General features: G+C 41.7%; 2 protein-coding genes across 2 annotated transcripts in view; both read right to left on the bottom strand.

Annotated features, from left to right (window-relative positions):
- The window catches only part of urm1 (ubiquitin related modifier 1), a 10,175-nt gene extending 8,741 nt beyond the window's left edge, over positions 1-1,434 (bottom strand). Inside the window, exons 1-2 of the mRNA XM_070925018.1 lie at positions 1,399-1,434; positions 324-394 (exon numbers count right to left, since the gene is read on the bottom strand). Of these exons, the coding sequence (XP_070781119.1) occupies positions 324-394; positions 1,399-1,433 (106 nt within the window). The 5' untranslated portion in view covers position 1,434. The remainder of the gene's footprint in view (positions 1-323; positions 395-1,398) is intronic.
- Positions 1,435-8,391: 6,957 nt separating this feature from the next.
- On the bottom strand, positions 8,392-59,339 carry sh2d3ca (SH2 domain containing 3Ca). Its single transcript, XM_070924354.1, has 16 exons — positions 59,313-59,339; positions 58,075-58,381; positions 57,473-57,994; positions 53,763-53,802; positions 18,684-18,812; positions 15,991-16,140; positions 15,139-15,416; positions 14,946-15,023; positions 14,014-14,141; positions 13,524-13,896; positions 11,567-11,696; positions 11,241-11,356; positions 10,561-10,732; positions 10,341-10,452; positions 10,045-10,251; positions 8,392-8,659 (listed from the first exon to the last, which is right to left on the bottom strand). The coding sequence occupies exons 1-16, from the start codon at positions 59,329-59,331 to the stop codon at positions 8,484-8,486; spliced, it is 2,937 nt and encodes a 978-aa protein (XP_070780455.1). The 5' UTR covers positions 59,332-59,339; the 3' UTR covers positions 8,392-8,483.
- Between the last annotated feature and the right edge of the window lie 8,095 nt (positions 59,340-67,434).

The raw sequence follows: 67,434 nt of genomic DNA, 5'->3' as shown, positions 1-67,434 counted from the left end.
CTGCAACGACGGTTAATTAATTAATTAATTAATGTGCTGGTGGATTAAGCGTTGGTTGACCACATTGCATTTACAAACAGTACGGTTAAAACGTGAAGAATATTAAGATGGATGTTGTGAACATGTGATTTGCAGTAAATGGACTAAAGCTTGCAGGAACACTAGAAAAGGCCGTTTAAGTGGCAACTCTAAACACTCACTTGGAACATTTCTCCTCCTGAGATGCAGCTCTCTGACATTGTGTCACCACAGTCTCCCACACTGTAAACACAGCATCTAATTTAAAGACAGAAATGCACACACAGGTGCCAGGTGATACTCACAAGGTTCGGATTGGCTTGGAAGAGTCACATGATGTTCCTTCACACCATTAAAAAGCAGCTCTGCTCCACCACTAGACAAAAAAAGAAGAAGAGTCAATTAGATCAATAAAGTGTGTGTGTTTTTAGGGGCATTTAGATACTTGTGAGGGTTCATCATCAATCATCCATCAACACTGGCTGTGCTGATCTAATTACTTACTTCCAATAAAAACAAGAGCACACACTGCTTTTCCATAAAAAACAGGAAGAACTAGTTGTCAGTGTATTATTGACACATTATTCCCACATATTGTTAAATTGTATGCTTGCCTGTAGACAAATGTGGCTACAAGACAGGAAGCTTCCTCACTGTAACACATCAGTTCCTTTCAAGGGAATTATAAGGAACTGTGTAACCCATACAATAAAGTGTTACCAAAAAGTGTTCATTGGGATACATTTTTCTTGATATAGAATTACATATAACATCAGAAAATACGTTATACTTGTCCCCCACCCATGTGCTGCTGTTATATACTGTTGTTTTATTGTTCAGGGATTTCAGCAAATCAAAACCAGAGACTTGAGGGAGAGAAGTCTCAAGGAAGTCAGTTGTCACAGCAGACAAGTGTCCGACCGAGTACGTGCTGCTGCAGAGAGGCGGTCTGCGTGCGTCTCGTGGAGGAGTGTGAGATAATCTCACAGTGTTAAATGTTTTACAGGCTGCACAGTGCAGCATAGTCAGAATGAGAAGATGTTAAAAGTCAGCCAGCTGTCAGCAATGTTCATTTTTGTTATGTTCAGATGTTGCTCAATTTTTAAAACGTGTTAAACCAACACACAACCTCTGTCTGTCCATGTCAAGTTAGAGAGACGAAGCGAACACACGATGGTGGATATTTCATAAACAAACTCAAAACTAGCAGGCAGCTAGCTGTCACACTGATTTGAGGTCTTGTTTATATATAAACGAAGGATAACGATACTACAATAAATTCATACAACGGTCGTCCCAACGTTTTGTTTCCACACAAGTGCCAACAGAACATCAAAACATGTAGACAAATCCAGCATAAAGGGTTTTATATTCGCCTACCCAAACTCCAAGTGTATCGCTATGGGCGCCGCCATATTGTCGGCACATGCAGGAAATACCGGAGGGGGAAGTCGGAAGTGACGTATTGGGATACAATTTGCCATTTGGTTAAGAGGACATTTGACATAACCAGCAAACTGAAAGCAATTATTTTTGAATAAAATGTATTTTATAACGCTAGACAAATATATTGCTATATCCGCATCTTTCTTTCTTTCTTTCTTTCTTTCTTTCTTCCTTCTAATGGCCTTTGTACAAGGTTTACAATTTATGTATAATAATTCAGAATGTAAGAAAAATAAGACTATATTGTATAGCCATCCATAATGAAAGAAAATACAAAATCAATCTCTCTTCACTAATCACTAGTCCACTACATCTAGTATTATTATATGAAGTGTTGCAAAAATATGTAAAATTGTGTTTAGGTAATTTCAAATGTAATCATTTTGTTTATAATTTGGTAACATAAAGGGTAGTTTATGACTTTATGTAAATGTTTTGGCTCAACTACTTTTTGATTTTATCTGTCATATTTCATATTGAGATCTTTGCCTTCAATATGAGGAGCTAATGAGCTTTTGAGCAAATTTACCTAAAGAGTTTTTCATCAGGTATTTAAATAAATCTTTTTAATGTTTCTGGAATTTCAGTTTTTATACTTTCAGGTATTCACTCACTTTTTTTTAACTTGAACATGTAAGCGTTTTGGACTGAGTTCTGTTCTGCACACATGTTTTAGTTGTGCTTCTGTGAACTCCAGAGTCAGTATTGCAAATACCAACTCCTTTATCCCAAGGCAAGGCAAGTTTAATTGTATAGCACATTTCATACATAAATGCAAATCAAAGTGTTTTACACAATGCATTAAAACATTAAATTGTAAATCAAAAGAATATAAATATTTTACAAGGAAATTAATAAAAGTTAAAAACAGAGACATACATCCAGGATCTGAGAACAAGATGGCTCATGATGAGTATTTAAGATTCAGTCAAAGGCAGTGCAGAAGATAAACAATTTTAACCTGGATTTAAAGTTGGTGAAAGATTGTTTGTCTAATATCTTCTGGAAGATTGTTCCAACTTTGTGGTGCACAGTAACTAAAATGCTGCTTCTCAATGTTTAGTTTGAACTCTGGTAACAGTTAGTAGCCCTCTACCTGATGACAGGGGGGTCAGAGAGGGTTCATAGGGTAAAAGTCAGAGACAAGCAGCAGAACTTTATTTTCTGACACACTGGAAGCCAGTGAAGAGACCTGAGAACTGGTGTGATGTGTTCAGTTGTCTTGGTCTTTGGTAGGACTAGCAGCAGCAGTCTGAATGAGCCAGGTTTTTTTTTATCGTATCGTTGTCAAACTGCTGTAGTGTAGGGACTGAAATTATAATTTTTAAGCCAGACTTGAACTTGTGTTTCCCAAGTTTTGAGTGTCACTCTCTTATGGACTTCTTAGACATTTGGTGGCCAGGGTAAAATTACCCGATGCACTTGTTTCTAAGCCAAAATCTGTGTAATTACTATGCCTGATGGTGGTGCCCCTATTTATGAACTGGTATTCCCTAGTAAAATCATTACATTGGAAAGTCATTAGTATACACAGCACTCTCTTTCTCACGTACTCTGTGCATGTGTGCATGTATTGTGTATGTCAGTATGTAAGTGTGCAGAGGCATGACATGAGTGTGTGAATGCACATCTGTCTCTCTGTCCCGCTCTCCCTCCTTATATATACCCTCAATCATACTGGTGACAGTTCCAGTCCCAGTATACAGGGCTCGGGGGATGAGGGGGGGGTGGGAGAGGGTCGGTCAGAGGTTTGAATTGCAAATCCGCTGCCTTCTGTTGGCGTCCAAGCCTTAGCAGGCCCATCCCTGTCTTCATTCATGTGTTAATGAGGAGTCAGTGCAGGGGCAGATAGACAGATCGACCAGGGGCCTGGCGGGGGTGAGGCGTGGATGGGGAGGCAGGCGGGAAAACGTGGGGGTCCTTCGATGGTGGGAGGCTGCAGTGGAAGTTTTTGAAAGATAATAAAGACATGATGAGTGCTATTTGTGGTTGCAGTTTGTCGTCCCAAGCTGGGACGAGGAGTATCCTCACAAGTGAAAACAGTCCTGGGGTGAGCTCAGAGGGGGGCAAACAGGCAGAAGATGGGGTGTGGGTGGGATTTTTATGGCTGTACGTTTCATGAGTTACCCAGGAATGATCACACCATCTCTGGGTGTCACAACGCATTTGCTAAGCTGCCTTGAGGTTCACGTAAAGCTGTGGATTGTGCACCACACTTCTGTTGAACTCCGACGGATTTCTTGCGCTCTCTTCATCTCTCAGTACGCAGTAAACAAAAATCAGCCTGTACATATGTTTGTTAGGTATACACAAATATTTGCAATATGTATATACTAAATATCGAATATGTATATCCAGTGCAAGATAACGTAAAATATCTGTTAACTTAACCTTTGTGGACATGCTCAGTCTAATGTTCTTTATGCTGTGTTTGTAAAATTTGAATACACTATACCCTGTTAAAAGGATCTGCGCTTATCATCCAATGCCAATATTCATATACCCTTTAAATTACAAATTCTCCACTGTGGACTCACTAAAACATGATTCCCTACCTGATTCATGAGGTCAAACAAGATTATTTCTAATTAGATTTCCATTTAATTCTGTGAAGGAGTAGTGGTAACCTCTGACATGACAAATACTATGTTTTGTTTCTATTATTTTGTTGGCTGTCTCCAACCTATATCCTCCCCAAACTTCCATCATCTTCACCTCAGCCTCTTATCCTCAAACTTACATGTGATTTCTTGATTTCTAAGAAATCTCATAATCAAGCAAAATTACAATCCTAAATCCATTAAAACGGCCCCCATATCTGCCCGTAGATGGAAGTCAAAAAGTCAGTGCTACGCGGCCAGGCACCAGCTATAAAGCGGCCAGGGTCACACATGATCAGATGACAATGACCAACACAATGGATTAGCTGCAAAAGGACTGGGGGGAGAGATTAGGGGTGAATTGATGACGGTTGGCTGGCTGGTTGGCTGGCAGGCAGGCAGGCAGGCCTGGGAGATCTTGGGTCGGTTTCAATAAGGAACATAAAGAGCTGAAATTAACATGTACCATGATACCAAGCAGAGAGAATCCTCTTAGAGATTACATCCATAACATGTTACGCCTATGGAACTGTATGGAAAGGGGAGACAAAGAGCAGAGCGAATGATAATTTTCCATTGTAGCAGATTGTGCGGCATCCTGATTCTATTGTATGCTGTTTTGTTTTGTCCTTCTCTGTTCTACATTATATATTTCTTTACGTCACAAATGCAGTAATTGTTCTACTCTCTGTTTTTCCCAAGACATTTTTCACCTGGAATAAACTCGACCACCCCCCCCACCCCCCCCTCAGTATAACAGCTGCCAGGCTGCATTTTTGCCTCCTTCATGGGGGGGGGGCAAGAGCAACAGCAGTATTCCTGTGTTGTGGCACACATACACACACATGTTGACAGAAGCACACGTTGGTACAAAAACACACGCATGCATACATACGGACACACACTCACAGTTGCACAGATACACACACACACAGTCCATCTGTCTTTGTCTCCCTCCCACCGCCATCACCATGGGTCCGTCTGCAAAAAAATGTGTGATGCTTCGCACAACACGCATGCTCGGTGCACTACTACAGTGCAAACACGAGATGCATTGCAGATTTTTTATACATTATGAACATTAAAACCAGTAATAGAGCAGCTAACGTGCCCAGGAGGGTGCATGATCCAAGAAACTAGTTGTCTACCAACGATGTTCTTGTCTTCCTGGAGAGGAACCATTAAAAATCAGGATGTACAACACTGTCAGCTATCTAAACTGGACCAGGAACCAGGATGCTCATGACTGCAGTTGGCTAGATGAGGGATAACTGAAAACTGTATACAAGAGAAGGGTCAGCTTTGGTTTGACAGTGAAATGCTATCCCCTATTGGCTACCAATGTGCATTGCAAGAGAGTGGCTCATTGAGGACAAGGCTCTTTAACTGTTTATATGAATCAATTCTAATATAATGGTATCAGTGGTGGTGCTGTGCATCATCTTCATCTTTTCCTACTTTAACAAGAAATGTAAATATTCCCTTGTGTGTGCATATAGATTAAATGATATGAGTCTGGCAATCTTCTATACATTTCCTATTTCTTGTTCTTCGTATAATATTTTTTTTGTCAACAAATCCCATTAAAAGACTAAAACAACAACCTGTTAGTCTCACAGTACATTCCAACTTCCCAAGGCTGTCCACAGCACTCAGCATTGAGTCCATTCATTCCTATTGAAGACGTACGTCTTTGAAAAATACATAGTTCTACTTAAAGGGTTAAATATTTCCGAAAACAGCTGGGCACTGAAGGTTTTAGCAAATATGATTTCGACAGGAATCAATAGTGCATTTGTTGGGGACGTAACTTCAGCCACAGATGAGTGAGGGATTGATACACTGATACACTACAGTGTCCATGTTCATTGTAAGGAAGAAACATGTCGCCTTGTGCAACTGTCTCAATGATGTGGTTTTTATAGTTTTTTGGACAACATTTGAGGTCTATGTCACAGAGGAATAAGCTATATCAGGCTTTGGCTACACAGGTTATACTTAATTGAATAACCAGACATTTTTTTTTATTGAATCTGATCATCTAAGAAATTCCCTTAATAATAATAATAATAATAAATAAAAGGACTACATTCTGTTACACTTGCACTTGGCAAGGTATTATATTACACAGTCAAAACTATAGCAGCAATATACACATATGCTTTTTTTCCTAAACAAAATCAAACTGTTTGACACGAGCAATCATTTTATTTGAAAAAAAGTGAATTGCTATGTACAGTACGTAAAAAAACATGAGATCAGTCCCAAAACATTTCTTGTCTTTTTGCTTTTCAAGTTCATCTCATACGGTCCTGTTGTAAAAAACAGGAGAATCCACACACTGTCAGAGCATTCCTGTACAGCATTCAACAGAGGACAAATAAAAACATACTACATTATAATCAGCATTGTCATCATCGTCATTTTTTAATCATCAGTGTGATCAGATATCAAACCTAAACCAGTAGGTTTGGTATCTGATAACATTGATATCAAACATTGGTCTCAAAACACACACAATCAATGTGTTTTTCCCTGTGTGTATATGTCTTCCTGTTAACGTTGTATTACAATTAATGATTCAGTGTTTTTTGCTGACTAAAGATCGCCCCCTGCTGGACCACAGTGGGAACTGGCACATGGCTCCTCACCTCACAATCTGATCTGTACAGCTGACCCCAAATATGGTTCAGACTAGAAAGCGGGACAATCAAACATCCCTTTAAGGATCTCTGATATGCAACTAGGCTAGAAGGATATTTTTTAGAATTATTTCTGCTTGATTGGTATCTGATATGACTTTCATTCATATATAGATTATCGGTTTGGATAAGGTTAGGAAGAACAAAGGATAGACGTTTTAAAAAGAAGGCGATGTAGGGGGCAAAAAACAGATCTGAAGGGGTGTCTGCTCCTCAGGGGTCTCGGTCCCTCAGGTTGAAATGATTGCATAGCTCTGAGAGTCGGCTCCAGCCCTCTCAGGCCCACATGCTGTAAATACAGCAATGATTTAACACTGAACATTCAACCAAAATGTAATCCCACAGCAATAAAAACATTAGGATCATCTTAGCTCTGTTGTCGAAACACGAACAAACACACCACCAAAAGACATTCTCTGTGGCAGGGCTGTGGTCAACATGTCCTCATTTGATTTAGCTTTGGGAACTTCTTTTATCATTCATTAGTTCTCAAAAAAAGATGACAGATTTCTCTGTCTGTTCAGCATCATTCAAGATTATCCACAGACATGAAAGATCATCACTGTATCATCTGTATATTTCTCAAGTCTGACACACTGTTACATTTAAATTAGTAGTTTAAAGCAACATTTTACTTGGTATGACATTTATAGCTGCATGCAGCAACCTTTTTAATTATTTCAGCAAATTTACAAATTGAAGCTACAGTCATACCGAAGCATGTTCATAAATGTTTATATACTAAGTGAAACATTGCTTTAACTAAATTTAAAGAGCACACATCCCATTTTTCCTGTTTCATAGTTTTTCTTTTTAGCTAAAGTTTGTGCACAAGACACACAATATCACATGTATTAGTTAAACAGCTACAACAGAGGGAGGTTGCTTTGTCCTCTTAATGTTTTTAACAACTCGCTAAGCCCTCGTGTTGAAGTTGCTGCATTACTTCTGCAAATGTTTCATTTCTGATCAATTTATTAATGCATGCCTGATACATTTTTAATGGGACTCAATGGGACTGCTTGATACATATTTAATGAGGTTTTATGAACGTGGTTCCCTCAGAATGAGCACTGACAGATTCTCGTGAGTTTGGCGAAGCAGCGTCCATGATGTTTAGATATCCTCTGATCAAAACAAATAAGACAGAAAAGAAAAACATTAATGACATACATAAATGAAGGAATGTAAACACACACACACTCACACAGACAAAACATCTATATATGAGCTATGTAAGTTATTGTTATCATTTCTGCTACAGTGTGTGACAGCAGTTGAGCGTCCTTGTTTTATTGGAGCAAAGCCAAACTCTGCAGCTCTGTTTGGCCCTCGGGACACACCATACACATGTTACTGTTTGTACCAAAGCAGAGGAGCTAGTCAGCCATCTCTCCCGTCTTCTTTTCCACTTAGCTCGTCTCCTCTCTGATGCCATTTAAATATTTTAGTGCTAAGTGAGGAAGTCCACAGGGAGGAACATGAGGAGAAGTCCACAGTGAGTGCAACACGTGTTAAAAGTGAAACCCTCTTTTCTGTAGGCCTATTGCTCACCGCACATGCTCTGTTAGCTGCCTCTTCATTCTCTCTCACCCCTTCCAGTGTTCACGCTGGACTCTTCCACATCATCCTTTGCGATGCAAAACAAGACCATACCACAATGAGTGGTGAGTGCAGATGGGGGTGTTTTAGGCGATGCCGCGTGTCGGGGCAGGTGCTATAGCTCGCTGTGGCGCACAGGAGGCTCTAGCTTGTGTGACAGGGCGGTGAGGACCTTGTCGAACTTCTCGTAACGCTCCGATTGGCTGCCCTCAGAGCCGCGGCTGCCCCACAAGAGACGCATCTGAAACTCTGTTTGGAAGATCTCGTGTATTTCTGCTCGCTCCTGGAACCCTGGAGAGGAGGGGAGAGGAGAGGAAAGGATGTTACTCTTTGTAGATGACAGTGTAATAATGATAATCATGGATAACAGAAAATGAAAACAAGTTTATAAAAAATTCTATAATTGGATAATAAAATAAAAACACTGAGGAAAAAACTAAAACTGTAGCTGATTTTATTTTTACAAATGAAATTAACTGACTTAAATAAATGACATGACAAGTCTTTAGTCTCTGTTCTTCTATTTAGAATAGAAAAAACCAAGTAAACTAAGTCACAACTGAAAGAAAATTTGAAAATTATACCAAAAATATAGGGTAATTAACACTGAAAATAGTGCTGAAAATCTCAAACTATCATCATTCTGTGTGACAAAATAATCTAAACTCAAAGGTCCAATAACTAGCCTTTTCTGAGCTCTCAAACATATCTCATTATCTTCATCAGCACTCTTCTCCCCAAATTAAATAATTCAAACTCCCAAAAACGTCCTGACCGTAACCAATTTCAACAGCTGCATGAAGTAAGCATCTCAACTTTGGCTCAAAGCGAAGGGGGCAGACTGAGGTCAGGCTGATCGATAGCGAGATATAACAGAAAACAGAGATGTGAGCTGATAGCTATTGACACACGGTTCAATAAAGCAGTAATGGCCTCAAACTGAGAACCATTGGGGAGGTATTAGGGATCAATAGAGTTAATATAGTAACACCACATACACACACAACCGTTAGATCAAATCAGTGATGTCGTGATAACACTAATACTGAACACACTCATCATCATTAACAGCAATACAGCATGATATGTAACACCAGCTGTACTCTAAGAACATAAGAAGCTGTGGTGAGAACTCCTGAAGGTTGGTGTGGATGAAATAATTGACGAAGTTGACAGTATTAATGAGCTTAAACCAAACAGTATGAGGGGGAGAAGAGTGAGAAAATGTATGTTTCCCCATAAAAATACGGTTCACAAGAGAGATGCATTTTTTATGTAAAACAAGAGTCAGCCATGCAAGCACTTCTGTGACTGTGCTGAGTTAAATGCTAACATTAGCGTGCTAATATAGTCACAATGACAATGCTAACAAGCTGACGCTAAGCAGTTATAATGTTTACCATGTTCTGTTTTAGTTTAGTGTGTTAGCATGCTAACATTTGCTAATTAGTACTACACACAAAGTACATCTGAGGGTGATGGGAAGGGCATTAGATTTGCAGGTATTTGGTCATAAAACAAAGTAGCTGAAAAGTCAGGTTTTTTTTCAGTCTGTACCAAAGTGGTGGATGGCCCAAATGCCCACCAACAGAGTGCCAGACTGACATTTCCCATACATCGAAAAAACACATTTGTTGTCTCAGGTCCATGCTTCCAAAAACTGTCCTCGGCCTTACCCTGCAGTTTGGTCTCAGCATTGGTTCTATAGATCCCCCCGTGATGTGCAATGGTACGAGCTGCCTCCAGGTGGTACATGACCACGTCCACTCCCACCTCTGCACTCTCCCAGGGCTCCAGCGCCTCCCCGAGAGCCATGCCCCGCTCCAATAAGGACAGGACGGGAATGATGTGGGGGAGGGAGGTGTTGGACAGGGCACTAGACTCTGTGAGCAAAGGACAGTTTTTAGTTCAGAATTAAATACACACATGCACATTTTTGGATGAAGCACAACCATGTAAAGTAGGATCTCACCTTTGCCATCGTTCATATTCTTCATGAAAGGCTTGAGTTTCTTCTCATATAGAATAGCGCCCTCTGTGTGCCTCTGGCGTAATGTCACCCATGTCTGTTCCAGGCGGGAAATCTGAAGCAATGAGCACATGAAGCATTTTAAGAATGTATCCAAGAAAATGTCCTGATGGAAACCTTTACAGTTGCTAATGATGGTGACTTTTATCTGCATCTCCCTTACCTGCGGCAGCTCCAGGGCTCTCATCACTGCAGCAAAGCCAAACATGTTGCCCAGGCTGCTTTTCAACTCTGCTGCCAATTGAATGGTCTTGTGGAGCAGGGCCGCCCTCTCCTCTGTGCTTCCTGTGCAGCCGAGCAGGTCCACTGCCATCATGATCGACATGGTGTAGAACCTGAGAAAAGACAAATGCGCTATTCAATAAAACATATTAATACAAGCACATTTTTGCTGCTGATAGGGAAGCAGAGGATGTTGAGACTATTTTATAACCTGGAATTTCACATTGTGGCAGATTGTAGTGTATTACATGAGTGATGCCTTTAGATGTTGATGAAATATAATATATTACTTCAAGTACTCGAGTGAAGTTAAGGAAGAGGAAGTCACGCAAAGCTGTAATCCACAGTTTGATGCCTCACATTCAGATTTCATCAAGTTTGCTTTCAGTAACATGCTGTTACATTGATTGAGAAATATTTATTATGTTATACAACCAACCATGGAAGAGAAGATGAGAAGAGAATGAAGAGGTTGAGAGATTTGGATGGTGGCAGTAAGAACATAAGAGGGAAGAGAAGAGAGGAGATGGAGGAGATGAACATATAATCGACAGCTGAACTAATGAAGGCGTTAATTAGCAATGTATGAAGGAAGGCAGTGGAAAAAAAGCGTGTTTGTACCTCTCCAGTAGGTCAAGTCTTAGCTGGTGTCCATGTGGTAGTGTCAGTAACTCCAACCCTGAGGATACTCCCATCATCCTTTGCATGTCTGAGGTTACGCCTAATATTCTAGCCACCTGTCCAAGAGTTGGAAAAAAATTATTAGTTTTATGTGTGGCATGTGTGTGCAGTTATTTGTTAGTGTGTGAATACGTTTGTGCGTTTACATTTCTGTGTGCCTACAAGCATGCCTATTGGTATTTTGTATTTGTGCATTTACTGTATGTGAGATGTGTGTATGCGCGTGTGCCTGCGTGTGGACTGCATACATTTGTGTGTGTGTGTACCTTGCAATCCGCCATGGTGATGTGTTTAGCTGCGGTTCTTGCATCCACCTCAGCCAGCAGCTCTTTGACTCTCTTCAGCACCGACATCTCCAGAGGCTTATTCTCAGCTGGCATAATGCAGGACTCGTACCTGCACAGGAGCGATTACACCGTTTTACTCAACCCGGACAGGACATGAGCGCTCAGCGCTGAGTGTGACCTGGTAGGCTCATCCAGTGGTCCAGCTGTTAAAAGTGCTCTCTGGTGGACAAACTATTTAATGTTGAAACTCTTCCCAAATGACCTAAACATACTGTACAGTGTCATTTCTGTTGTGCAATTTATGCACAGTTATCTGCTGACACATACGCTGACACCAGTACAATCTGTGAAAGGTTAAAATCTGCTGATAAGATCGGCCATGCAGATGCAGAATTAGTCCCACAACTCCTTATGAAGGGGTCTTAAGGTTATTTGTTGAATTACTCAGTTTGTGTATTTGTAATTTGAGCCTTTATGAATTGATGTGACACATTATAAAACTAATTACAGCGATAAAAGCTTACCACAAACACACATTTCCAGAAAATGCACCTGATATGTCAACAACCAAGTTACTAACAAATGGTAACCATCCAACAAACTGGACTAATACATCCGCAAACCAAACCAAACACACAGTATGTATACGCTATACAATGTGACACTCAACACTACACATTGGTGACATTGTGTCCTAATCGTGCTGCTTTCTCTTCAACCAGCCCGTCACTGGCTCACACTGGAGCCTCAATCATAAGTAGCCTTTACTGCCGTAACAGCCAATTTCCCCCCGTAGAGTTAACACTGACAATAATCCCCCTGCGCTAAAATTTCACAGGGGATGCTTCGATGTCCAAAGCTGCTGCCTGCTCCATCGCTGCTGCCAACTCAGTGTACCTGTCCATTTTCCTTTTACAAGCCTCATTTGCGGTGTCCTCCCATGGCACCGTAAGCCCAATAAAATACACTATCTGCTGTGTCTCTGACCAAAGCACAAAGTCTGCCCCCAGGCTATTTCCCACAGGATTATCAGCTGTTTACTCAAGTCTCGGCTCACTAATAGCCATACTGCAGTGTCTGGTCAAAACTGTCTGACTCCCATATTTATACCCTCTATGACACAATATCAGCAGGTGTATTGACCTTTGAACACACGACCTTTACATCCTCAGAGAATATGCTTCGGTGTAGTACAAGCTGAGCAACAGCCAGCTACACTTATTGTTTGCTTAGTTGGCTTCTGCCTACACTTAAGGCTCTCTTTGTTATACCTGCCTTACATGTATCCTGCTGTAGTGATGAGCTCTAACTGTATCTGTTGAACTGCTTCTTTTCAGTTCCCTTCAAACAGCAGTTTTCTTGGTCAACAATTCAGTGGAAGCCTTTTCAATTTTTATTGAGCCCATCATATTTCCATATTTCTGTACCTACACTTCTTCCGATGGACATGGCAACAATGCCTTAAATGTACGTTCAATCTTGAAACTTGATCAACATAATCCAGATTTTCATGTTATGAGAGGAACAAAACAGGAACGATTCATGCAGAAGTGACCTTCATTGTTGGTGCAAATAGTAGGCTGTTGTGTACTGTTTTCAGAAAGTTTCTGACTGTAGGGCTTGTATATTAAGTCTTGTTACACAAGATAAATGTTGGCAACTCCAGCGCCACCAATTCATTTAAGTGGTCAAAATGTCTACTATTAGCCCTCAATTCATGTAGCATACTCTTGAATTAGCTCCTGAATGTCTTTCTTGTCATCTTAAGTAATTTTTTTAAGGAGATAAATAGTGGTAGGACTCACTCACTCTATCGCTTAACTCCAAAAGCTTTGTGTTGTGTGTCCCTTTCATAAAGTATCCAAAGTATCCTTTAGAAACACCATGAAGTGAAAGTTTAGAAGCCGAATCCTGTGTGTGTGTATGTGTCTCGTACCTGGACGGCCTGAACGAGGACGCTGTCTCCACCTGTGGGGCGCTGAACATCCCCTCTCCTTCCTCCCTCGCTCCGTCCTGCCTCCCTTCTTCCACTCGCAATCGCTCCACATAGCTCTTAGTCGGGGGTTTAGGGGGCCCGGCAGGGCAAGGTCTGAGGTCACAGTAGCTCCCTGCTGTTTCTGAGGAATGTGATTGGTAGCTGGGATGATGGGCGGGCGAGGAGTGTGCAGAGTGAGTGGTATGCGCTGGATGCTCTGGAGGGTTGTTACTGGCAGAGGGGCTGAGCTGAGGGTCGCTGGATCGACGGATCACGGGAGAGGGTGGGACGACAGCCAGGACCCGCCCGCCTGAGTGGGCTCTCTGCCTGGAGACTGAAGAAAGAGAGTGTAAGAGTCTCACGTTCTCTTATGGAGACTGTGTTTGTGAATGTGAGGGGCAGCTTTTATTTTGTATTCATGTGTGTGAGTCTGTGTGTCTCTGGCACTTACTAGCAGTATATGCAGGAGACAGTGGGGTTTCCCCAACAGGTGACAAGGGGCAGCGATACTCCTGAATCTGGTCCATGCTCATCGCACAGTTCCGCATTGCGTCTTTATGGTGGTGGATTGTCGAGGGGCTGCCAACACAGCATTTTTAGGATGTTAAAAGATTAGGTTCTAATAGCTGTCAAGGTGCTGAAGGGAACCTCACAGAGCAGTGCAGTTCAGGATGTCACATTTATAAGATGACAGGAATGGTGTCGTTACGGATGCAAATGCTGATTATTTTAAGGTGAGAGAAGAGGGAAAGATTGTAGTTGGTGCAACCTTTTATTAAACATTTCTTCTACTTCATGATACACATTTTCTTAATTAAAACCATGTTTAGGACTTTAAAGCAGGAGCAGAGAATGTAGCACAATGTGGCTTCTTAGGAAAAGATTAACTGTAAAAAATATACTTAATTAATGTTTAAGGTGCATAACGGCTATTTTTAGTGGGAAGTTTTCAACAATCATGCCCAAATATATTTTTTCCACACATCTAAAAGCCCAGTGTGTTTTTCTTATCCCATGCTTTAAAATCTCGCTCAACTCCTTCAAATACTCCCTATGAGGCTAAAATGTATTTCCACTTTGCACAACACATTTGTCTGCTCCTTCTTTGTAGCTTCAAGTTTCAAACAGCCTTCTTCTGTTTGAAACTTGAGTGATCCAGTGCAGAAGTGGCCAAGTGAAGTTATCTTGCATCTTCACTCGGAGGACACTAACAGGACTCGATGCTCATCACTAAGGGAGGTGCTAAGGGTGTCTGTGAAGTGAGGGGACCGCAGGTATGTGGGAGGTAAGTGCACTAGTTTAGTCCTCAAACACAACACTAGTGTCACACACAAACACACACACACACACACACACACACACACACACAAACACACACACAACCTGCAGTTGGGCACAGGTTCCGGCTCTGGTTCTGGTGGTGCCACTGGCGTCTTAACTGGACTGGGACTGTCTGAGTCACTGGTCATGTATATGACATAAAGCAAGAATGAAACAGTGACAAATACGATGAAGACTGCAAAAGAGAACTGTCAGGGTTTTATTATTAGCTGCTCACTCTACTCCTCTTCCTCACCTATGAGGTATCATCTTCTCAGTCGTCAGCCCGTCAGTCATGGTGACGCTCCGCCTCTTGATGTACGCCCCCCTCTGACTGGACGGCGAGTATGTGGAGCCTTGCTTGCTGGTGGCCAGAGCGAAGGTGGCCTCCAGGTAGCGCAGAGGGAGAGTCCTGCTGACTGGACAGTAGATGTGGACGCCGCTGGACTGGGAGATCGGTTTGCGCTGGCCCACGTAAAAGCGCACAAGCTCCTGGACTGAGTCGAAACTGTCAGACTCCAACACATACTGCACCTGGAGATGAAGAGAATATGGAATTTAATATAACGTCTTTGGGATTTTTCTTGCATACCTGCTGTAATTAGCTTGCACCATGGACATTTTGAAGGGAGAGAAAATCTGTGTTCCAAAATCACTCAAATATCAGCTCCATGTTTTGTAACCAGAGAGTTAATTTATTTCACAAAATGCTGCTGTTCCTGTTAACCTCTATTAATTCTACAGTGCTTAAAAGCAGTTCACGCAGTGCAGAATTATCCAATAACTGATTTGTGCATAATAAAATTAAACTGGGTGGGAATTGAGGTTTATTGAGAAAGGGACTGAGTGACCTTCTGAGTAAGGAAGTTAAACTAGAGAGAATAGACAACAACAACAACAGCAGCGTCATCTCCACTGTCTTTTATGCCTACAGAAGATAAAGTAAATGCAAAGCACCACAAGATTTAAGTTGAAATCGCTGAATTAAAAACATGAGAGCAAATTTAACAACAATGCAAAAAGCGTTACATATAAGCGTATGAAAAAAATTGCTGTTAAGAAGTGATGAGTGCTGAAGCAGACAACCCGTTAAAGCTTTAATGCGTACCTTGGTGTCATTGGATTTGACCAGGACTTTGCTGATCTTGAAGTGCAGCACCTCATTATCCCATCGACAGGTCAGTACGTAGTCGCCCACGCTGGTCAGAGAGTCGCGCACAAGGAAATCTCCGTTACGTAGAACCAGAGTCTCTGACACCTAGACAGAGAAAAAAAATGTATATGGTTTTAAGTTAGTAAAACGGGACAAAAGGTTCCAGTCCTGGAGGCCATCATGGCTCACTGAGCTACAGCATGAGTGTGAATATTTTGTTTCTGACACTTTGACTGTTGAATAATTGAATTTTGAGAATCATGATTATTTATGACAATGCCTTCGGACAGTTTCTGAACAAACACAACTAGCTCTCACTGCCAAACTGTGTCTGCTATGCACAGTCTGAACTGGCAATGATGGATAAAATGCTTGCGACAATGGCCAGAATGATTTTCTGAGGAGACATTTTATCCAGTTCAGCGTTATTGTAATAATGAGTTATTTTGAATTTATTGACAAAACAAGCAATCAAGAAAAGCAATCTCCTCGTTCATGGTCAATGGGGCCGCTTCAGGCGGATACCAAACACTGCAGATGTGTCTCTGGTTTCTGTGAGAAGAGATCACAAATATTGATCTAGTAGCTGTGTGGTAAAAAGAGAAACATATTTCAAACTGCAGCAGTATTCCCTTTAAAACTACCTGCAAAGAGGCACCACTGATGAAGGCTGACGATGTGAAGCTTTAAATTCACTCAACACAGGAAACAAGGCATGAAATATGCATCGCAGCACAGCAGAGGGTAAACAGTGGTCCCAGAGTGTCACAAGACCAGCAGGAGGCGGTATATACACAGATCAAAAGCTTCAGCCAAGTGCAGGGTCCTCTTTTCTCTCCAGTTTCTAAACATCATTCTATTGAGGTGAGTCTTTTGAGGCTTATTTTATCTGATCCCTCACTGCATTTGAGAATATCATGTTTTACACAGTTTGGAACAAAATATATAACATAATATGACTTAAAGGAAGGCCACATTGGTCCCTACACTCATGACGTGTGCATGAACTGGAAATCTTCACTTTAAAAAGGGAAGAAGAACAGAACAGGAGGAAGAGGCAGGAAGGAAGGATATGATTTACAGTACCTGCTAATCTAGTCAGTAAGTATTGTTTTGGTAACCAGGGGGCTCAGGGTTTCCCCAAGTTTACACTGGGGCAAATGCATGAATACATGAATATTTTATGTAAATTAAAAGAGGAAAGACTCACAGATGGCTGATATGAATCTGTGTGTGTGTGTGTGTGTGTGTGTGTGTGTGTGTGTGTGTGTGAGAGAGAGAGAGAGAGAGACACACGCAGAGGTTCATCAAGAGACAGAGGCTGTGCCCTCCACATGCAGTGTGTGTGTGTGTGTGTGTGTGTGTGTGTGTGTGTGTGTGGGTGCAGGTCGCGTGTCTCTGTGTATCTGTGTCTTCGTCACCAGCTGTGAAATGCTATTGCCTACATCAGCAACACGCGCAGCTGTCTGTTTGGCCGAGTTTCCCCTCCTTCTGAACGCTAAAGCAATTTCTACTGAGCTGTGACAGATGATGGGATTCATTAATCAGTGTCGTTCTGTGTGTAAAGCATTTAAACTGCGCTTTCAAAGCCAGACACTTTGGCCAAGTAATCACTCAACTAATACTACTGGTTGACAACCACATCAACCCACACAGACATACTATTATGTTTGTACTTTTATCTCATTTAATTCTGGCTTTTCAAAAGATATCATGAAATGTGGGGAATTGAAATACAATCCACAGCAGCAATAAATCCTTTTCAGAATGTATTTATTTATTTATTCATAATTAATTTGACTGCCGCAGGGACTGAGAGACTGTGCCATTATGTTTAAGTTGAAGCTTTTTATTCATATCTCAGTGGGTTTCTTGATAACTAAAGGTTTGAAAACCTTTGGTTTTTGGTTATTTTTAAGTATGAAAGTTCGATGTCTTAGCTAAAACACATTAGACTTTATTTGATTTAATCAAAACAGAATGTAAAGCTAGCTTTAAATTAAGCAAGTGCTTGTTCTTTCCAAAACCCTGAAGATATTCAATTTACAACTGCATAAAACAGAGAACAACTTCTCACAGTTGTAAAGCTGAAACCTTTTTTATTTTTATATACACTGGGGCTGCAACTAAGAATTATTGTCATTATTAATAAATCTGCCAATTATTTTCTCAATTAATTGATTAAGTTTGTCAATAAAATGTCAGATAATAGTGAAAAATGCCAATATTACTTCCCTGAATTTGTGGTGACGTCTTCAAATATCTGACAAATGGTCCAAAATGCACAGAAATTCAGTTTACAATGATATGAAACAAAGAAACGCAGCTGATCTTCACTTTTGAGAGTTTTTTGCTTGAAAACGACTCAAGACAATCACTCAGTTATCAAAATAGTTCTTGTTTTCATTGTCTAAACAATTAATTCACTAATTGTTTCAGCTCTAATATACATGGCTGCAAAGGGCTACTGTGTATGTGCTGGGACACATTGTGCACAGGCGGTGCGTTACCTGGAGGGTTTATTGCCTTGGAAAGCATGTGTGAACCCGTCTGTCCTCAAAGATCCATTCAGGACTTCTAATGTCATGACTAACTGGATGTACTCTACTGTGCATGTATACAGAGTCTACTTCACGGCGTGTGTTTACCTCTCTGGGTATGTGTCCATGGTACCAGCCATGGCTCCTGAGGTCAGCGGCGCTCAGTTTCAGCTCCTCCTCCAGCTCCTTACGAAGTTTCTCAGGGGGAGATTCCAGCAGGTACTTCTCCTTGGAGAACTGCATGGAACAAACACGAGAGGAAAACAAGACATCAGTGGGAGGGAGTTTACACAAGGGGCTCATCACATGTGCAGTGTATTCACACGGAAATGGACCACAGATTAGATACACAGCCTATATTTAACTTTTATTTATTCAGGTAAATCCCATAGAGATTTGGATCTCATTTTCAAGAGGGATTTGAATACATAAATATATTTAGAATTTAGAATTTACAAAACAAAAAATACTTGTAGTAGTATGATAATGTAATATGGGTGTGTGGTTCCTAGCTACAGCAAAGCATCGTTTACACAAATACACACACCTGTGTTACAGAAGGCAACACTGCAGGGAAGCAACCCTGTGTGCTGCCTTCCACACATGCATGCGCACACACACACACACACACACACACACACACACACACACACACACACACACACAAACAAGAAACAATCCAATCGACCCTGACCTGATTACTAAGAGGCAGAACTCATCATGAGTAAGCTCTTATTGTTCTCATGTACTGTGGAGACCTAGCTTCAGCTTTCGAGTGTGGTCACTCAGGATGGATTGTGATAATGCCAAATACACACACTCACACATTCATACACACACAAACAAACGGATCATATTTCAGATTTCAAAGCTTTGTATTTCTGTTTGCACAAAGAATGGCAGATGGGGGAAGCCGGGGTGTAAAACATGAAAATAAATTCCGCTGAATGTTTTCATGGTTATTCAAACACACTCTTGAGCTGCGTGTGTCTGAGAGAGTGATAACTGGCATAAGTCGAGCTTTGTAGGTGATATTGACTTGATTAGTTGAAACCACAATCAAACTCTGAGAGAAAGTGCTTGATTTAACTTGTAGTTATCCACATAATATGCATGACTCATTAGGCACTCTACATTTTACATGAAATCCGATGGATGTTGGAAAGAGAAATAGGAAACCCCACGCTGGGACCTTGGCGTGAAGACACCATAACAACCGATGATTGTGGAAAGATTGAGTTCAGATAGACACTGTGATATACACATGCACACGCACACACACAAACACAAAGTCTTACATCACATCACAAATAACACAAGAAATCCACACAGGAATAAACAGCGAGAAGGAACTCATCTCGACTCTGCCAATATGAAGAGAAATGAGACCGGAGACCAAAATAAACAGTAAACAGCCTTGTCGCTAAGGCCGGCCTGTCGTTCCTCCTAATATTTTCCTTCAATCTCTCTCTCTCTCTCTCTCTCTCTCCCTGGCCCAGTGTTTTTCTCCTGCTTTCTCTCAGTCACACTCTCTTCCCTCTTGCCCACAGTTCCTCTCATCATCCCTCACAATCACAAAGTCTCAGTAAGTTGTTAAGCTTTTGCTGAATGTGTGTGACAGACAGAGGATGGGAAACTGTGATGATCTGTGTGTGTAGAGTGTGTTTCCGCTTTCCTGCATGAGTGTGTGTGTGTGTGTGTGTGTGTGTGTGTGTGTGTGTGTGTGTGTGTGATATGAGGAGACTACAAGAGCCAAACAATCGATCATATCATCTCCAGGTCACTGCAAGATGAAATTATTAACTTCCTCTTCTCCCTGCTCCTCTCTCCTTCTCCAATCCTCAGGGGAAGATAGAGGAACATCGGCATGGAGGCTCACTCTCCCAGATTAGATTTGAGGTGTGTGAGCGTATATGCATGTGTGTGTGTGTGTGTGTGTGTGCGTGTGTGTGTGAAGGGGAGAAGAGGCCAATAAAAGAGCAGAGGGGTCAAGTGTGCAGTTATTGCTTTTCCTTGTCTCTGTGGAAACCCAGGAGAGGCCTGCCACTGAACTGATGCTCAAACAACAATGAACTTGGTGTGTATATATATACAGTGCATCCGGAAAGTATTCACGGCGCTTCACTTTTTCCACATTTTGTTATGTTACACCCTTATTCCAAAATGGATTAAATTATTTTTTTTCCTCAAAATTCTACACACAACATCCCATAATGACAATGTGAAAAAAGTTTTTTTGAAATTTTTGCAAATTTATTAAAAATAAAAAACTAAGAAATCACATGTACATAAGTATTCACAGCCTTTGCCATGAAGCTCAAAATTGAGCTCAGGTGCATCCTGTTTCCACTGATCATCCTTGAGATGTTTCTGCAGCTTAATTGGAGTCCACCTGTGGTAAATTCAGTTGATTGGACATGATTTGGAAAGGCACACACCTGTCTATATAAGGTCCCACAGTTGACAGTGCATGTCAGAGCACAAACCAAGCATGAAGTCAAAGGAATTGTCTGTAGACCTCCGAGACAGGATTGTCTCGAGGCACAAATCTGGGGAAGGTTACAGAAAAATTTCTGCTGCTTTGAAGGTCCCAATGAGCACAGTGGCCTCCATCATCCGTAAGTGGAAGAAGTTCGGAACCACCAGGACTCTTCCTAGAGCTGGCCGGCCATCTAAACTGAGTAATCGGGGGAGAAGGGCCTTAGTCAGGGAGGTGACCAAGAACCCAATGGTCACTCTGTCAGAGCTCCAGAGTTCCTCTGTGGAGAGAGGAGAACCTTCCAGAAGGACAACCATCTCTGCAGCAATCCACCAATCAGGCCTGTATGGTAGAGTGGCCAGACGGAAGCCACTCCTTTAGTAAAAGGCACATAGCAGCCCGCCTGGAGTTTGCCAAAAGGCACCTGAAGGACTCTCAGACCATGAGAAACAAAATTCTCTGGTCTGATGAGACAAAGATTGAACTCTTTGGTGTGAATGCCAGGCGTCACGTTTGGAGGAAACCAGGCACCGCTCATCACCAGGCCAATACCATCCCTACAGTGAAGCATGGTGGTGGCAGCATCATGCTGTGGGGATGTTTTTCAGCGGCAGGAACTGGGAGACTAGTCAGGATAGAGGGAAAGATGAATGCTGCAAAGTACAGAGACATCCTGGATGAAAACCTGCTCCAGAGCGCTCTTGACCTCAGACTGGGGCAACGGTTTATCTTTCAGCAGGACAACGACCCTAAGCACACAGCCAAGATATCAAAGGAGTGGCTTCAGGACAACTCTGTGAATGTCCTTGAGTGGCCCAGCCAGAGCCCAGACTTGAATCCGATTGAACATCTCTGGAGAGATCTGAAAATGGCTGTGCACCGACGCTTCCCATCCAACCTGATGGAGCTTGAGAGGTGCTGCAAAGAGGAATGGGTGAAACTGCCCAAAGATAGGTGTGCCAAGCTTGTGGCATCATATTCAAAAAGACTTGAGGCTGTAATTGCTGCCAAAGGTGCATCAACAAAGTATTGAGCAAAGGCTGTGAATACTTATGTACATGTGATTTCTCAGGTTTTTTATTTTTAATAAATTTGCAAAAATCTCAAAAAAACTTTTTTCACGTTGTCATTATGGGGTGTTGTGTGTAGAATTTTGAGGAAAAAAATGAATTTAATCCATTTTGGTATAAGGCTGCAACATAACAAAATGTGGAAAAAGTGAAGCGCTGTGAATACTTTCCGGATGCACTGTATGAAGGGTTATGGGGCAAATTGAAATGTCAGTGGGGCTCCATTTATGATACGGTTCATGAAATAGGCTGACATCACAGCCACAGACATATTGAAAGAGGGAGCGAAAAATGGACAGGCAATAAAGGAGCGGCGCAGAAAAAGTGATTTGACAAGGACAGACAAAGACAGAAAACATCAACATTTTGTATTTTAACATGTGAGGGAAACATACACACACACACACACACACACACACACACACACACACACACACACACACACACACACACACACACACACACACTAGCAGCAATCCAAATCGAACCCATGTTAATACTGCAGAGACATTCCTCCATGGTGCTATTTGTACGTATTGTATGCCTCTCTCACTGGGGAAAGTCTTCCCCTCGTGCTGTAATGGCAGACACGCTATCCTCTTAAAGAGAGAAGGGGGACGACAGAGACGAAGCAGAGATCAAAGAAAAGGTGGGAATAAAGAATAGAAAATGCTATTCAGGAGAAACGTGTTGACTGATGACAAAAGAGGAACGACACAAAGGGAATGAGTACAATGGGAGACATCCACAGACCAATATGATACTACCAATATAATTACAATGTCCAGGTGTATGCTCTTATCAGACCCACTATGCCGTAGCAACGTATCATTGTGTTCGTTGGTTGCCTGTTGGTGTGCAAAGAGTAAAGTCTTCCATGTTTCAAACTGTAACAGTAGTAAAACTATAAAAAGTATTAATAGTATTACTACTACAGTTTGTGTCCATGTTTTTAGTAACAGTTGTAGAAGTAGTAATAATAGAGCACTTCTACGACTATAACTAGTATTACTGCTTTTACTGCTCTTACTACTTCTGCTAGTACAACTATTTCTGCTACAGTAACTGCAACTAGTATTTCTAGTATTGCTCTGATTTTCCATATGCATCAAAAATAGTGCCAGAGAAAATACTTGAATACAAATACAGATATAAGCAGGCTCCCTTATTTATCCTTTGTTGTGTATTTCCCATGGGTTTCAGCAGCAGCATACAAGCACATGATAATTTTGTAAGACTTGTATATGGAGAGTAAAAGCACGAGAGAGGATTCATCAACATGCAGAGAGGCGAAGAATGTCAGATCAAAACACAGAGACCAACAGATTTATGAACCGAGAGGCAGACAGACAGGAGAGGCACAGAGGCAGACAGGTAGCAGACAAAGCAACACCAGCATACATAAAGACAAGACATCAGACATTCAGGAAGGCACGAAGGCAGGCAGACAGACAACAGAAAAAACTCATTAATGTAGACAGAGGCAGACAGGTAGCCCATTAGCAGATGAGAGAGTTTAGGCAATTTAGCAGCTGATGCAGGACTTTGCTTCCCCAGGGGGGACGAAGAGAGGAAAAGAGATTGGTGTGTGCATGTGTGTGTGTTCTACATGGGTGGCACTATTAATGGATGGGGCTCTATTTTTGATCTGAGTTGGAGAGAAAGTAACACCAGGTTACCAAAGATAAGAGAGATAAATTCATTATAATGGCGGGTATGCTGTATAGTTTGAAAGGATGGGAGGTGAGTCAGGGAATAGGCTCTAGGGGTTAGGGGTGTGTGTGCATGTGTGAATATGATTTATAGATATCAACACAGCGTGATCCATCACCTAATTTACACCAACATGCACTTGAGCCTCTTTTTCCTCACAGCGAGCCAATTAGGCGGTTTCGTCTGATGACATCACCACACCCTCCCCGAGTGAAAATTGACACTGCTATCACTTAACATCAGTGGGAGAAAAAAATGGACCACCTAAAAGGAAAATAAATGAAAGGGATGATAATGGGGAGAAATTCTAAGCATATGCACATATTTATACATATATTATGCACACACACACCCTTTTTCTTAGCACATTGTGTGTGTGTGTGTTACTGCTGAATTGGTTATTTTATGTTTGTTACTTTGTCCCGTTTGCATACTTGCTGTATTCTCTCTTTTCCGTGCAGGCGTGCAGGCTTTGCAGTTCTAAAATACAGCTAATGAACATCATTTGATTAGACAAACAATCTGAGTAGTCATTAAGATTCAACCACTTTCTAACTGAAACCACCACCTCATCATTGCATGTATTTGATGTTAAGTCAGAAATATCCAGCCACAGGTATTTACAATGCACAACACAGCGGGGTAGAGTGTTAACTCTGGCACAAATCAGTGTGCTGTTGTTTGTGGTTGAACTGGTTTGTTTGCTAATTCTTGCGGTAGGAGCACAAAGCAGAGTACCTTGAGCAATTTAAAAAAGGGATGCGACTAAAAACAACTCCGAGAGCAAAGGCATGAATGAGGAATGAAATGGAAGATAATTGCTGACAAGTACAAAAACCTGCAGGGAAGAAAATTAAGTCTCTGGCTTTTTTGGGCATTTACCAGCATGGATGCAAAGTGGGAAGAAAAAAAAGCACCAACAAAGAGAGGAATGCTTTCTAAACAGACTGCAGCACTCAGATCTGAGCTCATGTCAGAATGCATCTTCTCTCTTGTTAAGCTCGTGGGCTAGCCTCTAACCCCCGTTGTCATGGTAACGCCCTGAGTGAGTGGTGGTGGCGGCGGCAGTGGGGGGAGGATTGAGGCTGGGTTTTGGAGGAGAGAGAGGGGTTCCCACCTCCTGGTCATGTGCGCACACACACACACACACACACACACACACACACACACACACACACACACACCAAGGTCAGGGGTCTAATTCTTGAAGAACCTTTCTATCCCTTGATCTGCTCTCTCTTTCTCCTCCCCTCTCTGCCCCCCTCCAACACTATGTCTCCCCTCTTTTGGGGAGATAGAGACCAGGATTATTGTATAAAGACCCTTGTATCCTCCTATCTCCTATTACACACACACACAGCCACATTATAGGGGTTTATGTGTACGTACGTGGCCAATATCACCCCTCTCCAGACTGTCATAATCCCTCTTATATTCACACTGGTTCACACGGGTATAATAGTCTTTAACACACATGTAAAATGATATGAGCGTTAGAGGGAGTGCTGGTAACATTAGGCTTTTCATATTGACCCTTTATTATTTTCTTAGTGAGGTGAGAATGGCATTGAATCAAAGCTAATGAAACTGCTTTTGCATCTATGTAATCAAGAAAGCTCAATGGTGGGTTTAACACTCTTTTTATTTGTTACACCTACAATTTAAGTAAGATTCTGCTCAGGTCCAAAGAAATGGCACCTGACAGTATTGCTGGTTTGTCTACTGTAAGAAGTTAAGTAAGTAAGTAAGTAAGAAATGCTGCAAAGCTTGTTCAACCTGCTGCACTGCAAAGTAATAAGAGAAGAAAACTCATTTGGAACAAACCAATCTCCTTCCAAAATATGACATTATACCCTTTATAAATATTCATACAAACGTAACTTCATCAGATTTTGAAAACCACAATTAATAGTGCCTTCAATAATTCAATAATAATAAATAGCAAAATAATAAATAATAAAAGTTAATTTACAGAATGTCCCTCAGATTCTTTAATGTGTGAGTTGCCCTTCAAAAGACTTTCACCAACTCTGTTCAGTCTACATTAGATAATGAAGAGGACACAGCTCAATGCCACTGTAATAAAAAGACAACAAACGTCCTTTTCAATAATTCATTCCTATTAAAATGTGTCCGTTGCAACGCTTTTTTTAAATAACCCATAAAACAACATCATCAAACCCACAGACAGTGTGGTATATTAGATAATAGAGTAATAACAGCTCACATGCTAATAGATTAGCTCGCTAGCAGTAGCAAGTAGTGCCAGCCTGGCTATCCGGTAAGTCACGTGACTTGCTTTGCAGGTCAAAGTGGTCTGACGAGAGTCTCCCTCAGTCTAACTGATGCAGCTGAGTAATCAGCTGACACACACTTATTAGATGTTTCTGGACACCTGTACTCGCTCCAGATGACGGTTTAAAGTAAAACTGGAAGCTTCACTGTCTTTTTTAGAATAATCCTGCTCTTATAAAAAGGTGAAAAATGCTGTAATTAGGCATCTTTCATTGATCAGGGCTGTCTGCCTGTGGAGCAGATGCAGACTTTATGACACAACACATTGTTTCACATGATCTCATGTGAAAGAGATTTAAGAACCGGATGAATAAAATGAAACCTAACCGATCATTATGCATGGGAATGGAGAGAAATTAGATCCAGAACAGTCCAAAGAATCAAAGCTTTGGCTGTAAGTAAGTCACAGTCCCTGAGATAAAGACCTATTTATATTTTGCAGTATTGATTGCTCTCTGTTTCGCGTGGCAGTATGCACAAGCACTTGTCACAAATGGGAAGGCAAAAAAAAAACACAACAGAGATAAAAATACCAGTGCCGGTGTCCCATAAGATCAGGCAGCATCAGACAGAGAGAGAGAGAGAGAGTGAGTTACGACTGGTGGAGAGACAGACACAGAATATGAGACTGATAACAGTGACCTTCTACTGTCGTTAGGAATGAGTGTCTCCCACACACACATACTCATGTACACACACACACACACACACACAGGGCATTCACCCCTTGAGGCAGCTGGATGCCGATATATACCCCACTACAGAAATATATACTGTACACACACATATAGAGCACTCGTGTGAGCTGTCAGTCAGCATGGTGTCAGAGCAGAGACCCCCTGGATTGAGTGACAGCTGGTGGACAGGATATGACATACAGCTACACTCCCACTGAGACTGCAGGAGGCACAGTGCCGCTCCGCACTGCATGGCTCTACTCCTCTTCTCAAAACTACACTACACTTCTGCTGTACATTTCTGCTTTCTCCATCAGCTCCGTCTTTCTCTCTTTTCTCACTTCTCCCAGGTCTTCCCAGATTGTCTCTTCCCGTCTCTCAACCCTGTTTTGTCCATTGACTCAGTGTCAAGAGCCTTTACTGACATGATGAGACAGTGACAAAGACAATTTCCTTCCCTTTTGTTCCTACATTTTGGTTGCTGGAGACCCTATACTTTATGATAAATAAATATTGTATTTGATGTTTTTCTTGTATCTCTTTTAGAGGTAATATTTGTGGTATTTTGTCTAGTCCTGAGTAGTATGTGTAGTCCTCCTTTGGGGCTGCAGGTACAATCTATCCACCAATCAGAGGATAGGACAGTAGCCTCTATGTAGCTTGAGAGACACCACCCTGGGGAAAAGAAAGTCCTTAATTCACTCTCTTCTGCTCATAAAGCGTAATTGCTGTGACAATTGAAAGCGACCTTGATGAGCATATCAACATTTTTATCAACTCCTCTCTCCTCTCAGCTGATTTATGGTGGCTGTTCAGTAAGAAGACTGTTTATAGAAATCCAGTGGGGAGGGGGAGCATAAAGAAATACATTTTGAAAAGTGAGGGGGATATGTCCCTCCCATTCCCAGTGGAAATAACACCCTTGTGTGGAAGTGAAAAACAAGAGGAGGATGTACCCAAAATGTCTGCTGGAATCATCCTTTGCACGGTGGCACAGTTTGAGACACAGCTTCTGGTACATCTCAGCACATCAGGTCAAATCAGGTTGAACTAAGATGCAGCTCTGCAGAATCAGTTTAGGTAATGACTTCTAAAGCTCCCTCCCTCCCCTGGTCAAAGTAATATAGTTGGACTAAACATGACATAAAACATGTCTGACCACGTGTGATGCTCCATCTATTGAACAAAGTTGTAAAGCTATGACCTCCCTCTGTGTCCCCAGATATCATCAATGATGCTGGTGAGTAAAATCTTGTCGTAACCAATATGAATGACGACCAAAACTATGAAAATAAAGCACAAGTTACAGCTAAAAAATGAATTTTCCTTTAATATATTTATGCAAGTATCTGCTTTCTCTCTCTTTGTCCCTGTCTGACTCTGCCATTCATATTTTAATGTCTCGTTCTCTGTGAATCACTTCTTTTTCCTTCTTTTTGTTTCTGGCTCAAAGACCTACTAGAGCATTTTCTTTCTCTATTTCCCTCTCCCTCTCTCTAATCAACCTGGTGAACAACATCTATCAGCACTTTGATGAGAAGACCATTACTGAGAGTGAAACATGAGAGAGAGTGTGTGTGTGTGTGTGTGTGTGTGTTTCAGTGTGTCATTGTTCCAATAGATATATGCTGACAATCAGCTGCCTGAAGGGCTGAATGTCCTCTCTGGATGTGTCTGTATGCATGTGTGAATGTGGTTTTGTGTATTATTATTATTATTATTATTATTATGTATCCACAATACTGTCACTCCTGTGTATTGAATTGTATCGTTTCTGGCTCATTTATCTCGGTCTTTTAAAAAACTGTTGTATACGGAGTGTTTGCACATGACAGCGCTGTCGGCAACTATGAGAGGGAAAACAGAAAAAAAGCAACCTAGACATCACAGAAATGCAAAAGAAAAAAGAAACACAACATGAAAACTTTTCTATCCCCCACAATATAAATTTACATGACATGCTGATGTACACACACACACACACACACACACACACACACACAGAGGAGCACAGAAGATTTTAATGATGTTTGACTGTTAAGTACGACTCCTGACTGCACATCTCTCCCTCGCCTCCTGACCCATGGTTTCTCTGCTAAACAGGCCTACAGGCAACACACCGTCGCTCTCTTTCTCTCTCACACACACACACACACTCAGATGAGTGAAGGGAGTAAACATCCATTTCCCCAAAGCATCCGCACAAACACAAACCCTCATTTCCCCGCACACACAACAAACAGAAACACAAAAACTCCATGTATACAAAGACTACATAAGATAAACACACAGATATACAAGTGTATGTACACACACACACTGTTTGCACAAGTGTACACACAGGTAAAAATAGAGATGTTTCATTTAGCTAAAGGTACTGATGACGTGTTTAGTTATTAAAGAAACAGATTGGAGCGTTGATGTCACCCAGAGTGCGATACAGATACTGATTAGAGATTACACAGATTCAATTACACGTTCCTCTGGATGAAATTAGATAGCTTGCATGAACCTAATTCAATTCAAATTAGCTTAATACTTCTGCTAATGGCACGGCAATGTAGCCACACACATTTCTGTTGCTGTAATTGGACACACATACGAATTCAACACAAACACATGCACAGTTCTATTGCATAGACTCACCCAATGACTAGAGCGATGACTGAGGGGTCGAGTCTTATGTGAGCTGGTTAGCTTAAAGGACTTGAAAACGTATTTTCTCAATCAGCTTCTGACTGTGAGTGATGGGGTCGTACATGAGCACTCTATTTTCTGACAAAGTTCATGACAGATTTCTGGATTTATTTTTTCTGTAGCATACTTAAGATTTAAAGCCAGATTTTCAGGGGCTTTAAAAGAGACAGTTTATGTACACTTCAAATTTGCACCTATTGTGTAAACAGCTGAATGGAAACTCCGTAATTAAAAAGAAAAAGCCTACAGACAGCATTTTTTCTGCTTGACAGATATATTAATAAATAATATAATAAAATATTGGCATATTAATAAAGTAAAATAGTAATTAAGGTAAATCAAATGAATGTTGACATGGCGGGACCTGATTCTGCTTCATTTTCAGGAGCGTAGATGCAGCATCGTGTTGCTATCCTGTGAAAATGATAAACCTCCAGAAAGTCAATTTTTCGTAAGCTGAGAAAAACACATCCGTTTTCAGATTTGAGATCATAAAGGAACACTTAGTCATTCAGATTATCTCAAAATTTCAAAATCACCAAATCTGAGACAAATGGACATTATGCAGGAAGCAGCAATACAATGCAATGATGCAAAGTTTACAGTAGTGTTACGGGCTCTTTTCTGGTAATAAATATTCACATGCTGTGCCAACAGCTTTTAGAAACACTAGAAACAAAAGAAACTTTGTTGTGCATGCGGCAGAGAGAGACAAGGACGGTATGGTAATGCGGTGCTTGACAGCAGATGTCTGTTATCTGTCTGTTTGTAATATGGAAAGACCTTTCATTACTGCTGCAGTAATGAAGGGACGGACAGACGTCCACAAAACAAAATCATTATCCAGAGTACACACAAGATGCCACACATAACACTAACACACATAAAACAAGACGCACACAAGCACACACATTCACACCCCACTCCCTTACTGTCGACTCAGCAATGCCACACCTATAGATGCTGTTGCCATGGTAACACCATACTCTGCATGCCCCAGCTGGTGTTTCCCTGAGGAAAAAAAAAGTGTGTGTGTGTGTGACAGAGAGGGGTTAATGTGTCCCATGTGTGCTTTGCTCTGTCATGTGCAGTGGGGTGTGCTGAAGAGGAAAACATGGCTGGTTGGGAGCAGTTATCATGGCATCCCATTGTGTGTATGATTGTGCGTGCGTGATCTTTTCCTATGTTTCTGTTCCATACTTCAGTCATCAGTTTTGCTATTGGTTGGTCGAGCAGTTCACTCCTGACTGAAGACCACAAGACCTGACAAATCAGGGTTCAGCTTTCATTTAAAGACAGCACACTGAAGATAGACAAAACAGTGAATGAAGATAAAATACCACTAAACCCTGTAGGTCAACTTTACTGCCAAGAATTTACTTCCAAGATCTGAACTCAATCCAAATGAATTAAAATCTGATAGTACAACCACAACAATAGCATAAAACAACGCCATGAGCCCACACCAGAGTAAACAAATACCTCAGCAGCCCACTCGATCACACTGTACAACTCTTTGCTGTTTTCTCACAATGACTCATGCTTTAAATTTACACACATTACAGTGTGCGGTGACCTGGGTTTCTGCCAACATGGCTGAGAGGATTTAGGACAAGTATAACATTTAGCAGTCATGTTTCCAGCTCTCAGCTTTGTAGCATCACTCCTCACAGGAACTTACACAAAGAAGAAAGGATTTAGCAGTAGTTGGATTTAAATCAATGCGTAATCTATGACATCATCTATGACATAATGGCTAATTCACCCTCGCTGTGGCATTATGTTGTGCCGTGTAGTTTGCTTTCTGGGTTGAACTGGAGGTAAGTGTCTGATGTTAGGAACTTATAATGAAAATGATCTGAACTAACTAACAACAGCACACGTACAGTAAGTACACATTTACAGAATGATACATCCAATACATCCGTCCACGATGTACGTAAACATTTGAAAACTACATTGCTAACATCCATGTGTGCTTACTAGCAGGCTTCTTCTTCTTCTTCTGTGCCTTTCTTGGTGCATTGCTGCATTTCTTGCCACAGAGTGTCTATCAGTGGAATAGGCACTTTTGCCCTTGCTGAGCCAACTTGCATGGGGCACTCAGAGGACATTAACAGTGTTACTGGCTTTGCGTCCGCATCTGGTAGGGGCTCTGTCAGTGTGTTTTTGTTTAAAAAAAGGCTGCCAACTGTGTGAGAAGTTTGACAGTTTGCTCATCATGTGACAAAACAACTAAGCTGGATAGTAGCCACGATCCTGTGTGCATCCCACTAGTGGCACTCTTAGCAGTGATATAGAATAAATCCCTGACACTGTCTCATATTCTGGATTCTCTTTCAAAGATACTTATTAACCCTGACTGGCAAAGGTGAAACCAACCCTGTCCATCTTTCCTGGCTGGCTAAAGCTCAGAGTAGTTTAAGAGAATCCAGGCTTTGCCATTCAGTCGCTGCATTTCCGCCTGCTTTCCTGCGCCTCTCATACTTCACTTCTCCCTCACTGCGGTGCAATTTATAGACCGCCCAAATGTACACACACGTCTGACTCATCATATGGCTCTCCTTCACTTCACCGCTTTATTTTCCACCACTTTTCATCAGGTTTTACTTTCGCCACACTGCAGACTTTCTCTCTTAGCTTTTCGTGCTCTTTATTTGAATATTTCTTCCTCTCATCTTCCTCTGAACCTGTCTTTGTTTTACACACATGCACCTCATTATCCTCCTCACATGTGCCTGTTTACCAGGTGGAGCTGATAAATAAGTGGAGGGAGGTCAATTGTCTCATTTCCCCTTCCCAACAAGCTGATCTATCCGGTCCTGTCATCTCTTACTCTCTCTCTCTTAATATGTACTTTATTATCCTTCCAACTCACTCCATTACCTTTTCGTCCTTCTCCTCCTCCATTCCTTTGTTCCTCCACTCCCAAATTCCCCTTTATCCCTTCTCCTCTAAGTTAATCATCTCAGTCGCTCCTTCCATCTCTCCACTGCCAGTTCATCCCTCACTCCCTGCTCTAACCTGCCATCTCTCAACCGCACATCATATCATTCCCCTCTCTGTGCACTTTCCCTCACCGATCCACTCAGCCGGTCTGTCGGTATGGGTGTGTAGTTGTTTGTGTGGGTGAACGTGTGTTGATGTAAAACAAACAGCAGGAGCATCACCTTGTTCCATCAGCGAAACAGAGAGAGCGACAGAGTGAAGTGATGCATTAGGAGGCAGAGGAAAGAGAAGGAGATGAAATGCTGTATAAAAAAAACAGGCTTTCCTTCAATTTATATGGGTTTTTGTTATATGTACCCTCAAGTGGATTTTCATTTGAATTCCTAATTTTGTTACTTTGACAAACCAATCTACAAAAGGCATATGTACACATAGCAATGAACACATTCAACTCAGAATAGTTAAATAGAAGGAAAGGTACTATATAGGCTTGTGTCCAGTAAAACGTTCCAAGTTTATATGTTTTATACTTCAGGAAATGTGATACTTTTGCTCTCACTTGTATCTGCATTGTATTTGATTAGCAATCTTAAATAACTTATATTTGCCTTTAATGTGAGCACATTCTGTCTTAGTCTCTGCTCTGTTCATAGGACATCAGCTCAATCATCATTTGTTGCTTTTATTCTGAGATCAGATACACATAAAATCCCAATAATTTCTATGTTAAAGCCTCAGTTTTGATTGGCCTTCTCTGATTTTTGCACCATTTCACGCACAGTAAAGAATATCCCCCTTTTGTCTTTAATTGAAACAGGAGCTGTCAGTGTCTATGACAACCAGGACCAGCTGGGACAGCTGAGAGATGCTCGGGGCAGTTTATTCACTCGGCTCGAAATACAGATCTAACCTTTCATTTTGGCAGCTTGGGGAAGAGCTTGTGATTGGCGGGGCAGAGGGCTGAGACAATCATGAATGTCAGCACACTGGAAAAGTGTTATTTTAAAAACAGACCTCATTGTGACAATCTGTTAATTATGGTACGTTAAACCAGCGTCCACTCACTAGAACACCTTTGCCCAGCTTGGTCTCATTTTTTCCAGCAGAAAAAGGCAACACAACCACTCACTCTCACACACAGTTTTCCCTAAGGGCTGTGGCCACTTGCTGTCATCCTCTCTTCCATCCTCTGGGCTGAACCATTAATGGCTAATTTGCAGGCTTTTTGGGGTAAAAGGTCACCACACTGATGGATGGAAGGTCTAAGGACTCATCAATACTAACCGTCCTCTGTTGTGTGTGCCTGTTTTCGTGCACACACACATTGACATGTCTAGGTTGCAGACACACATGCATGATTGCAACCAATCAGATTTACACACTGATGCACACACACACACACACATCCACTCCTTACTTGCCATTTATTCGCCAGCCAGTACCATTACCATCCATACTAGTACCATCTATCTCAACAGTGACAGGTGTGAAGGGAAAACCACAAACCCACAATGCATATCTCCAATGCAGTTAAACAGGAAGGGGACAAAAGGGGAGGAAGCAGCAGTTGAAGGACAGGCAGCAGAGAGGCAAAATGAGAGGTGGGGGTGAGGAGGGAGAGGAGGGCCTTGGTTGCCTAAAATGAAAATAGAAATCTGTATCTCTCATTGACTTGTGATTTTAAGAGAGATGCTCTCACGGAAAGCAATTTATATGCCCTCTTCTTGTATTTGGCCAAGTGACGGACATTGCAGAAGGTCATTGTTTTGATAAAGAACAAATAACAGTGAAATAACAATGGCCCATCTTTCATCTTTTCATCCCTTCCTACACTTAGACATAATATGCTTTTAATGCTACTTATATTACTATTTAACTTCAATAAAGGCTGTGGCCTAAGCTGTAGCCTTGTTACCATGGATACACACACATATGGTGACACAGCATCTAATTAATTAATCAATGACTGACAGCAGAGGATTAATCAACTTTGCCGGCTGAAACACAGCCAAGAAATAAGATGTAAATACAAACATGGACACTCTCAGATAAACACAGCCGCTGCTTTTGATGTTTGTTTTTTAAATTATTATACACAAATTCAATTTAATTGTATATGTAAGGTATTAGGCTCAACTTTAATCTTTAAACAAAACTCAAATGGGATCAAATCAGGATTCACTCTCTCTTTGTATCTACCGTAGAAGGGAAAACTACTCACTTTCTTAGAGCATAACGATGTGACATGTGCTTTATCTGTCTGTTCAATATGAAGCTAGAGCCAGGATGCGCTTTGCTTTGCTTAGCTTGGCTTAGCACAAACACTGGAAGCAGGGGGGGAAAAGTTAGCTAACAAATACATTTACATACATTGTATATAAGAATATTTTACAGCTTAACTTCAAATGCAAAAAAAATACATTTTTCATATACAGCAATTCCATAAATAGTAATAACTCAGTACATGTTTTGACTGAACTCCAGCAGGAACACAATTATTTGACGCAAACACTCACTTTAGATGGAAGGTCACGGTGGGGAAGTGTATCATAAACAAGTTGATCTGTAGCTCAGTCACGGTGATATCCTACTCCCTGCTGTGTCAGTGCACGCACACACATAAATTTTGCCTAGTCACAGTATAAACAATGACCTATTGACTGGCCTTGGAACTTGGGCACACAAACATACCACAAGGCACAGGAAGAGATGATACAGCTGAAGATGCAACTGTAGAGGGGTGAGAAGTAAACAGACAATAAGACAGACTAAGTGTGAAAGGAAATGAGAAAGAGGAAAGAACTGAAATAAGAAAGGAAAAAGAGGAAAAGAGGCAAAAAGTTAAAGAGGAAGAAAGATGGGAGAAAAAAAGAGAGAAGGGAGGAAGAAAAAAACAGCGGTGACTGTATGATGAGATGGAAATGAGGAACGGTTTGATCTCATAGGTAGACCCTGGATGCATATCAATCAGTTTTATCTCCCTATTACCAGCACGCATACACACACACACACACACACACAACCTTCCTCGTCACCCCTGATCACGCAGACTGTCAGAAAGAAGCACGCCCTAGAGCTGTGATGCCATTGGCCAGCAATGATGTCATCTCTTCCTGGAGGTTGAGCAGCGAGCTGAACAATTGGCTGGCTGAGGCAGACAGTAGGAGAGCACCGCTGAGGTATCAATTCCATTCATACAGAGGCAGCGATGGAGCTTGTGTGTGTGCATGTGTTTGTGCATGTGTGAGTGTGTTTGCGCATGTGTGAGTGTGTGTGTGCGTGTGTGTGACCACTCCCCACTGAGGCATACAGGCTGAGCTATTAGGGCCGTGTCCATCATTCAGAGACACAGACAGTACCTGCTGGGACACTCCCTAATGGACGCTCGCTCTGTCACACACACACACACATTGGAATTTCGCTCAAATGCACACAATCAAATATGCAAGTAATCAAGCATGCACACACACACACACACTCTTGTACACACACAGCTAATGGGGGTTGGGAGGGTTGAGATGGGTGTTGTCTCCCTGTTGTTACCGGGCTGTTGTCATGGTGATGCAGATGGAGCTTTTACTGCTAGCTGGGACTTTGCAATAAACTACACACACACACACACACACACACACACACACACACACACTCTTTACACCTCTTCTCATTGATGCGTGCATGTGCACACCTTTTGAGAGCAGCCTTGCCCTTGCAACTGCTTTCAAGCAACAACAAAAAAAATTGGAAACAAAAAAGGAGTCGCTCTCAGTGTCTGGCAGTGTGTGTGTGTGGATGTGTGTGAAGGTGTGAGTGTAAACACTCCCATGAGAGACACTAGGCACGTTCCTCTAAGAGATGCTCATGGGAAATTAGCCTGTGATAGCCTGTTACAAAGTGCTGCACATTCACTCTCCTTCTCTTTTTTCTGTTTCCTCCTTACATGTTTTACACTCCCCTCCCCCCTCTAACCACCCACACCTCCCACTCCTCATCCCAGCGCCCCTTTTTTTGTATGAGTATGATGTCATTTGCGGGCTTGTAATCGCCAGCATAGCTGTTGGGATTTCTTCCAAGACTTCACGTGTGAACACAAGATGCAAAACAGCCCTGAAACTCATTTAAACACCTTGTAGTTGCGAATTTATATGAAAAATCCAACACACACACACTATAGATAGATACAAGTCCAGATACTGCACACTGAAAGCCATTTCACCAACCACGATAATGCAATTTGAGATGTCCTGATACAAAAAATAATTGCCTTGCTGGAGGATGTTCTTTGCCTGTGCCTTGTCCATTACTCTCGTACATCTGGACACTTGTATTACTTGCTTATTACATACCGGAAACATAATAACTGATATCTACTGCTCAATCGACACAGTCTTCTCATCCATCTCTCTCCGTCTCTCTGCTTAAACTAATCACTTTCACTAAAACCCAGAGATTATGTGTATGCATGACTTATATGTGTTCCAGCACACGATCTGAGCGTCCGCACTGCATGAATTCCATCTTATTAGCAGAAGTGTAATCTAATTTGAATTGAATTACATCCAACAAAGCCATCACATTTCAGTCAATTAAATCTGTTTAATCTCTAAATCAGTATCTGTATGTGTTTCACATTAACACCCCAATCTGCTTCGTTAATAACAAAACAATGTTAGAAGCTCTATCTGCCATCTCTACGAGGGAGCACTTGTGTTTAACTTGTGCACCTGCAGTCCTGCTGAAACAATTAGTCAATAACTCAACTGAATGTTTGATGATCAGTTAATCGTTTAAGCTTTTTAACAAGGACAAATGCAAATGAAATGCAAAGTGTCTTAGAGACTTGACAATTAATCGATTTGAAAAAAAAAAATCGACAATCACAAACAAAAGTAACATTAGTTGCAGTCCCAATCTGTAACTAATGATGCATGCATGTGTGGGCATGTACACATACATGAGTGAATGTTCTGTGTGTGTGTGTGTGTGTGTGTGTGTGTGTGTGTGTGTGTGTGTGTGTGTGTGTGTGTGTGTGTGTGTGTGTGTGCATGAGAGAGAAAGCGAGTGCCAGCAAGTGTGTTCATTGCCATTCTCAGCTGCTCTCTGCAAATCACCCAGAGACGCTCAAACAGCCCTGGGTCTTCTCTTAAAGGAAAATGATGCATTAAAAACTCCACAGAGGTCCAGGGCCTTCTGTAACTCAAACACACTTCACCCAGTGGGATTTATTAGAAATTAGAACAGAGAGCAACACTGGCACAGGAAGCTGGAAAACCTAAAAGAAATACAATCTACTGGAAAAACAGACTTACTGGAGTAGGGCAGGATGATATGATAAAACTATTTTCTGACATTGATGTATACGGCACTGAACTGTGCTCTGCTGTTTTGCATTACATGAGGCCAAAACAAAAACTTCAATAACTACAGCTAGTTTTTTTTATTACAGCTTCCTCTGAATCATTCATCTGGACAACAGGAATTTGTGTAACTATAACAAATAAAATGAACACTCCCGCTAACATCAGGGTCATCCCAATGTCTGAGAAGGTGCTACACTTCCAGATTGGAGCCATTGCGTATCATCTCAAAGCAGACGGCGTTAATTTTGTACCAAACAATGGGCATTAAAAGCACGAGAGCAACAACTCCCCCGTGCTGCAACTACTATTTGTTTCAACTGGGAAAACTGAGCCTTTAAAGCTGCGGCCGCCTGTGATCCAATAGCCTCCGCGCTCTCTGAGGTCAAGTAAGGTCAAAGATGGGGAGAGCAAACAATTGCCAGCCTCCTGCTCCAAATCCCTTCACTATGCCACACTCCCTCTCAGCTGTGTCGTTCCCAGCATATGTGAGCGTGGTGTGTGCGTGGATCCACAGGCATGTGTGATTTCTTCAGCGAGAGACTAGCGGAGAGACTTCAGAGGGCTGATTCTCTCTCTCTCTCACACACACACACACACACACACACACACACACTGTTCAGCCCTCTGTGTCAGTTCTGAAGGTTTGCTTGTACAACTAACAGACACTTGACTTCATTCATCTTAAAACTCCACATCTGAATTTGTGAATGAATGCAGCAGTGAGCAAGAGGAGACAGTGAGAAGTGAGAGAGCAAGATAAGAAAAAAAATGGAGAGGAGAGGAGAATACTCAATCAGTGGTGAGCAAAGTGGATGCAATACATAAACTGTGCTAATGGGCGACGCACTAAACCTCGGTTCAATGTGAAATTACACCTTTATGTTCACAGTTATCAAGAGCGCTTTCACACTTTGTGATCATCTATAGATCATTTCTCTTCATTTAAAAAGGAGTGTTGACCCTTTTCAGCATTCATATCTCCATTCAAGTCCAGGAACAATCAGCCTGCCATCACTGTTTAACGTCCCTGTGAGGAACTGGTTGCTATTATTTGGCATGTTTCTCCCAAAGCAGAATCTGATTCAGTGAGCCAAACAAAGGAGGATTCAGCAGAATATAGGCTGTGATTGCAGCAATGTAGAACAGCGTTGAACATTTATGAGTTTCTGTAGAAAGAAATGTAAATATTCGCCAAAGCAATTACTTTAAACTCCACTGCTCAAATGTTGAGAGAGAAGAAGGAGATAATTATAACACTGAGTTGAAGGGCACTCTCATCTCTGACCTGCAGGTATTCTTCAGAATAATCTCTCTCCTCCACCAACCTCTGTTTAAAGTGTGTAGACCATCGGTTTATGCTCTTATGTTATTCTGTTTTAAAGCTTTCCTCTATCATGTCAAGAGAGAGCGAGCAGATGATCACATGAAGCTGAAAAACCACATGAGCTGGAAACCTCTGTGATCCTGGCCTGCAGCTAAAAGTCATGATGTGAGGAGACCATCTCGATTTTGCATTTTCTCTTGTTTGAATGGGAAGCACATTATGCGCTTGAGTTTGCTGAGCCACAGAGCGCCTGAAGACACATTTCTACTTCTTATGCCATCACCTCTTTGCTCTCAGGTCTAACAACTGATCTCATCTAGAGCTGAGCTTTCAATGTGTACAATTAAACTTGCAAACAAGTTGTCATTGTTTGATATGAGGCTCGATGATGCATACGTCAACACATCTGTTAATCCACATTTTTATCTCTTTAGGAATCAAAGCACTCTTTCTACCTTTTAGAGTAAGCTGCCAAATAGTGACCCACAGCTGAAGGACCACTTAACTCCCAGTGTTTCCTCCAACCTCCTGGGCCAAGATGAAGAATAAGAGAGAGCCGGAGCACAATGTATCAGAAGGACAAAGCACTGCTGAAGAAAGAGAGAGTAGTGGACTCTTAAGTGTGCTGTTAAAGCTAACTCAACACTTCCTGTAGCTGTTTCACAGTAAAAGCCCTGAAGCGAAGGCGATTTAAGCCTTCTGTTTGGCTTTTACTGAAGCTGCTGAAAATATTGAGGCACAGCATAATCACTGTAGGTAGTGGTTAGTTACTGCAGCTTTTAAATGATGTTAGATGTTACATCTAAATTTGGACATTTTTACTGCCGTTTTCGTGACAGATTAGTTTTACAGAAGTCAGCTGGTTAGGCTTTATTGCAATCTGGGCCTCAAGCCTCCAACACATATAATCAAGGTAGTGAACACTTTCTCGTGAGGTTTCTGACTAACTCCTGATCCCATTCCTACCATGTACCATGACGGCTATCCAGGAAAAACCCAGAGGGAGTTGCAGAGAAAGAGACTGCATTAGCTGACTGGCATCAGCTGTCCTCACTAGAAACCAGCAGCACTGGTCATTTGGTTAAACACTTCAGGTGGGTTCAGGCAGAGCACTGAACTCACGCTTGTATTAGCTGACTGGCATCAGCGGTTTCATTCATGCCTCACAATCACTGGCATCTGACTACTAATTCATATTCAGTTAGAACCCGACACTTCTCTTTATTACTCTGCTAAAACGTTAATGCCAAAACAGTTTGCTGCCACAGCTCCTTCCTCCACCTGAACCTCCTCCTCATGTGATATACTGTATTATATTTGTTGATTTAATAACATTGAAGTATGTGTTTATTAAGGGGGGATAAGAGTCCTCGTTGATGCTCAAAGAGCAGAGCCTTTTCCACCAAATCTAACAGCTTAACCATTTGCTGTAAATCAATTCCTTGACTTTAGTGTCTTTGACTGAACCCGTGTCTATGTTTTCTTGACAAGCAGCCTCTTGAGAATGACAGTTTGCTGTCCGAAGCAAAGGCAGGAGCAGCAGGATGTTATTACAGCGCCGCAAAACCTGTCAGGGAGGAGGTCGAGGTGGATGGTTGGGCGTAAAAAGGATCTGATTCTTGACTTTGGTGGCTGTGGTTCACATCCCATCTCCTACAAACAGATGCAGACATGTTGGTTTCTTTAAACCAGGACACCAATCTTTCCCTCACAACCTTAACCACAGAGGTGGCAGATTAGGAAACACTCTTATGAATTGTTTTTGTTACAGCTGAGAACCTCTCTTTGATTTTGGTGTCAAAACAAACTTGTGTAAAAGTAGTTCTAAAGAATTTCTGATCGATTACGCCGGCTTAAACGAATCCTTCTCTTCAGCTAATACCCAAACTATAACGGCTTAACATGTCCACTATAAAAAAATAAACTAGAATATAAGATTTGATGATTTGATGCTTGGTATAATCCAGACATTACAACTCAAAGAGGAGCTTAGAACAGAGAAACGTGAATGAAGAACAAATTCACAGTATGGTGTGGGGCAAGCACGCACACAGACACATACAAACACACACACACGCCGGCTTGTTCCTCATTACTGCCAAAAACATCACAGTGCTTTAATGAGGATATGGACAACGCAATTTAAGCACACACACACACACACACACACACACACAGCTGCCCTTCACACTATGAGCCTGAGGGTGTGACAGGCAGGCACGCCAAAAGAGGATTTGTGGTGAAAAGCTTTAGGGAGGAGGGCGAGAGGGAGAGAGAGATAGGATGAGTGGAGAAGAGGGGATTACATGGTGAATATTTCAATACTAAAACATACCAATTGGCTTGGGCTCCCTTTTTGGCTTGGACAGGGAGTTACACACACATACACACACATATAAAGGCATAGCAGGGCCATATCTTCTACAGCTAGCTTAGCACTGATTAGACAGAGTGGGGTGATGGGTAAAGCTAATACAAACCACCCCCCCGGGGATCTGACTGACAAGCTGATTGCTGGTTAACCTGCTGTGACTGACTGCGTAGACGAAAACCAACCAGGCTCTCCTTATCAATTTAAGACTGTGTCATCATTGGGAAGAGCATCTAAAACATCAGACATCACTGAAAGTAGATCCAACAATCTAACTTTCAAGAGGCGATGATGTACGAAACAGTCTTTTGTGACTGTAAAACTAATAACATCAAAGTACAGACTGTGAACTGTGTGGAGAAATATATTATATAGATGAGGTACCATGGAAAAGGACATATCGCCAGCGGTTCAATTTCTGTTATTACACTGTGACCTGCTCTTGGGAATAGAGATAAAGCGAAGACGAGACATACAGATGGGACATCAATGCAATAAAGCTGGCCAGTTTAATATGTATGATCTATTTGTTGCAGGATTTCTTAAAAAAAAAAAAATCCTCCTGCTGCATGAAATAAATGAGAGATCTTGTACACACTGCGGCTCAATATTTTCAGCTTTTTATTTAAAAAAATGTGTGAATATTCAATAATGTTAATATTCAATAATTAAGAATTGGATTAATATCACAAAAATCCAAGTAAAAATCTGATTTTAGCAGTGTAATTTGCAATGTCAACACCCTGTATTTTTACTTCCTTAGATGGACTCTGGTGCATAATCAGCAGCTCATTTGCATTTACTCCCATTTGTCTCGTCACGTTCTATAACCAGAGGATCCTCTGAGCTTTGCTCGTCACAGGGGTCCTTCATTTACTGTAAACTAAGGTGATCAGGGTGTTCCTGCAGCAGGAAACAGCAACTTTTGGGTGCACATGGACAAAGAATCAAGGTGAAAATCTAATCTACTCCTTAAAAAATCTTGGTATTTTTCAGTATAAATCACAGTGAACAAGAACAATTATCCTTGTATGCCACATAAAAGTACTAAAAGAAGAGCTACTGGAAACTACTTTTTCTCATATTGTATTGAAAGGTGTGTGTGTCCAAAAATATCATCAGATACTTGGTTAACAGTGTAAGTGACTGGATGGCAGAGAGGTGCCATGTTGCCAGGTTGGAGGTCGACAGCAACGTCCCAGATACAGTCGGGCTGCAGAAACGCTAAAGGACAGAGGGACCGGCTGCTGGCTGGCATGACGGCTGCCACATGCTGTTCGGGTCAGCAGGGACCGAGGCTACAGTCGAGTGGCAGAGAGAGAGGGAGGAGGAAGGAGAGGGAGAGTGGCTCGCAGTACAAAAGGATTAACTTCAAAAACAATCTAAGAGTGTGTGTGTGTGTGTGTGGGGGGGGGTATTTCTGTGTATTTGTGTGTCCCTGCATCAGTCTATGTACTTTATGTGTGTGTGTCTTTTTTCTGGGGGCTCATGGGGGGTTTTACCACTGCAGGAGTCCAGCAGACAGTTACATTGTCCCAGTTACGGAGATGTGCTGGAAGCACTGGGTATAATGCAGACACAATGGTTAAGCTGCATGTCTTTATGTGTGTGTGTGTGTGTGTGTGTGCGAGCGTGAGTCCATAGTTAGCATACTGCAGTCTAGACCAGGGGATCAAGTGTAATCTCTCTCCACTGATAGAGCTGATGAGCTGAGGTCACACACACCACTGTCGCTAGATCAACATCATCTCGCCATGTCACTTGTGTAACAATGCAGTTATTAATTCATTCACAAATGAATTTGTTCTGTACTATTTGACCCTTTTTAGCTGCAGTTATGATTTTAAAACTGAAGTATCAACATTACAACTGTATCTGTGTTTATTTTGAGTTTAAAAAAAGAGGAAATATAATGGTTGACATTTTCTGTAGTGGAGGCAGTTTTCCCTGCTGTGGTTACCGACCACTCATGAACACTCGTGAAGCAACAGCCTGTATGAACAGGACAATCTGCAGTCATTAGTGGCGTACTGACAGCAAAGAGATACACTGAGTAATCACTCTCACAGCAGTCTGATAAACACATCATATTTTCAAATGTTTATTTTAGTTTTTATGGAAAATGTCTATTGTCTAAATGTCTATTGTTAGACACCAGCCAGATGTTAACCCCTGGCTTCATCAGTAAGTATCTGGGACACATCTTTACCTTCTTATCTTATCAGAGACAGATGACAAATCATTAAGGGTTAATGTTGAGCGGTAAATGTAACAAAACAATGTACTGACAATGTAGTTACCATCTAGAAATAAGCAAAAAAACTAAAAACCATACACAAACTACCAATTAATTCTCATCAAAATGTATCACAGTTCATATGAGATGAGAGTGGTGGTGAAACATTGATAAGAGGATCGAGATCAACATCACTGGTTCCCCTGAGGGTTCACAGTTTCACACATCAGCCAGGCGGAGAGAGTAATCCTTATATTTTCAGATAAAAGAAAACAAAATCACCACTAGCAGGTTTCCAAGAGAAAAGTAAACATTATAACGAATGGTTATCCCCCTGGAGGAAAAGAAAAAGCATCAACATGACATTGAATGTGCAGAACAAGTAATGATTAAAGCATCACTTCTGTGTTTGGGTTACGTGACACACAGTATCGCACTTCACAGGCTATGTTTAATTAGAAAAGATTGGGGAATCAATATTAGTCCACAGACAAAAATCGCACTGTTAGTAAACAAAACCAAGTTGCAGGGAATTAAGTAATTTTTTTAAAGAAAAGCTCCCACTTAACGCTAACCATTCAGTGACTGCTAATTAATTTACCAACCCCCCCCCCCCCCCCGCTCACACACACACCCCTACCACAACCACCACTACACAGGAACCCCATGGCAGATTCAATTAAAATGACTTCATTACTCTGAGCTTTGAAACACTTCGCTCTAAACAAAAGCAGATACCTCCGAAACTCTCTCTCTCTCTCTCTCTCTCTCTCTCTATCTCTGACAATCGCTTGTTTTTAGAACTACAAAACAACCAAAGTAATCCAGCATGAAGACACTGACTGTCTCAGCTAGTTGTCACACTGACAAAATGTCCCGCTGCCAGGGACAAGGCGGGACACGCCAACACCTAACATCAGGATTACTGCCCTGAAACGTAGTTCAACACACACACACAAACACAACTCTGCGGCTTTGACGTTTAAAGTAAAGCCATAATTACAACAACACAGTCGGCTACTAACAACGTGGCAGGGAGAAGACAAGAGAGGAGAGTCCAGCACAGTTTCATAACCCCAGGCAATAACATCTTTTGGTTCCTCACAGTCTATGATTTCACATTATCTCATCTATTAATCAATTCCCTTTATGTATTCTCTCCTTTTGGCACTACTGTCATGTGAAATCCTTGCAACTCTCACTCTGAAGAGTCTCATGTTTGGTAATATTACAAACCAAAGCCTGGCAGAAAAGGAAAAAACAGAAAAGCCCTGTGATCCCGCTAAAACAAACTTGATTTTGTTTGTCTCTGAAAGGTTGACATTTTGAAAACACAAGCTTTTTGCCAAAGAGCATCAAATATGAAGCGTAACAGACACAGACACACACTGTATACACATACAAAATATCATGTAGGTGTCACTTAGTCCCAGGAATAAGGTCAAGATATTAGGTTTCAAGCATGATGCCAAAATTAGACCAAAGTAAAACTGATACTGAATGCTTCGCTCTGCTGTACTCTTCACATACTTTCTCTCCCTCTCATACACAAATCACAAACACCTATTCCCTTTCTCTTTTTCTCCTACACACATACAAAACTCCCAAACCCCTCTCCTCCTTCACCGTTTCCCTCCATCTCTCTCCATGCGGTGATTTCACACAATCCCATCTGACACCCAAGTACTGTACAGCATCTATGATATCATCAGTCTGCCAGCTAGCAGACATTACCGGCTGCCGGGACAGGAGAGCAGCCAACAGTGAGCGCACCTCCCACGAATACACACAAGCACAAACACACACACATACACACACACACGTGCATAGACAAATGCGCCAAATATAAGGAAACTTGGATAGTATATGAAATCAGAGCACACATATGCCTGGTAATGACATATCATGTACTGAAAGCACTTTGTTACACACCAGAAAGCACTGGCTCTGTTTCTGTACCACAACACATGCAAACAAACAGAAAACACACACATAGATGCTCACTCACCTGCACCTGCATGAAAGATCCCCGGTAGAAGCAGCATGCTGCAGCCGACAGGGCACTCCACAGACTACACCTCTCTGTCATGGTGGGAACACACCTTCGATCTGCTACCTTTCCTCACACCTTTCGCCTCCTTCCTTTCTCCTTTTCCTCTACTTTACCTCTCCTTCTTCTTCTCTTCCCCGTCCCCTGTCCTCTTCTTTCTCTCTACCCCACCCAGGGTGTCCGATCTAAACCTCAGCCCCTGGGCTAAGCCTGTCCCACCCCTGCCTGCCTGCCTGCCTGCCTGCCTGCCTGGCTAACAGCCCTTCAACATAGTGCCACCACTACAAAACCAGGCTACAAGCTAAACAGCTAACACCACAGCTACAGCTTGCAAGCAGCTGCTGGTAACCACATCAGCTAAGAGCTACGAGCGAGTCGCTAACAGCTGGTACTGATAACAGCTAGTGATATTACAGCTCCTGACATCTCCGCTGCCTCTGCCCTGCACCGGCTTCTGTCGCTTCTGCTCTCGCTGCTCTCCCTCTCACTGCACTTGCTGCACTTCACGCGGCTGCTAGGGATTACCTCATTGCTTGCTGATGAAAGGAGTGTGGGTGGGGGGAGGGCGGACCAGAGGGAGAGAGGGAGGGTGGGTGGGAGGGATGGATGGAGGGAGGGAAGGTGGTAGGCGGAGGGGTGGGGGTGAATGCTAGCAGGCACAAGCAGACAGAAGTGCTGTCGAATTGCAGGCAGAAACCCCACCCACCCTCCTGACGACCCCCGCTTCAATGCTGAGACAATGCTGACACGGGGTGGGGGGTGGTGGGGGGGGGAGTAAAACAAGGAGAAAGTAAGAAAGATGGGAGGAGGGAGAGAAAAGATAATTAAAAGATGAGGTGATGAATGAAGAAGATGAGGGTAGAAGGAGAGAAAGGAGGAGGAGTGCAGCCTCCCAAAGGAATCTAGGCTTTATTTTGCCATGAAAGGAACCCAACAGGGGTGCTACCCACCACCACCATGCACACACACACACACATGCTTGAATGCAAATTTACACCTTTTCTTCCACCTACATGTCGACACACACACACACACACACACTACTATACATTACTAGAGATAGCAGGAGCTACAGAGCTTTTGGTTCCTGTGGTGAAATAATGTTGATAGAAATGTTATCCTTCTGTGTGTGTGTGTGTGTGTGTGTGTGTGTGTGTGTGTGTGTGTGTGTGCAGCAGAATATAATGATGTGTCTCTCTAAAAAGCCATGCAGACTGCAGCTAGACAGCTCATTATAAGCTGAAACACACAGGCAGGTGCTTCAAGGATAACACGGTGTGATTTTCACCGGCCCATTTCACGTACACGCACACACACACACACACACACACAAACACAAAAACACATGCACACATACCGGCAGGGAGATGTCAGGAGGGGTGGGGCTCTGTCTCCAGAGGCCTGAGTGAGTGACATCATTGAGGACGCTTCACCATGGCAACACTGCGAGAGCCTTGACAGCATCCAAAATTCTGACACTGCATTTAGTTGGGTCTGCACCACTGCAGGGACGCATCACGTAAGAGAGAAAGAGAGAAATAGGCAACATGCTCCTTGTTTTCCTCTTTCTCTCCTTTTCATACTTCGTCTTTGAGGTCATCTCACGAACACACAAACACACATGCAGCATCAGATGATGCCAGTAATCACTTCGCTAATCTGCCTCTTGAATGCATGCTAGTGGGTCAGAGAAAGGGCCCGACAGATAAGGAGCTACAAGACACAGGATGGATTCATTAACTGCAGCGTCTCCTCTTAATGTAATCTCAAACCATCCAGCGCTGGATTAGACAGATTACACAGTGGGGACACAAATAATCTCATAAGAGGGGCCCTGTGCTCTCCTTCCCTCAATCCTCTGTAATACCATGCCAAAACAATCACAACATACAGCGCGATACATCTGGCCGCTGCGCCACACACACGCAACCCCAAGATGCATGCTGTGGGAAAAACGCATGTGACAATATGATGGATGCAGAGTTTAAAACATAGATGGTCCGCTACAGCTACGAGTTTAGCATTAAAATTGGCAATGTTAGGGGTGTAATTCGTACTCTGATCGCTCATAATGAAAATGTATTGCACTGTGAGGTGCATTAGCTAAAAGGCATTCCACCAAACTAGACCTACAACATGTACTTTTTATAGTACGTATTTTGATTTGCACATGTGGAAGAATCCTGCTAAGAGGAGTGCATCCTCTCATTGTTTTGAAGCCAAATACACTCTGGGTGCTCTGGCTTGTGTTTCCACATGTCACTCTGCATCCTCAGATGAATTAAGTTAAGTCAAACAGATATCAAATGGCTGCTGCGGGGAGCTGTGACATTAAAGCAAAGCAACAGATTCACCCCAACTGAGTCACACCATGTTCTCTGACAATAGTTGATACAGAGAAAAATATATTGTGCTCTGCACTATGATGTAACACTCAAGGGCAGACAGTCTGGTGCAACAGCAACTTGCTCTTTTTATTTGCTTTCCTCCAGCAACTAAGAAGAACTACGTCTTGAATTGGGGCTGACAAGTAACTGAATGTATTGAAAATAAAAAAATACCAATATAAGAATCTCTTACAGACCTAAAAATAGTCGATTTACGATCTTTAATTGTCTGAACACCAAATAGTCCACAGTCCAGATTTTATGGTCATACAGTAATTTATCAATAAGTAACTGTTATTGTTACATATTTCATGATGGAGATAAATGTGGCAATTGATCGTAATGCACCGTGAAGGAGGTACTGTATCATAAAGCCCCAGCCTTCACTGCTCCATCTCATTTGAAGATGTTTTAATGTAATAGACTGAACTCTCCACAGACACATGGTTGAAAGAAAAATGGCTGTAACTTCATCCCATTTTGCACCTTTGGGAAGACTAAAGAGGGTCTCCTTCTTACTTTAGTGTCTTGTACACTTCATTACCCTGAATCGTCTTTCTTCTTGTTCTTTTTCTTTCCTTGCCTGATCCTTACTTTGTTTCCACTACTGCTTCACTTTAAACCATTTCATCTATCTTCTTTTAATTCTCTACATTCCCTCAAGTGCCTCTGTCCAAAAACGTGTATACACGTACGTGTTCCTCCATCTTCTTCAGCTCTTTTTCTCTATTACTCTTACCGTGATCCTATCCTTTCTCTTTCTAGCATTCCCGTATCCCTCAACTACCTCTCTCTATGCTCTATCGAATCCAACCTTTCTCCAACCCTTCTTATCACCGTGCTCCTCCCCATCTCATCTCTCCCTCCTCCTTATCCCGACCTCTCATCACTAGCCTGTCTTCCCCTCCCTTCTCTCCTCTGTCCTTCCTTTCTCCTCCATGGCCATCCCTCCACCTTCCCCTCCTTCCAGACCTCTATCTCTACATCTCCTCTCCTGCTTGGAGGCGGTCTTCAGTTAAATATTAATTAGCGAGCCCCATCCCGCAGGCTGATAGGGAGCACAATGGAGAATCCCTGCATGTGCCTGCAAGCATCCCACTAATGAAAGGAGAGTGTGTGTGTGTGTGTGTGTGTGTGTGTGTGTGTGTGTGTGTGTGTGTGTGCGAGAAAGAGACAGACACACAGAGATAGTGAGTGTGAGAGGGAAAGAGAGTACAATGTGTGTACGTGCATGTGTCTGAGAGTTGAAAAGAGAGGAAGATTATAAGTACACATATCTTTATGTGTGTCCATACGTGCACACGTGCGTGTCTAAAAACAAAGGCTGGGCTCCGTTGGGGGTTCAGAGGGTACAGCTAATGATCTGTGTGTGTGTGTGTGTGTGTGTGTGTGTGTGTGTGTGTGTCTGATTGTCATCAGTGTGTTTTCACAGGGTGGACCCCATTCACCGACTGGTTAATCTGTATCAAACCAGCAGATATGTGTTTCAAAGCCCGTTTGAAACATCAGCCTGCAATAATGATGCAGCGAGAGAGAGAAAGAGGCCTGCTGGAGACGCTGCGACTTTGTCCGCACAGACGTGTGGAAAAATGTTCATTTAGGTGTGAAATAGTGCAATTAAAAATCAGCTGTCCTGCTTTAATCGCATTAAGATGACTTAGCCTTACACAAATGTGTTGCTGTAGCAACTAGACACATCTTTAGTGTGAATAAAGTGGTGTGTAATACTGTCTTAGAAAGATCAATGTGTCATTATTCTCTGCCTCGTGTGCTGCTGAGTGGCACGAGCATGCTGACTTTGAAGAGGGCGGGCAAAATAATAGAAACACCGGAGATTTGAGAGTCTTTTTTTTCTGAGACTCGGCTATTTTTGAGGTTGCATTTTGTGAAGCAAATATCCAATAATGTGTCTTTCAGTCAGTGTTGCTGATGGTGTGCTTGTGACCACTGGGCCTCTTTGCTAGTGCAGTATTTTGCATGCAGTATTAGGATTTCTGAGACTTTTCTCTTTACCGCATCACATATTTTTTCAGCGTTTTATGACTGCAGCACCAGGAGCTCAGGCAGCGACCACTGAACAGTGAATCATCATTACAATGGCAGTCATTTTAAGTTGAAAACCAATTAGCAAAGTGTGCTTGCTGAAAGTCAGCATTTTTAGGGATGCCAATGTTGGTTGGTCAGTCCACCACTTTGGTCCAGAGTGAATAAATGTGGCACAGTTAACCAGTGGATGAATCCCTCTGACTTTGGTGATCGTCTTTCTATAGCGCCATCAGCGAGTGAAAGTCTATCTAGTTCAACATCTCAACATCTACTACAGTAACATCGATTGTTACAGACATTCTTGGTCCCCTGAGGATGAAGCCTACTGACTTTGATAGTCTCCTGACTTTTCCCCAAGGCCACCATGAGGTTGGCGTGCAAATTAGCAAATGTTAGCATGCTAACACACTAAACTAAGATGGCAAACATGGTAAAACATTACCTGCTGGCATTGTCATTATTAGCTTGAATCACTGGTGCGTCAGCTACAAACGCTGAAAAAACCCTAACCCTAAGTGTAGCGATGGAAAACTCCATGTCCTGAGAGTCAAATCTAAGTCAAATTTTGCAGACGACTCTGTGCCATAAGAAGATATAGAGCATGTCTGGGCCCTTTTCTCTTTGGTGACCTAAATAAACTGATTTATACAATAATCCAAGATGAGTAAACAGTGTATGTGCTGTACTGTATGTGTGTGCAGACATGCGTCTGAGTCTTTGTCAGTCAGTCTGCACGGTGAAGGCACAGTAACTGAAGTTTACAGTTTACACCCCCTCTCATTTACAGAGGCGCCACATTAATTCAATCTACTGTAATAGTCACACACACATGCACCCACAGGGCACTGCCTTCATTTAATCAGGCGGCACACAGACACATGCAGATTTTGGAAATTCAAACCATTCACATAATCAAACATGCAGCAACGCATAGATACACAGCTGAGCCCCTTCACACACACACACACACACACACACACACACACACTTTTTTTAGAGCACCAGCATGCGTCTAGTGCCAGACATATGTTAATAAACCTCATATGAACCAACCCCCACCCGCCCCTCCCATCAAAGTAGCACCAAACCACTAAATAGGACAGGAGACAAAGCAGGGCTGGGCTGCAGGCAAAAACAAGCACACACAATCACAGAGCAAGTAGCCACACACGAACACGTCATACACACTATTTGAAAACAAGCTCACACTTAGACTGAACAAACCAACCCCAACCATTTTAAAACTGCTTTTTTACGTCTTTCACTAAAAGTCACAAAAACAAAAACAGTAGCTATTGCTTGACCAGCAGTGCGTCCACATGAAAAATGAATGATGATGGATATTTTATGATAAAGCCTAAAAGATGAATAACGGGTCCTGAATGCTTCGGGGGCTTTTCTTACTGATTGCTCATTTTCTTTGAGCATATTCAGATCAGATCGGTTTGTCTGTCTCTCTTGCTGTCGAACTTTGTCTCATTTTCATTTCATGTATGTGTGATTCTGTGTGTGAGTAAATAAATGTGAACATGTGACAAACCGGGGGAGAGTCACTGGCCTGGTCTTTCTTGTTATAACAGGGAACACTGAGGCCGGCTCCTGATTTAAACATCAGCTGTCATAAATGTTTCAGAGAAATGGAGGGAGATAGAGGGAGTGCTGGCAGCTTTCAGGGAAGTGGGTGGGACGGGTGGGTGGTGGCGGGAGGGGTTGTTGTGGAGGGTGAGAGCGAGAAAAGGAAAGAAGAAACACATTTGGGTGACAAAACGATTTTGAAAAAAGTAGGTGAGTCGGGGTTTAAAGCAGAAAACAGTGCTTCTCTTCTTGCTTTTTAAAATCTGAATGACGTGCTTGTTGTTTGTTCATCCAATATTACTTGCCTGAAAATTAATGTTAAAAGAACGCTCACATGTCAAGCTTATTTAAAATTGAAGGACTAGGGAATCAAAAGAAGTCAGGTGACGTCTTGTGCTAGCATGAGAGTAGTGTTAATGGCCCCGCCTCTCCAATGTCCACCAAGTAAGCACTTATAGCAATAATTATCACATAAGAAAAGTCTTTATTTGACAATGTTGCTACATTTTAGTCAGTAATCAGTAATTGTAGGACTCTGTTGGAACTTATCACTGTCAAATTGATTGACAGGCCATAACACACCTCCCACAGTGTTTTACGGCAAAGGCGGGTCACCTCGCCTGAAATAAAGACCACATCACTAACATCATAAAGAATTATACACTTTAATAAGATAAAACATTAACCTTCAGGGAAAACAGTTGTTTAGGCCTTCATCTACTCAGCAAATGAGTAGACGAGACGAGATGTGTCATACCACTGCTGCACTGACAGCTCAATGTAACTTTTAAATATTTTCTGATGCTATTAAAGCTTTGTTTACATCAGTTATGTTTATAAACACAGCAGTAAAACAAGTTGATATTCTCAAATATGATGCTGATTTTCCAATGCTGCTGCTGTTCTGCCTCCAACATCAAAATCCTAACAAGGGAAGCAGTGTGGTGGGATTTAACGATAGTCAATTTGTTGTGGTCAGAGGAAGTTGGATATATTTGTTTTACAAAAGGAGTGCAGGTCAGGGTCATAGGAGAAGGCTTTTACCACCCGCCTGTGATGTATAATCAATAGAAAAACAGTTCCCAAGAGCTCACCAGTTCACTTCAGTCTTTCCTTCCCTCTCTCTTCCTCTTTGAGCTTCACTTTTGTGCTCTAACTTCCCACTTTTTCTCTCAGTTTAAAGTCCAATATCTGTATCAATGTGTGATGCATGAATCCATACCATCCATCTCCAAGGTCATGAAAACAGCTTCCCATGCTCTCTGATCTTTAAAAGGAGTTCACAACAACTCCAGTGTATGGCCCCACCTGCTGGCTGCAGCACAGACTGCCTGCGAGCTGCACAGTGCTGACATTAGCACTGCTTCACTCCAAATTCAATTAGCTAAATGGCAGACTGAATTAGGCCAAATGCAGAGCGATCCTGCTGAAATGAGCATAACTGGTGAAGACTAGGGGCTAATAGTCAGCCACAATTACATCTGAGCGCTCACAATAAAAAAAAAAAAATCTAATTCAATAATGTGCGAGAGAGGAGGAAATTCAAACCGAGTTGCTCGTGCAGGTGGAAAACTACATCTCATATCTACTGGCATCTCAGGCATTACATGTGTGTGTCAGTGACAGAAAAAGAAAGTAAAAAACTGAAATTATTATGGCAGGAAAATGCTGAAAAGTTGCTGTTTTTGTCTGATTCTGTCTGTCCATTATCTACACACAACCTAACCTAAGTGTTCTCACATAAATCATCAATACTGTAAATGCATTGACATTTTGTATAAACAGAACAAAAAGCGCTGGTTTTAAAAATCTACCAGAGTAAAAGTTAAATATAGTTTCAATACTAAAATTCATGGAGTTACTTTTTTAGAGCACATTAATCCGTACAATCATACCACATAATCAAGGACAGACACAGAGGACAGGACAAGACCACACACACCTGGACATGGCAGACTTACCTGGACATATTCCGCTTGGCTCTGTGCTGGCTCCATGTGGCTGAAGAAGAAGAAAAAAAGAGATGAAAGAGGGGAAATGTTAGGCAATGTAATAACAGGAAAAAGGCTGTCAACCTCTGTCGAAACTGTGTGTACATACTGACACACGTGCACACGCTGGCTCTTTTGTGTTTGATCTGGTCTTGTAACAGGTGCAGTGCATGTTCCCACAGACAAAAGAAGCACGCCTGTATTCCCACGACTAACCTCTGCAGTCGAGCTTCGTGGAAAGAAATATAGACAGATAACAAACCCCACTGAGCATCTATGGTTGCTGAATATGAAGCTGGCCTCTCAAATCTCTCGGGCACCATAAGTCACACTTTTACACTCATGATGGATCCGGATCATGTGTCAAAAACCACCGCTGTGCTGCAGTGTTGGGAGCCATACTGTGGGTAGCCGCTTTGTGATACGGAGCGAGTGTGAGCTAAAGGGGCAATTACCCTCCCAGACACGTTTAAGATCAATCAGCGCAGCTCCCAATTGCATGATGGGTCTCATAGGGCCCCGAGTAAAGCCTTGTTACACATGACCACAGAGAGGCCAGATCAAAGGGTCCCATCATGGCAGCGGCCTCGGGAATGTTAATAGGTCCCACGGCAGAGGAGCTTTACATTCCCCTCCCAAGCTGCTCCTGTGTCGAACTTTAAAAAACATGGTTGTGCAAATGTTAAGTATTTGCCGCCATCATTTGCACTGATAACGTCAGCGTTTCTCCAGAAGAGAATGTGACTGAGCTGTGAATACAAAAACATACCGATCATACATGAGGCTTTGAAAACAAACATAGCACACCAGACTTAAGATAGGAAGAAGGCCATCAAGCATTATTGTAGAGCTCAAGTCCATGTCAAGAAACACTCATTGACATGCCGTGTTTATGTTCTCAAATCATAGAAAATGGTTGAAGCTATTCTTTCAAGTCAACTTTGGACTGATATTAATAAATACTTCAGATTAAAAAAACAACTTCTCCACTTAATCTTATATAAAAGCCCTTGTAGTTGTTTGATTACTGCAGCCAAGTGGCTTGAGGCACATGAAGCTGTTGAACTTATGTCCATATATTATACTCTATGCATTTGATGTGATGCTTGTTTTTCCTTATCTCACTCCAGGATGTGCAGACAGAGGCATCATACTGTATGTTGTACAAACTGTAAAGCCCTCTGAGAGAAACTTTATTGATTCTAGGCTACATCATCAAAATTGACTTGAAACTGGCTTTGACTATGGCTGCAATTCATGAGTATTTTCATTATCAATTAATCTGCAGATTCTTGATTAATCAATTAATTGTTTTGTCTATAAAATGTAAAAAAAAAAAAAAATAAATAGTGAAAATGTCCAACACAATGTAACAGAGTCCAAGGTGACGTATTGAAAGGACTTGTTTTATCAGACCAACAGTTCACAACCAAACAACATTCAGTTTTATGTCATATATGACAACGAAAAGCATCACATCTACACATTTTACACAGCAAATGTTTACCACGATTAATCCATTAAGACTCCTGTTGAATCCATCTAGTTCAACAGGAGTTAACATGGAGGGCATTCCCTTTCAAATGAGTGCCCAACAAAGGGGTTAACATGCTTTGCTCCATGAGGGACACTGAGGCAAAATAACAAAACCCATAATTATGCCAGTCAGAAACACCATGACAGCATTTCATTTCAGAGCCCAATGTTAGCAGCCACCAAAGGCACCAGCAACTCAGTCTGAGAATAAACTGAAATTGGTTTTCCAGAGGAGCAGGCAAGCTCAGGCAAAGAAGTGAGGAGCTGCTCTTTGGACAGAATAAGAATAGGAGAGGAAACGGACAGTCAGGCTGAGAGGTGGACCGAGCTGTCATTTAGGGCTGAGCAGACTGAGAGGAGAGAGGGGGCCCTTTGATGTGCCCACACTGAACCTGCACTACACCGTACTGCCATATTTCCCACGGTCCCTGGCCTGAACTAATGGGCTGATGCTGCACGCTCGCACATGCGCGCCCGCCCGTGCATGCCAGCGCAACTGCAGCCTGCACACACGCACGCGGTGCGAGTCCCACTGTAACACGATACAAGCACTCTGCTATCATGCATGGAGTATTGGAGGCAGTGAGACCTTGGCATGTCATGGGAAAGCAGCGAGAAAATGCAATCTGCTGGGCTGAGAGGAGGAGGAGGAGGAGGAGGAGGAGCAGGACCTCTCAGGAGTTACATTACTTTTCCCCCTCAAACTCTTCCATAAAGTTCTGACTCTGCTGATGAATCAACTACAACGTTATGAAACGCGCACAATGAGCACACAGAAGGCTCGTCTGTGTCGGTCTCCTGAGTGTCGGAAACAGATCGATGCACAATAAGAAAACATCACGCCAACAGTGCGGCAGCTCTCCAGCAGCAGCTGATCAATAAAAGGAATCAATGTTACCTGCTGCCTTTAAAAGGTGAAGTAATGAATCCTGTTATCTTCTCACCTCACACCCATCGCCTGAGACAAGTCCCGTCCACAGAAAAGTCAGTACGAACTGTGGAGTGTGGACTGGCCAACTTCTTCCCCAGCAGGTCCACGCGCAGTTAAAGCCGTGGTGCGCCCCCTGGCGTCGAGTATGCGCATTAAACGCATTAACCCACCGTACCTTCACTCTCTCTCTGTCTATATATCCTGGAATAAAACCAAGCCCTTCATTTTGCTGTGTGGTTATTTTATTAAACACATTACTTTAGGAAAAAGGAACATGTAAACACAAAACTGACATAATGTGGGCTCAGATTTTGACCTCTGGTGGAAGAAGTGCAAGTAAAAGCCTTCATTCAAAATTCCTCTGTGACACATGTATGATTATAAAGGTCAATATTAGATTGCTAATACTGATGCATCAATGTGTAAGCAGCATTTTACGGTTGTAGCTGGTCGAGGTGGAGCTAGTTTTAACTACTTTCCAACCTAGGGGTTGGGCCCCCCATAGTGTCACAAGATACCTTTGAGGAATCGTAAGATAATTTATGGGGTTAGAAAAAAAATAGTTTTGTAAAATATTGGATCATTTGACCTCGTAGCACCTCATACAGTTAAGAAGACATGTAAAGAGTAAAGAGGGGAAATCATTCTTTGGTGGAACTGCTAACAATTTATAGAAATGTGACATGGAGCCCCCCAGCTAGAAGCAGCTTTTTTGTAAGGGGTCACAAGTCAAAAAGGTTGGAAACCACTGGTTTAATCTTTAACAATATGTTGTATTTTATAAACTGATCATATGTTTTCTAAATGTAAACTCTTATAATCTTAAATGTTAAAGTAACATAAAATGGAAAAACTGCACTTGAGTAAAGTACTTGAGTAAATGTACTTAGTCTCTTTCCAGCACTGACTTTGACAAAGGAAGGACAAAATCAGGAAGTAAAGCAGGAGCCACCTTAAGACCTTTATCATGTCAGATGATACTGTGCTTTAGTTGTGCATACATGCACATTTTCAGTACTACCACAAACCAGTTGGCAGTGGACAAAGACTGGAGCTTTCAGGGGCCTCTGGACCAGTGAAAAAAACTGTAGTTCATAGATTCATATCATTCAGTCATTATCTGCTGTGTGCATACCAAAATAAAAAAAAGGAGGGAAAATGAACTGTTCACGTCAAAGACAATTTAACACATTTTGAAAGAAAAAAGAATCACCTGTAAATGCTTTCAGAGTTTTGGTTTCCTTTGTCTGCTCCGTCTGTCAGCTCTCTGCTCTCTGCCTCCTCCTTTGGTTCAGACACCGGCCCAGACTCTAACCCATCGTCCTCACAAGTCCGGGTCTCACCAGGGCTGAGTGGAGGTGATGAAGTCTCTTCAGGGTCCAAGTCTGCGCCTGCCTGGGTAGTGCCTTGCTGGTCACAAGCCTCTGGTTGGAGTGCAGCACTTGAGCCACCAGATGGCGACACATTGTCATAGGCAGCTATTGGTCCAGAGATGGTGTTTTGGGTGTGTGTGACATCGGTTTCACCTATAGGTTCAGGCTGGGTGTTGGGATCAGTGAGAGAGTCTTTGCCGAGCCCAGTGTCAGCTTTAACTTCAGCTTCGTACCCAGTCACTTTGGATGAGGTGGCTGTGAGTCTCGGGGGCCCACGGTCTTGGAACCCTGCAGGTCTCTGGCTTTGACTTCTGTTGATGCTGCTCTTGTCTTTACTCTTCTTACTGCTGTTGGGGCCTCCTAGAGAAGAGGGGGACATCAGAAGTAAACATCAAAGCAGACAAAGACAGGGAGAGGCGTCACTTCACTGTTGGTCGTAACTTCTGCTGCTTTACCTTTATTACTCTTATCCCTCCTCTTCATCAGTAGCCGTGGCAGCGTACCCATGTGTGTATAGTTCTCACTGGAGCGAACATAGCTGGCGGTGCGAGGACGCATGGCGCCCATGTCGTCCACCGTTGTCTCAACAACTGGAGCCAGGTTCGCCATGGTGACAGTGACGCTGTCAGTGCCATCTCCAGGTACAAACCCCGCTCCTGCTCCAGACTTCGACGGAGAGGACTTGGAGTCTGATTTCTCAGTGGAGCGGCGAAAAGAGAGATTGGTGAGGCTACCGAACCACTTGAAACCTTCAGGGGGGGAAAGTTAAGAGGAAGAAATTCTCATTATGTGGCAACAAAATGATGGACCATGTGTTTTCCCACCAGTCTGTTTGTCTGTTGTTTCTGTACTACCAACGCATCCTCATGCAACCTCTCAGTTGGATTTTTGTTTTCAGGCATTGATGGCCATTTTTTTTCAGCTCATTGTTTTTGGTTTTACGACTCACAAATTCTGCTCTCATTCACATCTAACCCTGACCCCTGACCTCACCACCTGCCCAGCACCAAGCAGCAGACAAAGTTAGCTACTAGCCGTTGAACATATTTGAGCATCTTGTAAGCTGAGAACGTATTTTTCTCAGTAGTTGGCGAAGACTAAAAAAATATTGGACAGAAACACGACTTAATACGTTTATAAGGTAAGTTTATATGTGTCAGATGTTGTGTTTTCAGCTTGTTCTGCTGAATCCAAGTGGCAAAAAAAAATCATTGACTGCAGCTTTGATAAACAAGTCCCTCTGTTCCTGCCCAGCTGTTGCAGCAAAATGCCATTTTGCAGAGCTAGTGTGTGTGTGTGTGTGTGTGTGTGTGTGGGTGTGAGTGGGTGTGAGTTTATGGTCCTGCTTGGTTGCCTCTGTGTTTCAATACCGGGTAGGCATGCAAGTGTTTTGCTATTTCACAAAACGTATACCGTATATAATTAAAATCATATAGCGTATATAAATGAAATATAATAAACACTGGGTAACTTACATGACTCAGAACAAAACAGGTCTTGCAAGTTGATTTTTGCATGTCATCATTATTATCAAAATGTTGCAAAACTTACATGGCAGTATCTGACAGTCTGGTTAACCTAACTGCTCACACCCCGGCTGACTATATGTGTAAACACATGAACAAAGTGCAGCTGCTCCACACAAACACACATACACACACACACACACACCGTACTCACTCAGTTTCCGTCTGCTCATGTTGTGGCTACAATGTTGGTACAAGAACAGCTGCAGCTGGGTGACAGATGGATCTTCTGAGAGGAGATGCAGTAAAGCAGAGAAGGAGAGCCAGAAAGAGAGGATCACTTCTAGCTGAGGAGGAGAAACCTCAAACTACAGTTCCTCTCTGCGGGTGAAATGCTGCACACAGTTTGATTGGGTGTGAGAGAGACAAAACTGAGAGATGAGAGGCAGCGACAGGGGCAGGGCACACCGTGACACTTCCTGTGTAAGGCTGAGACGACCAATGGTAAGAGGAAATGAAAAGATGATATGAGATGACAAGGTCTGAGAGGGTGAGACAGAAATATGAATATATGAAACATGTGAGGGGTGGATAGGATAGATAGAGTGGCGATGGAAAATAAGAGAGGTGTAAAGTGTTCAAAACAGAAGAGCTGATTGGTGACTTTGGTGACATTGACATAAAAAGCTGGCTGTAAACTCATCTAGATATAATAATAACTCACCTTTGATATCACTGATTATTCACTTCAAGCAAGGAGTCCTTTAATCTTCCCAATGCAGTTTATATACACAGTTAATGTTTGATTAGGGTAGAGACTATTAATCTCTCATAATGCTGCTTAAGAAGAAATGAGTGAGGACTCCCTGATTCAATTAAACGAATAAACGAAAGAATATTGATGTAGTATTTGGGACATGTTGTTATTTGTCAGTTCAATGCAGGACCTCCTGCAACACACCCAGAATTTCGGTTCCAGTTCAGTTTTCTTGTTCTTTTACTTCAGGCAGCACTGATGTGTATGTCACATGCTTTTTGCACAGGGTGTACGTATCGCAATTACAGCTATTCGGGTGATTCTCATACATTTCTGATGGAAGATTGGTGTATAAGAGCTGGTGCGTCATTTGGCATTATCAAGTTGGAACTTGGCATCTATTATGTTTGAACAAATTACACTCAAAACGACTCAAGAAAATTCAACATAAATCGAACAATCTCCCATCTTTTAAACCCCTTAAAATCCCACTGATGGATCCGTCATTACAAACTCATTGTTCAAACCCACAGAACTTTATTTTTAATTCTAGTGGAAACCCCAAGGTTTCCAAAGATACCAAATATTTCATGCTGAATTTGTGGTACGTGTTTAAAGGTTAGGAGTCTTGGGTTTGAATATTTCTGTCAGTGAAACATTATATATAATTACAGACAGTGTGGAATGAGATGATCTGTGTCTTGGAAACTTTTTTTGTTCCTTTCTTTCTATTTGTTTATTGCAGCATTTCTCATTCATTTAAGCATGATGAAGGAACAATCTCCACAAATGCAAAATACAATATATCATTTTTATTTTTCAGTTTGTTTATTTCTTTAAAAAATGCATGGTACAGTAAACTTTAATGTGGTTTGTTGTTTCAAATGTCCGGTCAGGGAGATAAGCTAAGATGCTGATACGGTAACACACAGATGATAGTAATATAGTGTAAATTGGTCATGTAATGTTTAGCATGACTCATATGTCTTCACAGGTTTTCACTTCCTGTTGACTTTTAAGTGTGCGGCTTCTGCAAAGACGCCTTTCGTCTTCCTGTGAAAACTGTACCACACCAGTAAGTCTAGTTAAGAAGCTGTGAGCTGTGAAGGCACAGAACAGTAAAGTACATTACAAAGCATCTCAAACACTCAAACAGTCTGTTTATCAAAGACAATATCAGTCACTGAAACTGGGGGTAATATTATAATTTTAACCAATTTATCGTCTTGCAACCTCAAAGAGCAACAAGGGTTTGTAGTTTATTTTCTTCCATTTTCTATCCAAAGATGCCCTGAATACAATATTTCAGACATAAACACTAAAAGACTAAAGACAAAAAAAAAATAATGCATACATGCATTAAAACGTTTCAGCATCCCAGTCACTGTGGTCAGTTTATTCAGAAACAGTTAGACAGAGATCCTTCCCTATCATCTGCTAACCGTCCTCTGGATGGCATCAAAGGTCCCTGAAAAAACAGAACTACAACCACACCTACTTCCTTCTACGCCATATGTGCTTCACTGCAGATAACTGTAGAGACATGCGTGTTTAATCTAGACAATTGCTGGTAAATTGACCCTGCAAGAGTCATTAAGGCTCATTGAATTGTAGCCTAATGTATCCCATGTAACTCTTAAAAAGTGTGTTTTGTGATGTTCTATGGCAGGTCCCTCAAGGTAATGCCATGTGCCCATCAGGGCAGGGTCCTCTGAAGGAATAAGGTCCAAGGGGAACACCCAGTCCTTTTGGTGCCGCCTATAGACTGAACCAACTGAACATGGCTGCCGATCACTGCTCTGTAATCCACCAGTATGGAGGTAGATGGAATAAAGTGAGAAATATAATGTAGTGTGATAAACACACACACACATGTGAGTGCACACACACCCTGAAGTAATGGGCTGGACTTTTATTTTGTGTCCCAACCAGGTTTTCCACAGAAACAATTTGCTAGAGTGAATGACTGTGTGTGTGTGTGTGTTCGTGTATGTGTGCCGCTTTAATTTCACCTTGATGAAAAACAAGCCTTCAATAATTCAGCTCTCTGCCTCCTCACACGATGACAACTCACTTTGACCCGAGGCCACCCGGATACACAGCGCCCTGTGAGAGAGACGCACACACAACTGAAACCTCTTTTAGACAAAAACAGAAATGCCGTCGTCCTGACTGAGGTCTCTCACACATTTTGTTTAGTTTCACTTTATTTTATTTCCAAAATGACATACCACAAGTATGAAGACAAATCTGATCCTCCGTCAGTTTATCACACATTATAGCACCAAATATTACGTATTTGTTTCTCTACCCATATAAGGAAGTGTATGAAACATAATATAAAAGCTTACTGGACTAACACTTATTCTTGCTTCCTGGTTATTTAGGGTTATTTATGAGTGTGATATTGCTGCATGCTGATAGAAAAGGAACTGAGAGGTAGGTAACATATATCTAATAGATTAAAACTATCATCCTCCATGTTTTTAATGATGACGTTGTCAGAAAAAGAACAGACAAATGCTTTTCTCTTATTAAAAAGAAGTCCCACATTGTAGCCTAGAAACACAAGAACATATCGTGGTCTGATTTTTCTTTTTTGCTTGCCTTTATCTTTATTACTTTTTAAGTCTGCATTAACTTTTGGCAAAGCAGTGCTAATATTGCATTCGTTGGGATAATTCAGTTTATGGCGGGAAACTGTGCAATTCTTTTTTGTATAACTTTCTCCAGTCAAACCTGCTGTAACTTGAAACACATTTGCAAACCACAGCTCCGGTGTAGCACCTAAACAGCACTTGAATGAATTACCCTGAGCTGTTACTTCTTGAATGTAAATCATAAACTTGTCTCCTGTATCTGCTGTACCTTTTTGTGAAACACAGCTCGTGTGTCATGCTACAATAAATTTAGAAATCCTATCCAGACATCTCTGCTGTTATTAGAACGTGATTGTGACCTTTAGTATGATCCTGCTGTCAGCTCTCTTGTGGATGAACAATGACAACTGCTCTCACTGTGATTTACTGAGGACGCTCTGAAAGCTGTTGCAGTGGTGGAACACAACAAACAAATAAATAATTTAATAATTTATTACAAATAAATCTTAAAAGCACATAACATTACCAGCAAAATGTACATAAAGTACTCATTATACAACTTATTATATATTAGATTATTAGACAATTATTGCTGATGCATAAATGTGTAAGCATAAATATGTTTTGACATAGCTTGTCGAGTTTTAACTACTTTATATAATACTGTTGGGGTTGTTTAATCTATAAAAAAATATTATATTTAATTAACTACAGTAATCATGTGATTTGTAGCTGCCGAACAAATGATACTTAATCAAAACCTTAAACAAAAACACAACAGAAGAAGAAGAGAAAAAGGTTTTGGCCAACGAATGAAAGTCACACTGCCGTTAAACTGAAAAAATCTCCACAACATTTTATGTTTGTTTATCTTGAGCTCTCTGTTTACGTTCTGTGAGGCATGCAGGCATCCGTACCTGTCACTTATTATTGTATACTGTCCAATAAAAGTGAAATGCTGCAAAAAACAACGATCATAAAATGAAACGACGGCGGGAGAGGAAAAGGTCAAGACGACAGCGTTTCAGATTGTGTTGTCATCAGGTTTTGGCACTTTGTATTGATGTGGCCTCTATTTGTCATACAGACGGGAGGCAGAGAGCTGAATTATTGAAGCATTGTTTGTCATCAAGGTGAAATTAAAGCAGCACACACACACACACACACACACACACACACACATTCATCCTGGCATATACAGTACACGGATACACCCTTTGCTGTTCTTGTGTGGACCTTGACTTGACGTCACTGGATAAATAAAGGACAATATGGACAGAAAGACAGTAGACCAAGAAATGTATACCCCGCTTGGCTTCCATGCTTTGTTGATGTTTGTTTTCAGCATTTCTTTTGTAAAATATATTTAAATTGTTACAAATAAAAAGTGACAAAAAATGACAATGTCATTGCTGCAAACACTCAGTGGCCACTTTATTAGGTACACCTGTCCAATCTATTGCAATTCAAACAGCTAACAGCAAATAGCTCTGCCATAACATCCATCTTTACAAAGGTCATAATGTTCATGTTGTTTTAGGTATTGTTCGCGATGTGTAAATTCAATTATATGTCCATCTGCTGCTGGAAGAGTGACAGTGAAGAATGATTCCTAGAAATGTTTGACCTCTTCTATCTATTTCTCCCGTATCTGCTCAGAAATGGTTCTGCATCCAGGTTCTTTAAAGCAGTTGAAACTGTCTGAACAGATTTTCATGGGAGGAACATTCTTACCAAATACTTTATTTAGGACCCTGAATTCCCTTGACACAGCAACATATTTGTCAAAATACGAAAGTCAATTGTTCTTTGGATTGTAAACAAATAGAAAAATGCAAATACATCAACAGTGAACTCCTGCAGCACAGGTGTATTAGCAGTGCGTGTAGCCACATAAGAGGTAGCCAACCTGTTACAGCTAACAAGTGTCAAAGAATGTGTATGACCTCTGTAAATGTTTGAATCCAGTATACATGTAATGGGGTAGTGGAGCGAAATACAGTAAAGCATTTAAAATGTGTCATCATGTGTTTCAGACTGTGGGGGGCGCCAAAGACAATTTAATTTCACATTACAGAGAAATCACCCGCCTGTATTGGACCAAGAGAGACCAATCATAGCAAAGAACTGTAATGCGTAACAGCCAAACATTCAAAACAAATGTATTACTGTGGATGATTACTTTCTTTTCCACTCCCCAAAAGAAAGACGAGATCTGATGAACCTAATGTACTTAATGCATTATGGAATCAAACACATCATTAAGCCATTAATTAGGCTGTTCATGAGTAATTTCATACACATGCAGTAAACTAACTAAGTGTGGCTGTGGATTTGTGGTTCATGATTTCATCCAGATTAACAGAAGGTGAGTGAGGATCATTGAGTGACATGTATCTGTGTAGACAAGGACACTGGAGCTCTCTCTGTGATGCTCAGATGTTATTTGGGAAAAATACAAGAAGTTTACGGGAGCTGTGCCAGCTTTGATTTCTGGCAGCTGGTGTCTCCCTGTAGACCAGGAGGACTCTGGATCAGTACTCTTTATTATGCGGAGGACGCTCGGCTGAGACTGAAGCTTTTACTTCAGAACCATCAATAAAGACATATTTGGAAGACACAAGTTATTTAATTGGCATTTGTTGACCCATATGGCCTTTATGAGGGCAATAATAGATAATAAACAATTTATTGGCCATTGTTGCTTTCTGTTTTACCCGACTAGGTCATACCGAAAGCGACATACACACACATTTATTTAGAATTTCCTGTGGGTGTGATAATTATTCTGGAGGCATATCCATATTCTATCTTATAATTAAGTTCATCTTTTGTGACACTGTACAGGCATCATACTGCTGAAAGAACTACTCATATACTCATGTGGCCTGATGTTTGTTGTGGCATGAACCCGCCAGTCTCTGCATCTAGTGTACCTCTACACAGTCGCAGCAGCACAGACATCTTCTCTAGAATGGGGCTTTCCCAGACATCATATTTTTTATTATTATTCTTATGATAAATGCTTTTATTGCTTTGCCAGAAAATAAGATTAGCTGAGAGTGAGTGAAATCATGTAGTGTAATAAGAGCCAGTTAAGAGCACAACCGCATGGGCACACACGACAACACTCAATTATCCGACAATCTGCTGTCGGTCCGCTGCTATCCATTTCTGTGTCATCCCCTTTGAGGTTTGAGAGGGAAGTCAAGAGGCCAGCTTAGTAATAAGGAATACAAGTGTATGTACCTGTGTGTGTCTGTGTGTGTGTGTCCAACTCTTTAATGAGTCCAGCAGTCCAGCCAGCTGAAGGTGACTCATCTGCACCAGGTGCAGCTCTCATAGTGGCACTCTTCTCTGTTGGTGAGGTGTTGAATCATTAGGTGCAAACAGTGACTCCTCAATGAAAACTGCAATTTATCTGATGCAGTGCAGCTCTGATCTTTTATCATATGTCCACAATCTACGTTTACTATTTATGCCTGCATACTAGAGCATTGTCTGGGATAAAGTTGTATTGGTACTGTGTTTTTTTCAAAATGTTTGGATAATCAGGACATTATAGTTTTTGCTGCATACGCTGTAGCAGCAGTGGGAGTAGCTGCAGGTCACACAGGGTTACACACATGCACTAAAGCTTGCTTCTACTTTGGGCGCCTGAGGAAGTTCACCGGAGCAGTTGGGGATTAAGTGCTTAATGGCCCTTCAGTTGAAGTTGTTGAAGGATGGGAGAGTTCTCATATTTTACAACCCTGTCTGATCTTTTTGGCATTCCAAGGATTCAATCCACTGGCATTCAACTCATATACTTGTCTTTAATATTACTATTAGGCTCCTGCCACTGCTTCCCTTCAAATGTTGGGTGTTAAAAAAAGAGTCATCAGAGGCCACGTAGTTATGAAACTTATTTAACACAAGCTCATAATCATGGAAGCATAAACTGTGAGGTTTTCACATGGCAACATCACTGCTTCCTAAAAACAATCTTCTCCACAACATCAACAATTACAGCACAAATGTAGCTTGTATCTTTTCTAATACTGTAACTGTAGCAGTGTAACTCTGTGTTGATGATATCAAGTCAGTAGAAATGCTTTGGTACATTTCACTGTAAACTCTGTCCATCATGTACTGTCAGTTTTCAACCACTAGAGGACTGCAAATAATTGAGATTGTAATATAATGCAAATGTGTGTGCTTGATTTGGATGTAAGCCACTTACAGTAAATCATTAATTAGTAATTGTGTACACCTGAAGCAATTTGAAGTGCAGTGTTTTTGGTAACATGTATGACATTTTGAAGTTCTACTGAATGAAATGAGACAAGATTAATTAAAAGCATTGTAGAGCATTCACAATATCATAATACATTGCATGGTAAGAAGCAGTGGTAATGTTCAAAGTAAGTTTTAGCCACTGGATAGTTAAACTGTGGTGATTGATTTTCTGCGAGGACTAAATCTCAGGAGCGCTGTTTGAGTCAGATGATAATTCTCAGACAGATACTATTGAGCTTCAAAGGGATCTTGGTGATTACTGGGATTGGTCTTCCAGGGGAAAAGTTTTAAAACAGATGGTCCCCTCGCTGAGTAGAAGCAGAGGCAGGTCCTGTCCTTTCCCTTGTTTGATGACGCTCTCATATATTGAGCGAGGGCAGATTATCAAATCAGTCAAAACATTCGAGGGGGGAAATAATAATCTGGATCAAATTCTGGGCATGAAGTCACACTGACCTGCTGTGAGCTTCATTGTAGCTTAAATCTCAGATGAGGCAAAAACCCTGAATCCTCTCATGTGCTGCATTCTCACTCTGCATGGACTCCGAGGACAGGGGCCATCAGCACCATGGACAGTGGTCCAGAGAGAGAAGTATGCAGGAAACACTGAAAATGAAGTGAAATGAGTGAAAAAACATAATTCTATATATATCTACATGTAATTATATATATGTATCAATACTTCCCTAATGTGAGGTATT

Source organism: Enoplosus armatus, chromosome 18 (assembly GCF_043641665.1).
Source record: "Enoplosus armatus isolate fEnoArm2 chromosome 18, fEnoArm2.hap1, whole genome shotgun sequence".
Classification (NCBI taxonomy): domain Eukaryota; kingdom Metazoa; phylum Chordata; class Actinopteri; order Centrarchiformes; family Enoplosidae; genus Enoplosus; species Enoplosus armatus.
Note: the sequence above shows the minus strand (reverse complement) of the source record. Positions and strands in the feature narration are given on the sequence as shown.

Bases quoted from the DNA above. Each gene is read 5' to 3' on its own strand.
- sh2d3ca (XM_070924354.1), bottom strand. The intron at 53,803-57,472 runs GTGATTCTTTTT...CTTCTTCTTCAG, and splicing joins AACTCTGAAAGCATTTACAG to CCACATGGAGCCAGCACAGA. The intron at 15,024-15,138 runs GTGAGGAAGAGG...ATACATGACCAG, and splicing joins GAGAAGATGATACCTCATAG to TGACTCAGACAGTCCCAGTC.